The following is a 72,089-nucleotide window of genomic DNA, read 5'->3' as shown; positions in this document are numbered from 1 at the left end:
ATGTGACATTGTGATAATAGAGTGAATGAGTGATTACCTCTTATACACTTGTGTTTGAGTGAAACATTTTACCTAGTGAGGAAATATTCCATGAGCACATGAACATCTATGCTTACTTGATTGATCATTCATGAAAAATAGCATTTGTTGGATATTAAGTGACTTTGTGAACACTAAGGCATGTGTATGTCTTGATTGAAGTCTTTGTCATGAGCTTAATTGAAGTTTTTAATTATCTTGAAAAGAGGATTTTTGAATGGAGTAAACCGTTGTATTGACTGGTAGAAGATTGAGTTACATTTTGTTTGCTTGAGGACAAGCAAAGTTCTAAGTTTGGGGTTGTGATAACAGTTGAAAAACTGTTATTTTCATGCTTAAAAGTGATACTAAAAGCAACCTTTAACACTTAGAAACTAGCTTGGAATCATGTTTTTGTTCATATTTTTGGAAATAAGAGAGCTGGATAGGTTTATGCTTGATTTCAGTGTTTTATGCAGGTTTTAAGGTGAATTGGGTGAAAGAAGTCAAGAAGGATAAAGCTGGAATCAGAAAAGAATTCAAAAAGTGCAAAAGAAGAGAAGCCGCAAGTACCGCTCAACGGTAGTTTACTGCTGAGCGGCACTCAGGAAATCCCGTTGGCTCCGCTGAGGGGTGAAAATGCCGCTGAGGGGAAGAATCAACTCACGCACTTACCGCTGAGCGGCACTATTTTGGGCTTAGGACTAATTTTCTGTATATTTTAGAATAGTATATAAGCTTTAGGACGTCCTAGGGTATGTATCTTTGGCTGAGACGAAGCAAACACTCTTTTCCACTCCTTGGAGGAAGATCTTGGATGCTCAGGCTACCTAGTCATCTTTCTTGGGTTCTATCTTTCATTCTTTCATTATTGTTCATCTAGTTTCACCATGAATATGGTGAACTAAACTTTGTATTGTTGTTGGGGAATCAATGTATTCTTTTGAAACTCTCATATATGGAATTTGTGTTTAAACATCTTATTTGAGATACTGATGGACAAATTTATCAACACCAAAATATGATGTCACAAACTTGTTTTTCAATCGGCAAGTATGACCGAATCGTTCAAGTAATAAACTTGGTAAGACCAGTTATCGTTCTTCCCAAAGGACTCACGGCCTAGTTTAGTTGTGTGGTTTATTGATTAGCTAAGACTTAAAGACGAAATATTTGGATTTTTATATGCAAAAGACGAAAATTAAATATGTATGCATGAAGTTTTTGATCAATGGCAAAAAGCAAAAGATAAACACTTTCAATGAAATATGAATATGTTGTTGGGGGTCAATTTCATCTTATCCACTCTCATATATTTTAGGAATTCAACATTCAAATCATCATTGTTAATGCCACTCTCTAAAGTACCTTTCAAGAAGGCTTCTCTCTAATCACGAGGTCATACAATTCCTAGGATTCCTAATGATTAGTTCATAAGTGCAGGAGCTTAACGACAACCAATATAATATTGGGAGAAATTCCCCGGATCTAGACTTCCCCGTACGCGCCCGTATCGACAAAACCAATAATCATGCATCGAATGAGTTAAACAATGCAAGCATTACGCAAAGAGGAAAAACCCTAACTAATGATGAAAGAAAGCATAGATCTTAAATAAAAGATGTAAAAACAAATTCCATATATGAGAGCTTCAAAAGATTACATTGATTCCCCAACAAACATACAGAGTTTAGTTCACCATATTCATGGTGAACCTAGATGAATAACAATGAAAGAATGAAAGATAAAACCCTAAAAAGGTGAAGAGGAAGCCTCAGCATCCAAGATCCTCCTTCAAAGGGGTGGAAGAGAGAGTGTTTGCTTCGTTCCAGCCAAAGATACCTAATCCTAGGAAACCCTAAAGCTTATATATTATTCGTAAATTACAGAAAATTAGGTCCAAGACCATAAAAGTGCCGCTCAGCGGTAAAGTACCGCTCAGCGGTAAGTGCGTGAGACGTTTCTTCCCCTCAGCGGCCATTTTGCCCCTCAGCGGATCTCCCGTAAGCTCCTGAGTCCCGCTCAGCGGTAAACTGCCGCTGAGCGGTGACTTCGGCTTCTCCTTTTGCAATTTTTGATGTCTTTTCTGATTTCATCTATCTCCTTCTTCACTTCTTTCACCAAATTCACCTTAAAACCTGCACAAAAACATTGAAATCAAGCATAAACCTGTCCAGCTCTCTTATTTATGAAAATATGAAGAAAAGCATGATTTCAAGCTAGTTTCTAAGTGTAAAGGTTGCTTTTAATGTCAATTTTAATCATGAAAATAACAGTTTTTCAACTGTTATCAGATACATGCTTTCTTTCATCATTAGTTAGGGTTTTTCCTCTTTGCTCAAAGCTAGCATTGTTTAACTCATTCGATGTCATGATTATTGATTTTGCCAATATGGGAACGTACGGGGAAATCTAGATCCGGGGAAATTCTCCCAATAGCATATTGCCTAGACATAAGAATGTGAGGGTTGGTTGCCTTTAAGCTTCTATGCTTCAGAATTAATTATTAGGGATGCTAGGAGTTGTATGAGCTCGTAATTAAGGATAGGCCTTCTTGCAAGGTGATTTAGAAAGTGGCATTAGCATTGATGAAAAGAATGATGAATTCCTAAAAGTATACGAGAGTGGATAAGATGAAATTGATAACCCCAACAACATACTCATCCATTTAATTCATTCAGGTGTTTGTGTTCATCTTTTCCATTGATCAAACTCATGCATACATGTTTATTTATTATCTTTTGCATTTGAAACCTATAATCAATTGTCCACAAGTTTTAAATAATCAACAAATCATATAACTAACTAGGCCGTGAGTTCTTTGGGAGAACGATACTTGGTCTTACCGAGTTTATTAGTTGATACGATTTGGTCACACTTGCCGAGGGTTAAACAAGTTTTTGGAGCCGTTTTTCGGTGTTCATAAATTTGGTATCACTGAGCGGTAGTTTACCGCTAAGCGCCATTATTTTGGGCTTAGGCCCACTTTCTATAATATTTCGAATAATATATAAGCTTTAGGACTTCCTAGGGTTTGTATCTTTAGCAGAGTACGAAGCAAACACACACCTTTCCACCCCTTGGAGGAAGATTTTGGATGCTAAGGCTACCTACTCAACTTTCTAGGGTTCTCTATCTTTCACTCTTTCATTGTATTTCATCTAGTTTCACCATGAATACGGTGAATTAAACTCTTCTTGTTGTTGGGGAATCAATGTAATCTTTTGAAGCTCTCATATATGGAATTTTGTGTTTAAACATCATATTTATGATACATGCTTTCTTTCATCATTAGTTAGGGTTTTTCTTCTTTGCTCATAGCATGCATTGTTTAACTCATTCGATGTCATGATTATTGATTTTGGGAAATTCTCCCAAAAGCATGAAATACTGAGGTGTTCATTAGTGCCGCTCAGCGGTAAACTGGCGCTGAGCGGTACTTGCGGCTTCTCTTCTTTTGCACTTTTTGAGTTCTTTTCTGATTCCATCTCTATCTTTCTTCACTTCTTCCATCAAATTCACCTTAAAACCTGCATAAAACACTGAAATCAAGCATAAACCTGTGCAACTCTCTTATTTCCAAAAATATAAACAAAAGCATGATTCCAAGCTAGTTTCTAAGTGTTAAAGGTTGTTTTTAGTATCAATTTTAAGCATGAAAATAACAGTTTTTCAACTGCTATCACAACCCCAAACTTAGAACTTTACTTGTCCTCAAGCAAACAAGATGTAACTCAATCTTCTACCAATCAATACAACGGTTCACTCCATTCAAAAATCCTCTTTTCAAGATAAGTAAGTACTCAATTAAGCTCATGACAAAAACTTCAATCAAGACATGCACATGCTTTAGTGTTCACACAATCACCTAGTATCCAAGAAATGCTTCTTTTCATGAATGATCAATCAACTAAGTATGGATGTTCATGTGCTAATGGAATCTTTCCTCACTAGATAAAGTGTTTCACTCAAACACACAAGTGTATAAGAGGTAATCACTCATTCACTCTACTATCACAATGTCACATGAATTGACTTTGCCTTTCATTTAACCATAATCAAATACATTCATAAGCATGCATAATTACAAGGTCTTTTCAATGGCTTATAATGTGGCTGGGCTAACAAGAAAATTGGTTTTTTTAGATCACAAAACCCTTGAGTTAAGAGAATCATATAAACACAATCATTCTTACTTATTCCCAACTTTCCTTTGCATTGAGCTTTGCTTTTTTCTTCTCTTTTCTTTCTCTTTTTCTTTTTCTTTTCAGATACTTAGTTCTTAGCTCTTAGGTCAATGCTTTCAATTTCCCTTTCATAACTTCCCAACAACCCCAAACTTGAACATTCGTCAATACCACAAAATATTTTCTACTTAACTCAAGGTAAAGCTTTTCACAAGGGGTTTTCAAATTATGTTCAAGGCTAAGGGTTCAAAGGATAAAACACATAGTGCTCTCTTTTGTGGGCTAAAATCATGCATTTGGCTAATAAAAGGGTTACCAACAAATGGCCTTGATCATATGATGCAAACAAGCAATTGATTCAATCATAGAAAACCTGGGCAAAAATCATTCATACTTTCAAAGTAATAGCATTCAATCACAACAACTCTGGAGCTCAAAGCCTCACATATAAGCTCATTCACATTCCACATATACACATCCTGCTTAGTATCATAATCACAATCACAACATCATGCATTTGTTCACAAGGCTTGTGAACCATCTGTATAAGCATATAATGTGCACAATCTCAACATCAATCAACATCAAAGCATCATCAAGCATTACTTATCAAACAACAATCATAAGCAAACCATCATAACAGACAAAGTTTCCAATTGAGTACATCCAACCCTATTCTAAAAACAAAAGCAAATAAGTCTCAGTTCCTCATTAGTCTGTGCTGTCTCAGTTCCTCATCAGTCTGTGCTGTCATCTGCATCCTCCTCCATGGCTGAAGCTTCAACTGCTCCAGCTCTACCGCCTTGGGCCTGCTCCTCTGGCCAAGCTACCACATTATGGAACTCATCCATAGTCCACCTGTGTGCTGGGGGTGTATCATACATTCCAACAATGATGCTCTCTCCCAACCCCAAACTTAAATGGAAAACTAGTTAGAAAGTGAGTGGAAGGGAGATTTTCTAAAGAGGAATGAAGGGAAAAATGTAGAGAGCCTTTGGAAAAGTGTTTAGGAGTGTGTGCGCAGAGAAGAATCTGAAAATAGAGGCCAAAGCGTGACTTAGGGTATAAAAATACCCTAATGGGCTCGGATTCCGCTAAGGGGAAACCTAAGCCCATTTTGCGATACCACTGCTCAGCGGCGCTTTCGTGTTGTGCTTTTCTTCTTCCTAGCTTAACCTAGGTGCCTTCTACTCATGCTCCTCACTTGTTCCCTACAATTAAGTTCTCATATCACTCATGCATCCAATCCCTATCATACAACTATAGCAGAACAAACAACAAAGATACAATCAATCAACTGGGTTGCCTCCTAGGTACCGCTTGTTTAACGTCCTGAGCCTGACCCAAAATCCTCCAGCACCCTTTAGTAGATGCAAATCTTTCTTACCAACACCTATCAGTAGGTGTATACAAACGTAGTATCCTTCAGTAGATACTCTTCCGCCTAACATCCATCAGTAGATGTAAACCCTGTAACAAACTTATAACAAAAACACAAATACCCAAAAGTTCAAAATTACATCATGTCGCAACCGGAATCGCGACGGGACGACGATCCAAAAAGAAATCGCGTTTTGAAAAGAGATTTTGGAGTCGCCACCATAGTTTATTATGGGAAACTACGGGAAAACCATAAAACGATAAAGCACAGTCCGCGAAAACCAGATTCTGGGTTCGGGAGTCGGTTACGCGTGGGGAAGGTGTTAGCACCCCACAACGCCTGCCCTAAGGCAGTACCTTTAACTAAATGCACGAATATGATGTGATTTTCAAAATGTTTAACTATCCCCTAAAATAAAATTCTAAATAAACAAAACATATTTTTTAGTTTTTTGGGCCCGACAAGGATTGACCTTGCTCCTACGTATTCTCATTAAGAATGAGAAATCAGGGTTCCGTAGTTCTTTTTGGAAATTGTTTGAAAATCAGTTTGGAAATTGTTTGGAAATATTTGAAAATTTGTTTGGAGACGATTTTGGATTTTTGGGGAAATGAACCTGACAAGGACTAGCCTTGCTCCTACGTATCTCCACTTTTGATGGAGAATCAAGGATCACGTAGTTCTGGGTAGCAAGACTATTTGTTGCTTAAAATTGTTGATGTTTTCGGGTTTTTTTGAAGATTTTATACCTTTTTTTTGTATTTTGTTTAAGAAAGAGAAAAGGTTGTTAGCACAAGGACGATGCGTGCGATCACACATGTGCATAAACCTTTAAAACATATTTTTTTGGTTAATTTTACTTAAGGAAAAGAAAAGGTTTTTAGCACAAGGACGATGCGTGCGATCACACATGTGCCTAAACCTTTAAAACATATTTTTGTAATTTTAATTAAGAAAGATAAAAGGTTTTCAGCACAAGGACGATGCGTGCGATCACACATGTGCCAAAACCTTTAAAACATATTTTTTGTAATTTTAATTAAGAAAGATAAAAGGTTTTCAGCACAAGGACGATGCGTGCGATCACACATGCGCCAAAACCTTTAAAACATATTTTTTGTAATTTTAATTAAGAAAGGGAAAAGGTTTTTAGCACAAGGACGATGCGTGCGATCACACATGTGCCTAAACCTTTAAAATGTATTTTTTGTAATTTTAATTAAGAAAGAGAAAAGATTTTCAGCATAAGGACGATGCGTGCGATCACACATGTGCCTAAACCTTTAAAACGTATTTTCATAAATTCCTTTATTTAAATTGTAAATATTGCATTATTAAATATATATTTTAGGATAAGTAAATATCTAGAATAAGTAGATAGAACAAAATAAAATAATAAATAAAAATAAAAATAAAAATAAAAGAAATAAATAGGACAAATGAAATAAGATAGACAAGAATAAATGAAATAGAATAAAATAAAATAAGAAAAACAAACAAATAAAAATAACGAGCGTTGGGTGGATCATAAACGGACGTTGAGAAAGAGGAGAAATAACGAGCGTTGGGGGAATTATGAACGGACGTTGGGAATGAAGTGAAATAACGAGCATTCGTTTCGGGGATTAACGAACGTTCGTTGAGAATGAGGAGGACGAACGAGCGTTGGGGGGATTAACGGACGCTCGTTGAGAATGAGGAGAAAGATCGAGCGTTCGTTTGGTGGATTAACAAACGTTCGTTGAGAATGAGGAGGAACGAGCGTTGGGGGGAATTGACGAACGTACGCTGGGAAAGATAGCCTGGATGACGAGCGTTCGTGGGTGATATGACGAACGTACGTTGAGTACAGGAGGGTAGATGACGAGCGTTCATTGGGAAAGGAGGTTGAGTGACGAACGCTCGTTGGGGACGAGCGTTCGTTGGGACGAGCGTTCATTGGGACGGGCGTTCGTTGGGGAAGGGGCTGAATGACGAGCGCTCGTTGTGGACGAGCGTTCGTTGGGACGAGCGTTCGTTGGGGAATTGACGAACGGACGCTGGGAAAGGGGCTGAATGACGAGCGTTCGGAATGGGTTGAAAAACGAGCGTTCGAAAAGAGGGAGTAACGAGCGTTCGAAAAGGGTTGAAAAACGAACGTGAGAAAAGAGGGAGTAACGAGCGTTCGTAAAGAGTTGAAAAACGAGCGTTCGGAAAATTCTAAAAGACGAGCGTTCGAAAAGTGGGAATAACGAGCGTTCGGAAAGAGTTGAAAAACGAACGTGAGAAAAGAGGGAGTAACGAGCGTTCGTAAAGAGTTGAAAAACGAGCGTTCACCTTTGGGCTTGGCCTAGCACCGGCCCAGGGTGGCCTTTCTGACCTAGAATCCCCTAGGGGTTCAGCATTCCCCTTTCATTCCCAACACTCATACTCAGCTCCAGAGATCCAAGGTCGCTCTCCACTCGCTGCCGGTGTGCTCACGCCTTAGTCAGAACTGACCGCAGCTCCGACGACTTCCACCAGTCCTGACACCGCCGGCGACAGCAAGTGTGCTCGAAACCAAACGGCGGCAACGGCGTTACTGCTTCCAGCCCCCGCTGCACGCCCAACCTCCATCCGACTGGCAGCTGCGAGCCACCGGAGCCGTCGCCAGTCGAGGCGAAATCTCTCCTCCTTCGTTTGAGATTAGAACTTGCAGCCGACGATGATTCCCATACCCCTCTGATAACTATTTTCTGTTTTGGGTGCTGAGATGAGTTTATGTGATGGGAAACATGGTTGAGGTTAGAAACCGAGTGAGTTCTTCTCTGTTTTTCAGGTATTGAACCAGATGGAGGACAAAATGAAAGATGAATGGATATTGAGGGAGACGATTCAATGGGCGAGTGAAAATGATGGTCATGAGGATAAAAAGAGATCAATTTTGTGTGAGAGATGATTATTGAATGTTCTTTCGAGCTTCAGGGGTTCAAATCCTTTGCTGGTGATGATGATTGGAAATGAAGGGAGGCTTGAAGGCTTAGTCCCCGGTCTATGAAAAATGGGAGTGGAAGGAGAAGGTGACTGGAAGGGTGTTGGTGGTAGCCGTGAGTGTCAAGATATGGCCATGGGTGAATTTGGATGGTTGAAGAGGATGAAGACACTGTTGTTCTTCTTTTTCTGTTGTGTTTCCCTTTTCTTTTGTTTTTTTTGTGAGTGTCCAGTTTAGTGATAGTTCAATGTTGTTCAATGTTAGTGATTGAAGATGGGGGTTTGGTTGTTGGGAATAGCCGTGAGTGTGAGAGTTAGGAAGGAGAGAGGGAGCGTGGTGAAACAGAGAATGAATGGAAGTGGAGGTTCGTTTAAGAGGGTGAAGACACTGTTCTAATGTTTCAGTTATATGATTTTTGGGAGGATCCTGTTTATTGTTTCAATTTCAACTTCAATGCTGATGATTGGGGATGGACAGAGGCGTGAGGGGCATAGTAGATGGATTCGCTTTGAGCTTGTTTGGAAGAGGAAAATAGGACCATAGAAGTGGACGTGGGGAGGGTGATGCAATAGTGAACATGTACTCAACGACAATCATATGCAAGCATGGCAAATTCAACAGAGATATGTGCAAGATGGAGTGCAAGGCAATACTTACCTCTCGGAGATCCGTTTGCTCCTGTCGCCCCTGCCTCTCCAATGAATCTCCCTTGCCTTTGTTGTGAAAATCTCTTCTGGTTCTTCTTTGCAGATGCCCAATGGTGAAGCAAAAACCTCCTCAGCAAAAAAAAATCCAAAGTCCTTTTTACTTTTCCTCCCCTAATCCCCAAAATCCAATCTGCTCTCCGTGCTTGTCTTTTGTGCCATTCTCTGTACCAAAACCGTACACCCAAATCGCGCCTCTGCCACCCTGCTCTCCTCCAAAACGTCTCTGCCACCACCTCGGCTTTCTGCAGAAACGGTTTTCTGCCCCTCACTCTCCAACATACATACTTTTTTTTTGTCCCCCAATCCGAAAACATTCTCTCCTTTCTCATAATTTTCTTCTTTTATTTTTTTTTATTATATATATATTTTTTTATTTAAATTTTTTTTTTAAAAAAACCGTATTAATTATATTAAGCAAAATAAACTTTAAATAGGTAAAATTGAAGATGAAAATAAAATAAAATAAAAATAAAATAATAAAAGTGTAAGAAAAATATATTTGCATATATATGAAGAAAAATAAGATAATATATGTAAATAAAACTAGAATAATACAAAAATAATAATAACAATAAATAATAATAAAAAAAATAATGAGAAAAGAAATAAATAAATAACAATAAATAAATAAATAAAAGATAAAAACGAAAATAAAAGATAAAAATAAGAAATAAAAATGAGTAATAATATAATAGACTATAGTAAAGCCAAAAACGATCCGGACGAAATTTGGTATTGACACATCACCAAACCAAAAATTTAAAGTTCTTAAATCACTGGGTTGCCTCCCAACAAGCGCTCTTTTAACGTCACTAGCTTGACCCAATAAAACTCAAGTTCTTTCTTCTTTTTCTTCTTTCTACTGAACTTCTTCAGGAATTTGATAAAACCAGGAACCTGTTGTAATGTCTCAATCATAGGAACTTTAATCTCCAATTTCTTGAAGATTTCCATAAAGCGCTCAAATTCCTTCTTCCTATGATACTTCTTTGGATGAGGAAGAGGTTTTTCATATGATTCTTTCTTTTTTTCTCTCGTCCTCTTTTACTTTTCTCTCACTTTCTTTTTGCTTTCTCTTTTTCCACTCACTTTCTTCATCTTCACACAAATTTTCTCTTCTTCTTTCTCTTCTCTCTCTTTTCTCTCTTCTTTTTCCAACTCAACTTTTTCAACATTTACACTCACTAGCACTTTACACTCTTCCCTGGGGTTAACCTCAGTATTAGCCCCAAAGTTCTTGTCAGGCCTTTCTTCCAACTGCTTAGTAAGTTGTCCCACTTGAATCTCCAAGTTCTTAATAGTAGCTTCAGTGCTCTTTTGAGTGGATTCAGTTTTCTGTATGAATTGCTGAAGAGTTTCTTCCATCCTTATTGATCTTTCATTAAGTATAGACATTTGTTGCCATAAGGTTGGTTGTTGTTGTTGCTCGTTAAATTGTCCTGCTTGTCCAGCTTGCCCACTTTGTCCTTGACCAGTGCTTGGGTGTGCTTTCCACCCTTGCTTAAAGTTCCCCTGACGGTATGGAAATTGATTGACCATGAAGTTAACACCCTCTAAAGCTTCCACTGGAAAGGCGCATTGACCATTGATATGGTCACCTCCACATAGTTCACACATATGTTGTTGAACCTGTACAACAGTCTTTAACTCTTTTGGCAGTTGTGCAAGTGCCTTTGTGAGATTCTCCAGTTGTTGAATTATTATTTTGTTCAGAGGTAACAAGGCATCATTGGATTGCAACTGTAGAACTCTTTTTTGTTGAATAGGAGCTCCTCTTTCATTGTTCATCTCATTGTCATTAGTAGCCATGTTTTCAATTATTTCAGTTACTTCCTCTGGAGTCTTCCATTTAGTATTGCCTCCAACTGAGGTGTCTAGCATCAACTTGGTTTGTGAACCAAGACCTCTAAGGAAGAATAGGACTACTTCTACTTCGTCAAATCCATGCGTGGAAGTCTTTCTCAATAGGCTTTTGTACCTGTCCCATGCGTGACCTAGTGATTCCTCCATGCATTGCCTGAAAGATGAGATCTCTTGCTGATATGATCATAGATGGGGCAACAATAAAGAGTTTTCAAGGTGACAACAAGCATAAAAATAGTAGAATAGATTTCATAGGCTTGTATTTGCCTCTTTGTTTCTTTTCGTTAGTTCTAGTTGAATAAACGCTTATAAACCTTTCTTTTCGTTTAAGCACAAGCAATGTGGGACTTTCCATGGCTTGGTCTTAAAAGAAAAGAAGAGAAAGAAGGCGTCTTAGCTTGTAGCGCAAGGTAGCATAGCTAGCTTTTATGTTTTGAACTTTAGGAGAACTAGATGGCTTATAAACCCTTTTGGATGGAGAGAATTAAGCAATGTGGGACTCTAAGCACCAAGGAGAACTGCTGTAGCTGCTGGTCGGCTTTGAGACTTATAAGTCCCACATCTCTTAATCCCATTCTCCAAACTCACTCCAAGGGTTATATAAGAAGGCTTAGGGGTCTCCTTTTTGTACCTTACCTTGAATCAATTGAATTTTGAGTTGATTTGCACTTTTGCAATCTTCTTTGAGATAGTATTTTGTCTCCAAAGTCCCTATTTTGGGCAGACCTTATCTTGCTCAAGCAAGTGGTGGTCCTCCTTTGATGCTTATCTTGAAGCTTCCTTCAAGTGGCGCATCTTCAAATCATAAGTTTCCTCTTCCTTAATCTCTTTCATTTTTAATTTCTTTCTCATTCTCTTAAATGTCATTTAGTATATTTTCTCTAGGTATGCACTTCCCCATCACTTGCTTTCCTTTGTTTACCTTGGATTGTGGGAAGTATTTATTCAAAAACTTGGCCACCATAGCTTCCCACTCTCTAAAGCTCCCTTCTGGAAAAGAGTTCAACTAAAGCTTAGCATTGCCTCCCAATGAGAAAGGAAACAAGCTAAGTTTGATTGCTTCGTCAGACACCCCATTTATGGTCACTGTATTGCAAATTTCATTAAAGGTTGTGAGGTGCTCATATGGGCTTTCATGTGACAACCCATTAAATTGATTACTCTTAACCAGTTGGATTAACATCGGTTTCTCCTCCGTGTTGGCTGCATTGACCCTCGGTCTTGCTATGCTGTTAAAATGTTGAGGGCCAACCACATTGGTGTAATCTGCAAGAGTCCGTCTAACATTATTATTCTCCATCTCCTCAGTGCTATGGTAAGAACCTTGTGGTGAAGGTTGTAAAAGATCTTCCAGAGGAGGGAAAAGTTCTCTAGATGTACGGAGTCTTCTCCTCCGTCTACTCTCGTCTAAGCCTTCAAGAAGAGGTTCTGATGTTTTCTTGCTTGTAGTTCAAATTGCTTCCTGCATACACAAGAAAACAAGTCCTTAGAAAAATTTGTTAGCACAAAAAGATACAGAAGATATAAAATAAGAGATAAGAAGATAAAATAAAAACAGAAAAATAAAAACAAAAAATAAAATAAAATAAAAACAGAAAACAGAAAAATAAAAACAGAAAAATAAAAACAGAAATTCAAAATTCGAAATTCAAAATTCAAAATTCAAAAACAAGTCAAAGATAATCAATAATCACACAAATAAACTAGTTAAACCATGAGTCCCCGGCAACGGCGCCAAAAACTTGATGACCAATTTATGAACACCGAAAAACGGCGCCAAAAACTTGTTTAACCCTCCGCAAGTGTGACCCAATCGTATCAAGTAATAAACTCGGTAAGACCAAGTATCGTTCTCTCAAAGGACTCACGACCTAGTTAGTTATATGATTTCTTGATTATTTAAGACTTGAGAACAAATTGTCATAAGTTTCAAATGCAAAAGACAAAAAGTGAACATGTATGCATGTGATGAGCAAAGAAGAAAAACTCTAACTAATGATGAAAGAAAACATGTATCATAAATATGATGTCTAAACACAAAATTTCATATATGAGAGCTTCAAAAGATTACATTGATTCCCCAACAACAAGAAGAGTTTAGTTCACCATATTCATGGTGAAACTAGATGAAATACAATGAAAGAGTGAAAGATAGAACCCTAGAAACTTGAGTGGGTAGCCTTAGCATCCAAAATCTTCCTCCAAGGGGTGGAAAGGTGTGTGTTTGCTTCGTACTCTGCCAAAGATATAAACCCTAGGAAGTCCTAAAGCTTATATACTATTCGAAATATTATAGAAAAGTGGGCCTAAGCCCAAAATAATGGCGCTCAGCGGTAAGTGCGTGTGTTGAATTCTTCCCTTCAGCTGCACTTTTACCCCTCAGCGGAGCCAACAGGTGTTCATTAGTGCCGCTCAGCGGTAAACTAGCGTTGAGCGGTACTTGCGGCTTCTCTTCTTTTACACTTTTTGAGTTCTTTTCTGATTCCATCTCTATCCTTCTTCACTTCTTTCATCAAATTCACCTTAAAACCTGCATAAAACACTGAAATCAAGCATAAACCTGTCCAACTCTCTTATTTCCAAAAATATAAACAAAAGCATGATTCCAAGCTAGTTTCTAAGTGTTAAAGGTTGTTTTTAGTATCAATTTTAAGCATCAAAATAAGAGTTTTTCAACTGTTATCAGTCCACTTCTTCGACTTCATCCCCTTCTTCCACTTCTTTCACTTCTTCTTCTTCTTCTTCTTCTTCTACTTCTTCTTCTTCTTCTACTTCTCCTTCGTGCACTTCCTCCACTTCACCCACTTCGTCCACTTCGTTAACTTCGTCCACTTCGTCAACTTCATCCACTTCGTCCAAGAATTCGTCCACTTCCTCCACTTCTTCTTCGTCTTCTACTTCTCCTTTGTCCACTTCGTTCACTTCACCCACTTCGTCCACTTCATCAACTTCCTCCACTTCGTCCACTTCGTCCACTTCGCCAACTTCGTCCACTTCGTCATTTTCGTCCACTTCTTCCACTTCGACCACTTCTTCTCCTTCGTCCACTTCTTCATCATTATCATCATCATTCTTCTTCTTCTTCTTCTTCTTCTTCTTCTTCATCCACTTGGTCCACTTGGTCCACTTTGTCCATTTCACCAACTTTGTCAACTTCATCCACTTCGTCCAATTCGTCTAATTCGTCCACTTCGTCCATTTCTTCCACTTCGTCCACGTCGTCCACTTCGTCCACTTCGTCCACTTCGTCCACATGTTCTTCTTCTTCTTGGTCTTAATCTTCTTCTTCTTCTTCTTCTTCTTCTTCTCCTTCGTCCACTTCTTCCACTTCGTCCACTTCTTCTCGTTCGTCCACCTCTTCATCTTCTTCTTCTACTTCTTCTTCTTCTCCTTCGTCCACTTTGTCCACTTGGTCCACTTCGGCCACTTCACCAACTTTGTCAACTTTGTACTTTTCGTCAACTTCGTCCAATTCGTCCACTTCATCCACTTCGTCCATTTTGTCTACTTCGTCCACGTCGTCCACTTTGTTCACTTCTTCTTCTTCTTCTTCTTCTTCTTCTCCTTCGTCCACTTCGTCAACTTCGTCCTCCTCGTCAACTTCGCCAACTTCGTCTCCTTCGTCCACTTCCGCCACTTCCTCCACTTCTTCTCCTTCGTCCACTTCTTCATCTTCTCCTTCTTCTTCTACTTCTCCTTCATCAACTTCCTCCACTTCACCCACTTTGTCCACGTCGTCAACTTCGTCCCCTTCGTCATTTTCGTCAACTTCGTCCACTTCGTCCACTTTGCCAACTTCGTCATTTTCGTCCACTTCTTCCACTTTGTCCACTTCTTCTCCTTCATCCACTTCTTCATCATCATCATCATCTTCTTCTTCTCCTTCGTCAACTTTGTCCATTTCGTCAACAACGTCCACTACGTCCACTACGTCAACTTCGTCCACTTCGTCCAATTCATCTACTTTGTCCACTTCGTCCATTTCTTCCACTTCGTCCATGTCGTCCACTTCGTCCACTTGTTCATCATCTTCTTCTTCATCATCATCATCATCTTCTTCTTCTTCTTCTTCTTCTTCTACTTCGTCCACTTCATCCACTTCATCAACGTCGTCGACTTCATCCACTTCGTCGACTTCTTCGACTTCGTCCACTTCTTCCACTTCTTCTTCTTCTTCTTCTTCTTCTTCTTCTTCTACTTCTCCTTCGTCCACTTCGTCCACTTCACCCACTTCGTCCACTTCATTAATTTGGTAAACTTCGTCAACTTTGTCCATTTCGTCTACTTCGCGAACTTCGTCATTTTTGTCCACTTCTTCCACTTCGTCCATATCGTCCACTTCTTCCACTTCGTCCATATCGTCCACTTCTTCTCCTTCGTCCATTTCTTCATCTTCTTCTTCTTTTTCTTCTTCTTCTTCTTCTCCTTCGTCCACTTGGTCCTCTCCGTGCACTTCGGCCACATCACCAACTTTGTCAACTTTGTAAACTTCGTCAACTTTGTCCACTACATCCAATTCATCCACTTCATCCACTTCGTCCACTTCGTCCATTTCGTCTACTTCGTCCACGTCGTCCACTTCTTCTTCTTCTTCTTCTTCTCCTTCTTCCACTTCGTCCACCTCGCCAACTTTGCCAACTTCGTCTCCTTCGTCCACTTCGTTCACGTCGTCCACTTTGTCCACTTCGTCAACTTCGTCCACTTGCTCCACTTCCTCCACTTCTTCTGCTTCGTCCACTTCTTCATCTTCTACTTCTTCTTCTACTTCTCCTTCGTCCATTTCCTCCACTTCACCCACTTCGTCCACTTCGTCAACTTCGTCCACTTCTTCAACTTCGTCCACTTCGTCGACTTCGTCAACTTCGTCCACTTCGCCAACTTCATCAACTTCATCATTTTCGTCCACTTCTTCCACTTCGTCTACTTCGTCCACTTCTTCTTCTTCGTCCACTTCTTCATCATCATCATCTTCTTCTTCTTCTCCTTCGTCAACTTCGTCCACTTGGTCCACTTCGTCTACTTCACAAACTTTGTGAACTTTGTCCTGTTTGTCAACTACGTCAACTTCGTCCATTTCGTCCACTTCGCCAACTTCGTCATTTTCGTCCACTTCGTCCACTTCTTTCACTTCTTCTCCTTCGTCCACTTCTTCATCTTCTTCTTCTTCTTCTTCTTCTTCTCCTCCTCCTCCTTTGTCCAGTTGGTCCACTTCGTCCACTTCGTCCACTTCATCCACTTCACAAACTTCGTCAACTACATCAACTACGTCAACTTCGTCCACTTCGACCAATTCGTCTACTTTGTCAACTTCATCCATTTCTTCCACTTCGTCCACGTCATCCACTTGTTCTTCTTCTTCTTCTTTACTTCTTCTTCTTCTGAATGAATGAATGAATGAAAGAATTGAAGAGATAGAAAAACCCGAGAAAGAGAAGAGGAGAGCCGTCACCATCTCCAATTCTACCCCCAAGGGTTGAAATGTGTGTTTTTGCTTCGTCCCATCCAAAGATACAAACCCTTGAACGTCCAAAAGCTTATATACTATTCTAAAAAATACAGAAAATTAGGCCTAAGCCCATAAAAGTGTCGCTCAGCAGTTTTTACCGCTCAATGGCAAGTGTGACACTTTAGTTTTGCCCCTCAGCTGCTGTTTTTGCCCCTCAGCGTTGATTTCGGCACTTGAAAATGGGTACTCAGCGGAAATTACCGCTCAGCGCCACTCGGTCGCAACTTTTTCTGCACTCTGGTTGACTTTTCTGCATTCTGGTTGAGTGGTTGACTTTTCTGGTTGACTAGTTGACTTTTTTGGTTGACTGGTTGAGTTTTCTGGTTTTTGGTTGACTTTTCTGCATTCCAATCATTCGGTACTTCAACTCTTCTTTCAAACCATTCAATTAGCCTACAAAATCAAGGGAATCAAGCATAAAACCTGTCCAACTCCCTTATTTCCAACAATTCAACAAAATCATGAGTTCAAGCTAATTTTTAAGTCATAAAGGTTGTAATTGAAGTCAATTTTAAGTACGAAAATAAAAGTTTTTCAACTGTTATCAATGACAAGTGGACGACGTGGATGAAGGAGAAGAAGAAGATGATGATGATGATGATGATGAAGGAAAAGAAGAAAATGAACAAGTGGACGAAGTGGCAACATGGACGAAGTGGAAGACATGGACGAAGTGGACGAAGTTCACAAAGTTGACGAAGTGGACAAAGTTCACGAAGTTGGTGAAGTGGACGAAGGAGAAGAAGAAGAAGAAGAAGAAGAAGATGATGATGATGAAGAAGTGGACGAAGGAGAAAAGGTGGACGAAGTGGATGAAATGGACGAAGTAGATGAAAATAACGAAGTTGACGAAGTTGGCGAAGTGGACGAAGTGGACAAAGTTGACGAAGTGGACAAAGTTGACGAAGTAGACAACGGGGACGAAGTTGACGAAGTGGAGAAAGTGGACGAAAGAGAAGTAGAAGAAGAAGATGATGATGAAGTAGTGGACGAAGGAGAAGAATCGGAGGGAGTGGAGGAAGTTGACGAATTCGTGGACGAAGGAGAAGAAGATGATGATGAACAAGAAGAAGAAGATGAGGAAGTGCATGAAGTGGACGAAGTGGAAGAAGCGGACGAACTGGACGAAAATGACGAAGTCGACGAAGTTGCCGAAGTGGGCGAAGTTGACGAAGTGGACGAAGTCGACAAAGTTGACGAAGTGGACGAAGTTCACGAAGTGGACGAATTTGACGAAGTGGAGGAAGTTGACGAAGTGGACGAAGTGGGGGAAGTGGATGAAGGAGAAGAAGAAGAAGAAGATTAAGAACTGGAGGAAGGAGAGAAGTGGACGAAGTGGACCGATAACGGTTGAAAAATCGTTATTTTTATGCTTAAAATTGATACCAAAAGCAACCTTTTGGACTTAGAAACTAGCTTGAACTCATATTTTTGCTTTAATTTTATGAATAAGAGAGTTAAAAGTGAATTTAATCGTTTTGTGCAAGATTCCCTCTTTGTATGCTAATTGAATGATTTGAAAGAAGAATTAAGGTACCGAATGATTGGAATGCTGAAAAGTCAACCAGAAACAAGAAAAGTCAACCAGTGAACCAGAAAAGTCAACCAGTGAACCAAAAAAGTCAACCAGTCAACCAGAAAAGTCAACCAGAATACAGAAAAAGTTCCGCTGAGCGGCAGTTTTCAGGTGCCGAAATCACCGCTGAGGGGCAAAACAACAGCTGGGGGGCAAAATGGATCATGCTCTAGTACCGCTCAACGGTAAAATACCGCTGAGCGCCATTCTAAATGGGCTTGGACCCGTTTTCTGTTACTTTTATGGGCTTGGGCCTAATTTTCTGTACTTTTTAGAATAGTATCTAAGCTTTAGTACATCCTAAGGTTTGTATCTTTGGCTGGAAGGAAGAAGAAACACACTTTTCACCCCTTGTGGGTAGATTAGGAGATGGTGACAACTCTCCTCTTCTCTTTCTAGGGTTTTTCTATCTCTTCCACTCTTTCATTATTGTTCATCTAGTTTCACCCTGAATATGGTGAACTAAACTTTGTATTGTTGTTGGGGAATCAATGTAATCTTTTGAAGCTCTCATATATGGAATGTGTTTAAACATCTTATTTTGAGATACATGCTTTCTTTCATCATTAGTTAGGGTTTTTCCTCTTTGCTCAAAGCATGCATTGTTTAACTCATTCAATGTCATGATTATTGATTTTGTCGATATGGGAACGCACGGGGAAATCTAGATCCGGGGAAAATCTCCCAATAGCATATTGCCTAGACATAGGAATATGAGGGTTGGTTGTCTTTAAGCTTCTTTGCTTCAGAATTAATTATTAGGGATGCTAGGAATTGTATGAACTCGTAATTAAGGATAGGCCTTCTTGCAAGGTAATTTAGAGAGTGGCATTAACATTGATGAAAAGAATGATGAATTCCTAAAATATGAGAGTGGATAAGATGAAATTGATTACCCCAACAACATACTCATCCATCTAATTCATTCAAGTGTTTGTGTTCCTCTTTTCCATTGATCAAAACTCATGCATACATGTTTACTTATTGTCTTTTGCATTTGAAACTTCAAGAATTTATTCACAAATCTTAAATAATCAACAAATCATATAACTAACTAGGCCGTGAGTCCTTTGGGATAACGATACTTGTTCTTACCGAGTTTATTACTTGATACAATTCGGTCACACTTGCCGAGGGTTAAGCAAGTTTTTGGCGCTGTTTTTCGGTGTTCATAAATTTGTCATCAAGTTTTTGGCGCCGTTGCCGGGGACTCGTGGTTTAACTAGTTTATTTGTGTGATTATTGATTATCTTTGACTTGAATTTTGAATTTTGAAATTTGAATTTCTTTTTTTCTTTTCTGTTTTTTTTTGTTTTTATTTTATTTTATTTTATTTTATTTTCTGTTTTTATTTTTTTCGGTTTTTATTTTATTTTATTTTATTTTTCTGTTTTTATTTTTTCTGTTTTTTGTTTTTATTTTTTGTTTTTATTTTATCTTTTTATCTCTGATTTTATATCTTTTTCTCTATCTTTTTGTGCTAACAAATATTTCTAGGGACTTGTTTTCTTGTGTATGCAGGAAGCAATTCGAACTAGAAGCAAGAAAACCTCGGGACCTCTTGTTGAAGGCTTAGACGAGAGTAGACGGAGGAGAAGAATCCGTACATCTAGAGAACTTTTCCCTCCTCTGGAAGATCTCTTACAACCATCACCACAAGGTTCTTACCATAACGTTGAGGAAATGGAGAATAATAATGTCAGACGGACTCTTGCAGATTACACTAATGTAGTTGGGCCTTAACATTTCAATAGCATAGCAAGACCAACGGTCAATGCAGCTAATATGGAGGTGAAACCGGCATTAATCCAACTGGTTAAGAGTAACCAATTTAATGGGTTGTCTCATGAAAGCCCATATGAGCACCTCATAACCTTTAATGAAATTTGCAATACAGTGAAGATAAATGGGGTGCCTGACGAAGCAATCAAACTTATCATGTTTCCATTCTCATTAGGAGGCAACGCTAAGCTTTGCTTGAACTCTTTTCCAGAAGGGAGGTTTACAGAGTGGGAAGCTGTGGTGACAAAGTTCTTGAACAAATACTTCCCACAATCTAAGGTAAACAAAGGAAAGCAAGAGATCTCATCTTTCAGACAAGGCATGGAGGAATCACTAGGTCATGCATGGGACAGGTACAAAAGCCTGTTAAGAAAGACTCCCACACATGGATTTGACAAAGTAGAAGTAGTCCTAATCTTCCTTGGAGGTCTTGGTTCACAAACCAAGTTGATGCTAGACGCCTCAACTGGAGGCAATATCAAATGGAAGACTCTAGAGGAAGCCACGAAAATAATTGAAAACATGGCTACTAATGAATATGAGCTGAACAGTGAAAGAGGAGTTCCTATTCAACAAAAAGGAGTTCTACAGTTGCAATCCAATGATGCCTTGTTAGCAGAGAACAAGATAATAATTCAACAACTGGAGAATCTCACAAAGGCACTTGCACAACTGCCAAAAGAGTTAAAGACTGTTGCACAGGTTCAACAACAGATGTGTGAACTATGTGGTGGTGACCATATCAATGGTCAATGCGCCTTTCCAATGGAAGCTTTAGAGGATGTTAACTTCATGGCCAATCAATTTCCATACTGTCAGGGGAACTTCAATCAAGGGTGGAAACCACACCCAAGTATTGGTCAAGGACAAAGTGAGCAAGTTGGACAATCAGGGCAATTTCACAAGCAACAACAACAACCAACCTTATGGCAACAAATGTCTACACTTAATGAAAGATCTATAAGGATGGAAGAAACTCTTCAGCAATTCATACAGGCAACTAAATCCACTCAAAAGAACACTAAAGCTGCTATTAAGAACTTGGAGATTCAAATAGGTCAAATTACTAAGCAGTTGGAAGAAAGGCCTGACAAGAATTGTGGGGCTAATACTGAGGTTAACCCCGGGGAAGAGTGTAAAGTGCTAGTGAATGTAAATGTTGAAAAAGTTGAGTTGGAAAAAGAAGAGAGAAAAGAGAGATAAGAGAAAGAAGAAGACAAAATTTGTGTGAAGATTGAGAAAGTGAGTAAAAAAAGAAAAGAAAAAAAGAAAGTGAGAGAAAAGAGAAAGAGGACGAGAGGAAGAGAGAGAGAATCATATGAAAAACCCTTTTGTCATCCAAAGAAGTATCATAGGAAGGAAAAGAAATTTAAGTGCTTAATGGAAATCTTCAAGAAATTGGAGATTAAAGTTCCTATGATTGAGACATTGCAACAGGTTCCTGGTTTGATCAAATTTTTGAAGAAGTTCAGTAGAAAGAAGAAAAAGAATATGGAACATGAGCTTTATTGGGTCAAGCTAATGAGGTTAAAAGAGCGCTTGCTGGGAGGCAACCCAGTGATTTAAGAACTTTTAATTTTTGGTTTGGTGATGTAATTTTGAACTTTTGGGTATTTTGGTTTTTGTTATAAGTTTGTTACAGGGTTTACATCTACTGATGGATGTTAGGCGGAAGAGTATCTACTGAAGGATACTATGTTTGTATACACCTACTGATGGGTGTTGGTAAGAAAGATTTGCATCTACTGAAGGGTGCTGGAGGATTTTGGGTCAGGCTCGTGAAGTTAAACAAGCGCTACCTGGGAGGCAACCCAGTTGATTGATTTTATCTGTATTGTTTGTTTCGATTCTGCTTTAGTTGCATGAACTTAATTGCAGGGAGCAAGTGAGGGGCATGAGTAGAAGGCACCTAGGGTAAGCTAGGAAGAAGAAAAGCACAACACGAAAGTGCCGCTGAGCGGTGGTATCGTAAAATGGGCTTAGGTTGCCCCTTAGCGGAACCCGAGCCCATTAGGGTATTTTTATACCCTAAGTCACGCTTTGGCCTCTATTTCCAGATTCTTCTCTGCACATACACTCCTAAACACTTTTCCAAAGGTTCTCTACATTTTCCCTTTCATTCCTCTTTAGAAAATCTCCCTTCCACTCACTTTCTCACTAGTTTTCCATCTAAGTTTGGGGTTGGGAGAGAGCATCATTGATGGGGCTGAGTTTTTCAAAGCATTGGAGCAGGATTTTTTTTATCAATCAATTTTGTTTTTAGAATAGGATTTGATGTACTCAATTGGATACTTTGTCTGTTATGATCGTTTGCTTATGATTGTTGTTTGATAAGTAATGCCTGATGAGGCTTTGATATTGATTGATGTTGAGATGTGCACAATAGATGCTGATACAAGTGATTCACAAGCTTTGTGAACAAATGCATGAAGTTGGGATTGTGATTATGATACTAAGCAGGATGTGTATATGTGGAATGTGAATGAGCTTATATGTAAGGTTTTGAGCTCCAGAGTTTTTGTGATTGAATGCTATTACTTTGAAAGCATGAATGATTTTCCCAGGTTTTCTATGATTGAATCAATTGCTTGTTTGCATCGTATGATCAAGGCCATTTGTTGGTAACCCTTTTATTAGCCAAATTCATGAATTTAGCCCACTAAAAGAGAGCACTATGTGTTCTATCATTTGAACCCATAGCCTTGAACATAATTTGAAAACCTTTTGAAAAGCTTTACCTTGAGTTAAGTAGAAAATATTTTGTGGTATTGACAAATATCCAAGTTTGGGGTTGTTGGGAAGTTATGAAAGGGAAATTGAAAGCATTGAGCTAAGAGCTAAGAACTAAGTATGTGAAAAGAAAAAGAAAAAGAGAAAGAAAAGAGAAGAAAAAGCAAAACTCAATGCAAAGGAAAGTTGGGAATAAGTAAGAATGGTTGTGTTTATATGATTCTCTTCACTCAAGGGTTTTGTGATCTAGAAAAACCAATTTTCTTGTTAGCCCAATCACATTATAAGCCATAGAAAAGTCCTTGTGATGATGCTCGCTTGTAAGTGTTTTTGATTGTGGTTAAATGAAATGCAAAGTTGATTCATGTGACATTGTGATAGTAGAGTGAATGAGTGAATACCTCTTATACACTTGTGTGTTTGAGTGAAACACTTTATTTAGTGAGGAAAGATTCCATGAACATATAAGAACATCTTTGCTTAGTTGATTGATCATTCATAAAAAAAGTAGCATTTGTTGGATAGTATGTGATTGTGTGAACACTAAAGCATGTGCATGCCTAGATTGAAATCTTTGCAATGAGCTTAATTGAGTACTTACTTATCTTGAAAATGGAGTTTTGAATGTGGTGAACCATTATATGGATTGATGGAAGATTGAGTTACATCTTGTTGGCTTGAGGACAAGCAAAGTTTTAAGTTTGGGGTTGTGATAATGGTTGAAAAACCGTTATTTTTATGCTTAAAATTGATACCAAAAGCAACCTTTAAGACTTAGAAACTAGCTTGAACTCATATTTTTGCTTTAGTTTTGTGAATAAGAGAGTTAAAAGTGAATTTAATGGTTTTGTGCAAGATTCCCTTGATTTTGTATGCTAATTGAATGATTTGAAAGAATAATTGAAGTATTGAATGATTGGAATTCTGAAAAGTCAACCAGTCAACCAGAAAAGTCAACCAGTCAACCAGAAAAGTCAACCAAAATGTTGAGAAGTTAACCAGAATACAGAAAAAGTTCCGCTAAGCGGTAAAATACTGTTGAGCGGTAGTTTTCAGGTGCCGAAATCACCGCTGAGGGGAAAAACAACAGCTAGGGCACAAAATGGATCATGTGTTAGTACCGCTCAGCGGTAAAATACCGCTGAGCGCCATTCTAAATGAGCTTGGACTGGTTTTCTGTTACTTTTATGGGCTTGGGCCTAATTTTCTGTATTTTTTAGAATAGTATATAAGCTTTAGGACGTCCTAGGGTTTGTATCTTTGGCTGGGAGGAAGCAGAAACACACTTTTCACCCCTTGGGGGTAGATTGGGAGATGGTGACAGCTCTCCTCTTCTCTTTCTAGGGTTTTTCTATCTCTTCCATTCTTTCATTATTGTTCACTAGTTTCACCATGAATATGGTGAACTAAACTTTGTACTATTGTTGGGGAATCAATGTAATCTTTTAAAGCTCTCATATATGGAATTTTTGTTTAAACATCTTATTTTGAGATACATGCTTTCTTTCATCATTAGTTAGGGTTTTTCCTCTTTGCTCAAAGCATGCATTGTTTAACTCATTCGATGTCATTATTATTGATTTTGTCGATATGGGAGCGTACGGGGAAATCTAGATCCGGGGAAAATCTCCCAATAGCATATTGCCTAGACATAGGAATATGAGGGTCGGTTGTCTTTAAGCTTCTGTGCTTCAGAATTAATTATTAGGGATGCTAGGAATTGTATGAACTCGTAATTAAGGATAGGCCTTCTTGCAAGGTGATTTAGAGAGTGGCATTAACATTGATGAAAAGAATGATGAATTCCTAAAATATATGAGAGTGGATAAGATGAAATTGATTACCCCAACAACATACTCATCCATCTAATTCATTCAAGTGTTTGTGTTCCTCTTTTCCATTGATCAAAACTCATGCATACATGTTTACTTATTGTCTTTTGCATTTGAAACTTCAAGAATTTATTCACAAATCTTAAATAATCAACAAATTATATAACTAACTAGGCCATGAGTCCTTTGGGATAACGATACTTGGTCTTACCGAGTTTATTACTTGATACGATTCGGTCACACTTGCCGAGGGTTAAACAAGTTTTTGGCGTCGTTTTTCAGTGTTCATAAATTTGTCATCATGGACGAAGTGGATGAAGTGGACGAAGTGGACAAAGTGGACGAACTGGACGAAGTAGACGAAGTTGACGAAGTGGACGAAAGTCTACGAAGTGGACGAAAGTTGACGAAGTGGACGAAGGAGAAGAAGAAAAAGAATAAGAAGAAGAAGATGAAGAAGAAGAAGAAGATGAAGAAGTGGACGAAATGGACGAAGTGGATGCAGTGGACGAAGGAAAAGATGAAGAAGAAGAGGAAGAAGAAGTGGACGAATTTGGCGAATTTGGCGAAGTTGGCGAAGTTGGAGAAATTGACGAAGTGGACGAAGTTGACGAAGTTGGCGAAGTTGGCGAAGTTGGCGAAGTGGACGATGTGGATGAAATGGACGAAGGAGAAGAAGAAGAAGAAGAAGTGGACGAAGTGCACGAAATGGACGAAGTTGATGAAGTTTTCAAAGTGGGCGAAGTGGATGAAGTGGACAAAGTTGACGAAGTGGACGAAGTTGACGAAGTGGACGAAAATGACGAAGTATGCGATGTTGACGAAGTGGACGAAGTGGACGAAGTGGTGAAGTGGATGAAGGAGAAGAAGAAGAAGAAGATTAAGAAGTGGACGAAGGAGAAGAAGTGGAGGAAGTGGAGGAAGTGGTCAAATTCGTGGATGAAGTTGACGAAGTGGAAGAAGTGGACCAAGTGGACCAAGTGGACAATGTTAACGAAGTTGGCGAAGTTGGACAATGTTAATGAACAGAAGCTTAAAGGCAACCAACCATCATACTCCTATGTCTAGGTTTATACTACTGTTGGGAGAGTTTCCCCGGATCTAGATTTCCCCGTATGTGTCCATATCGACAAAACCAATAATCATGACATCGAATGAGTTAAACAATGCATGCTTTAAGCAAAGAGGAAAAATCCTAACTATTAATGAAAGAAAGCATGTATCTCAAATAAGATGTTTAAAAACAAATTCCATATATTATCACGGACGAAGTTGACGAAGTTGGCGAAGTTGGCGAAGTTGGCAAATTGGACGAAGTTAACGAAGTTTGCGAAGTGGGAAAAGTGGACGAAGTTGACGAAGTTGACAAAGTTGACGACGTGGACGAAGTTGACGAAGTGGCCGAAGTGGACGAAGTGGACGAAGAGGACGAAGGAGAAGAATAAGAATAAGAAAAAGAAGAAGAAGATGATGATGAAGAAGAAGAAAAAGAAGAAGATGAATAAGTGGACGAAGTGGACGACGTGGACGAAGTAGACGAAATGGACGAAGTGGATGAAGTGGAGGAAGTGGACGAATGGGACGAAGTGGACGAAATGGACAAAGTGGACGAAGTTGGCGAAGTTGGCGAAGTGGACGAAGTTGGCGAAATTGGCGAAGTGGACGAAGTTGACAAAATTGACGAAGTGGACGAAGGACATGAAGAAGAAGAAGAAGAAGAAGAAGTGGACGAAGTTTGCGAAGTGGACAAAGTTGACGAAGTGGACGAAGTTGACGAAGTTGACGAAGTTGACGAAGTTGACGAAGTGGACGATGTGGACGAAGTGGACGAAGGAAACGAAGTTGACGAAGTTGGCGAAGTTGGCGAAGTGGACGAAATGGAGGACGTTGACGAAGTTGACGAAGGAAAACAAGAAGAAGAAGATGATGAAGACGTGGACGAAGGAGAAGAAGTGGATGGAGTGGAAGAAATGGACGAAGTAGACGAAATGGACAAATTGGATGAAGTAGACAAAGTTGACGAAGTGGAGAAAGTTGACGAAGTTGGTGAAGTGGACGAAGTGGACCAAGGGGGCGAAGGAGAAGAAGAAGAAGAAGAAGAGGAAGAAGAAGAAGAAGGTGAAGAAGTGGACGATGGAGAAGAAGTGGACGAAGTAGACAAAGTAGAAGAAGTGGACGAAGTGGATGAAAATGACGAAGTTGACGAAGTTGGCGAACTGGACAAAGTGGACGGAGTCGACGAAGTTGACGAAGTGGACGAAGTGGGTGAACTGGACGAAATGGACACAGGAGAAGTAGAACAACAAGAAGATGATGAAGAAGCGGAGGAAGGAGAAGAAGTGAAGGAAGTGGGTGAAGTGGGTGAAGTGGACGAAGTGGATGAAGTGGACGAAGGAGAAGAAGAAGAAGAACAAGAAGAAGTGGACGAAGGAAAAGAAGTGTAGGAAATGGAGCAAGTGGAGGAAGTGGACGAATTCGTGGACGAAGTACACGAAGTTGGCCAAGTTGGCGAAGTGGACGAAGTTGACGAAGTGGACGAAGGAGAAGGAGAAGAAGAAGAAGAAGAAGTGGACGAAGTGGAGAAAGTTGACGAAGTTTGTGAAGTAGACGAAGTTGACGAAGTTGACGAAGTGGTCGAAGTGGACGAAGTGGAAGAAATGGACGAAATGGACGAATTGGGCGAATTTGACGAAGTGGACGAAGTGTACAAAGTTGACGAAGTGGACAAAATCACCTCTTCAACTTCCTGTCACCCCCTTAAACGTCTGTGGTGGAGGGGGCCGGACGTCTATAATATTATAGACGTCTGCGGGAGGGGTCCGGACGTCTAAGAGGCTGCAACAATCACCTCATCAACTCCCCTGTCAGACCATTAAACGTCCGTTGGGGAGGGGGACGGACATCTATAATATTATAGATGTCCGTCCCCCTCCCCAACGGACGTTTAATGGTCTGACAGGGTGGTTGAAGAATTAATATTCTTCAGCCCCTTAAACGTCCGTTGGGGAGGGGGCTGGACGTCTATAATATTATAGACGTCTGTCCCCCTCCCCAACGGTTGTTTAATGGGCTGACAAGGTGGTTGAAGAATTTATTGTCTTCAGCCCCTTAAACGTCCGTTGGGGAGGGGGCCTGACGTCTATAATATTATAGACGTTCGGCCCCCTCCCCAACGGACGTTTAAGGGGCTGAAGACAATTAATTCTTCAACCACCCTGTCAGCACCCTAAACGTCCGATATGGGGGCCTGGTCGTCTATAATATTATAGACGTCCGACCCCCTCCACCACGGACGTTTAAAAGCTGATAGGGGGAGTTGAAGCGTTCATTTGTTCAAACTCTTAGACGTCCGTCCTGGGGGGACGGACATCTATAATATTATAGACGTCTGGACCCCTTCCACGGACGTCTAAAACCCCCGCGAATATCAATTTTAAATCCCCAAAGACGTCATATTAGTGATGGCCCCGACGTTTATAATATTATAGATGTCGGGGCCCGAGAGTACCGGACGTCTAATAGTATTAATACTAAAACGCGAACCCGCGAGCAGTTGCAGTCACTGTTCATCGTCTTCCCCGCGAACTCTCCCTACAACATTCCTTTTCCAGGTGCGTTTTCTCTCTTTTGGACCGTTTAAATTTACTTTCAATCCGATTACATTGCCCTGTGATGAAATATCTTTGATTTGAACCGATTAAAAATCGTTTTCGGTGCGTTTTGGTGTAGGGGACGAAGTGCACGAAGTTGGCGAAGGGGACGAAGTGCACGAAGTGGACGGAGTCGACGAAGTTGACGAAGTGGACGAAGTGGGTGAAGTGGATGTAATGGACGGAGGAGAAGTAGAACAATAAGAAGATGATGAAGAAGTGGACGAAGGAGAAGAAGTGAAGGAAGTGGGTGAAGTGGAGAAGTGGATGAAGTGGACGAAGGAGAAGAAGAAGAAGAACAAGATGAAGTGGACGAAGGAGAAGAAGTGTAGGAAATGGAGGAAGTGGAAAAATTCGTGGACGAAGTTCACGAAGTTGGCGAAGTTGGCCAAGTTGACGAAGTGGACGAATTTGACGAAGTGGACGAAGGAGAAGGAGAAGAAGAAGAAGAAGAAGAAGTGGACAAAGTGGACAAAGTTGATGAAGTTTGCGAAGTAGACGAAGTTGACGAAGTGGACGAAGGGGAAGAAATTGACGAATTGGACGAAGTGTACAAAGCTGACGATGTTGGTGAAGTGGCCGAAGTAGACCAAGTGGATGAAGTGGACGAAGGAGAAGAAGAAGAAGAAGAAGAAGAACAAGAAGAAGATGAATAAGTGGACGGAGTGGAAGAAATGAACGAAAATGACGAAGTTGGAAGTGGACGAAGTTGACGAAGTGGACGAAGTGGGTGAAGTGGATGAAGTGGACGAAGCAGAAGTAAAAGAAGAAGAAGAAGAACAAGAAGAAGAAGAAGTGGAAGAAGTGGATGAACTTGACGAAGTGGACAAAGTGGACGACGTGGACGAAGTGGACGAACGACAAGAAGAAGAAGAAGAAGATGATGAATAAGAAGAAGAAGATGAACAAGTGGACGAACTGAACGAAGTGGACGACGGGGACGAAGTGGAAGAAATGGACGATGTAGACGAAGTTGACGAATTGGACGAAGTGGACGAAGTTGACATAGTTGTCGAAGTGAACAAAGTTGACGAAGTTGGTGAAGTGGACCAAGTGGACGAAGTCGACGAAGGAGAAGAAGAAGAAGAAGAAGAAGAAGAAGAAGAAGAAGATGAAGAAGGGGACAAAGGAGAAGAAGTGGACGAAGTGGACAAAAATGACGAAGTTGACGAAGATGGCGAAGTGGACAAAGATGACGAAGTGGACGAAGTGGGTGAAGTGGACGAAGTGGACGAAGTGGACAAAGGAGAAGTAGAACAAGAAGAAGAAGATGAAGTAGTGGACGAAGGAGAAGAAGTGGAGGAAGTGACGAAGTGGATGAAGTCGACGAACTGGACGAACTGGAAGAAGTTGACAAAGTTAATGAAGTTAGAGAAGTTGGCAAAATTAATGCAGTATAAACTAGGAAGTGACTCCTAGGTCGTCTCTCAAGAACCAAATTTGGGTTCAGTCTCAGGTCAACACGAAGTGGGGGGGGTTTTGGGAAAGTGTTTTTGACAGTAATTGAACTTAAATTAAACTGGAAATTAAACACAACTAAACATGATTGACGGTATTCCAGTGCATGAAAACATTAAACTGAACGTTGCGACAGATAAATATCCAAACACAATTCACCACCAAAGAGAAGAAAATCAATTCAACCTATAATGTAAACCATTCTTAGGCAAAAGAAATAAAAGAAAATAAATTTTTCTCTACCATTAACCGTAACTCATGTGCTTCATTCTCCAAGAAAACCAAGTCAGCCAAACTAATTTCCTCCCCTGCCGTGACAACACACACTACTTCTTAAATGAATTGCTTCTCATGTTAAATCACTTCTTCATTTCTCAAAGAAAATAAACCTACAGAGTATTAATTCCAAAAATGAAAGTGGGGTAGCCTTTCTCATCCAGCAGCACTTTCAAATCAACTTTCGCCTCTTCCCAAAATCATTTACTCCCTTTCCTTTATCCACGTACCCGTGCACACTACCTACTCCCATCAAATCAGCTTCTCATTTCATAAATCAAAAACAAATCTCTTCTCTTCTTCCACGTTCCCGTGCACACCTCCAGGCCGTGACGCCAATTCCATTTTTCTAATTCAAAATGAAAACCGAGAGCATGTATGGTTGTGCTGTTGGAAAAACCAAATTCATTGATGAGTCACCGTGCGTCTAAAATAAATGCTTGCTTTTGCTTTTGAAACTCTCCATTCCAGCATGTCACCATGTGCTCTCTGCCCGTAATTTAAAAGAAGGAATAAATCCCTGGATGTGACCGTGTGCTTCTAAAAATTTCATCACCGTTCATTCACCAAGCTGAATGTGACTTCTCCCTGCCGTGACAGCACCTCCTACTTTGCTTTACCATGCTACTTTTCGTGAATCAGCACTTCATTCTTGCTAGCATCCCAGCCTTCAACCGTGTGCTTCTTCCTTTTTCATTTCATAAAAATTGTTCAAGAAAAAGACCAAGTGAAGGTGGCGGCTGGACACCATTTCCCGTCACAGCCCCCTTTCTTTCAAGCCAAAATCAAAATGAAGGTGGCGGCTGCTGCCTCCTGATGAGTCGTTATTTCTTGAATTATATTTAGTTTATTGCACTTAAATAAACCAAGGAATTGTGTTTAATTGTTTGTTATTTCCCTGTTTTCCGAATTCTACTTAATTTGGTTGGAAATTTGTAATTGTGCTAATTTGGGTTTTCTGAGCTGATTAAGTGCATTTTTGAAGTGCAGGAAAATTTCGGAAATACATTTTGGGACATCAGGAAGAATGCCAAATAAATTCAAGACTCTCCACACAGACATTTTAGAATTAATTAAATTGTACTTCAGTAGTTTAGAATTTCTGTATCAACTCTTACATTTTGGGTCAATTTTTGGTAAAGTAGATTAGGCCCAAAAGTAGAGATTAGTGACTTGGAACTAGGGTTTTGTTGTGTGGACCCCACCATTATTAAAAACAGACACACGGCCTTAAAGAAGTGGAGTGCAGCCGCCACACTTTTGGAGACTCTCGGTCTTTAGGTTTTTGGGAGTCTTTGGTAGTTCTGGAAAAATTTGTCTTAGGGGCTGAACGTTGTTTTTGAATTGAAGGAATGGAATGATTTTTTATCATGTTTGCTGATTTCTCATTGCCGCTTCCGTTTGGTTATTACGCTTTTATTGAATGTTGTTTTTGTCTTTTAATTTCAATATGCTGATTCACTTTGCTGGAGGGAAGCTCTCGGACACAGAGAAAAGGGGTGCACGGTGATTTTTATTTTCCTTCATGGTGCAGTACATTCTTTTTGGCTTGACGCAAACGCGGTGACGTCTTGGAGAATGCTGAAAGCACATGTCACGGCCGGAAGAAAAGCGTGAGATGCTGCATGGAAAAGGGATGAGAACTTTGGAGGATGCGGTGCTGGATGGGAATAAAAGAAGGCAGCCGCCATCCACAGAGATATGGTTATTCCTTTCATTTTGCTTTTAGGAAAAGGGGCGCTAATTTCATCCAGCTCGCGTCCAGCAAGAGGGAATTCATTTTGGCTTAATATGTAGCGGATTGAGAGGTGAAGTGGTGTGCACGTGGACGTGTGAGGGAAATAGATGAAGAGAAGATTAGGTGGGAGTCTAGATGATGGGACGTTTGGCAGCAGAAGCTCATTTCTTTTCTAACTTGGAGAAAGGTGTCACGGGAATATGAGGAGCGGATAGGTGCTGCACGAAGAATGGATGGAGCAAAGGGCATTTGGATTTAGCTTAGTAAGTGGCAGCTTGTTACGTTTAGAGGAGGAGAAATGATTATTTTTCTTTAAAGAAAAGTGGCTTTGCTTTTGAATTATGGAATGAGAAGTAGATTAGGTAGAAGAGTGGTGTCACGGCTGGAAGTAGAAGGCAGCTGTCACGTTTTAGGAAGAGGAGAAAGTTGATTTGAAAGTGCTGCTGGATGAGAAAGGCTACCCCACTTTCATTTTTGGGATTAATACTTTGCAGGTTTATTTTCTTTGAGAAATGAAGGAGTGATTTAATATGAGAAGCAATTCATTTAAGAAGTAGTGTGTGAAGTCACGATTAATGGGAGAGAAAAATTTATTTTCTTTTAATTTCTTTTGCCTAAGAATGGTTTGCATTATAGGTTGAATTGATTTTCTTCTTTTGGGTGGTGAATTGTGTTTGGATATTTATTTATTGCAATGTTCAGTTTAATGTTTTCATGCACTGGAATATCGTCAATCATGTTTAGTTGTGTTTAATTTCCATTTTAATTTAAGTTCAATTACAGTCACAAACCTTTGATAACCCCCCCACTACGTGTTAATCTGAGACTGAACCCAAATTGGTCCTTGAGAGACGACCTAGGAGTCACTTCCTAGTCTATACTGCATTCTTTTATGCACAACTTTTGTGGGAGGTGCGACCCTCTCATCACCTCCTCTTCTTTCACGTCCAGCCCCATTCATTTTACTGCTGCCTCCTCTTCTTCAAATTGAAATCTCCGTAACAGCTGCTTGACTAAACATCAATCAACAGTGCATAAAAAGCAAAAAATGAGAAGGCAATGAGAATTTAGCCAAAGGAACAAAACATAAGCTCTTCTTTTTCTTTTTCCATTGAAAACAGCGTTCTAGGAAAACCAAAGTCAGAATGAAAGAGTAAGTGGCAAGTGGCGGCCCTAGCTTCCAAGGCCGTGAGTCTCTTATAATGAGGGTGGGGTCCACACAATAAAACCCTAGGGTGCCAAGTCATCCACCCTCATTTTTTTATCTAGTTCATTTTGCCAAAAATTGGCTAAATCTACTAAAGTTAATCCAAAAACATTCTACACTACTAAGTTACAATTTAATTAATTCTAAATGCCTATGTGGAGAGTGTTGAATTTATTTGCATTCTTCCTGATGTCCCAAAATGTATCTCCAAAATTTTTCCTGTAATAAAAAAAATACACTTAATCAGCTCAGAAAACCCAAATTAGCACAATTACAAATTTCCGACCAAATTAAGCAGAATTCGGAAAAATGGGGAAATAACAGACAATTAAACACAATTCCCTGGTTTATTTAAGTGCAATAAACTAAAAACAATTCAAGAAATAACGACTCGTGAAAATAGACCACACTTAGTCTTTTGCACTCCTGGGCAAAATCAAGACGAAAACTAGGGAACTACTCAAACATCAGGGAGGTGACACAGACTCGACAGACAGACAACTAAGACTCCAAAACAGGAACACAGTTGCACAATTCTCACAAAATCTGGACAGTAAAAGGTATAGGCAGAATCCCACACAGAGTCAATGAAAGCAGATACTCAAAGAATCATCCAAACAGTTCAGTACAAGGAAAACAGTCAATCAGTTCAAGAGATGAATCAAAAGCAACAGAGCCTCACAGATGCACACAATCAGTGTTTCTCTCAAGTGTTTAAGGTAAATCAATGTCACTCAATGCACTCAAGAAAGCAAACACAAATAGATTTGGCAAGCCTCTAATATCAACACTCAAGCACATACGCATGTTCAAATCAAAAGGTCTTTTCATGGTTGTAATGGGGTCAAGGACAAGGGAGGATATATCTGGATAAGAAGCTACAAACCATAAGGAACAGAGGAGCAATGGGGAACAAGTGTAAACACATTCAAACACACCCACAACCTCTAATTCCATTCTCTTCTTGACTCCATTATTCACAATTATTCACAATTTTTTTTTTCATTTTTTATTGTTTTTCTACTTTTTTCATTTTTTACTATTTTTCTGCTCTCTCTTTTTTTCTTTTTTTTTTTCCATCCTGTCTCTTTTCTTTACTTCAGGAGACAAGATACACCAGATATTTACAAAAACACGATAAAAAGAGGACTCACTAACCAATTCCTCTGAAACTCCTAAGAGACCACACTTATTCCCAAAACAATTCCAAAGCTCCAAAATTCCCTAAGGTTAAGGTAATAATGGTTTTCCACTTAGGGCTAGTGTATGAGCTTCAAAACAAAGAAATGGGGGAAAGTATAGGCTCAAAAGGGGTTATCAAAGGATCAAAACAAGGTAAGCTTATTTGGCTAGAGAGACTCAAGAACAAAATGCCTTTATCACTTTCAAACAAGCGTATCAATCAAGAATCATCAAAAAGAGTCAAGCCAAGACATATGTGCAAGCAATCAAGAGACATATCTCGCACAAGAAAGATCATCAAATGGCTCAAATCTCACAGGTAATATGGTCACCATCAATCCAACTCTCAAACATCATGATCATCTTCCAAGCAAAGAAAAGCAAGGAATCCAACAAATCAGAGTATCAATGAAGTGAAGGAAAACTGACAACCTAATCACAATCCAGAATTCACGAAAAGCATGCAAAACTGTACACAAGACACAACAAACTACATAAAAACCGAAACATGAACAAAGAAACAACCTCCCCTAATAGACCACACTTAAACAACACAATGTCCTCAGTGTGTCACAATCAGCAGATCAAACAATCAGAACAGTCATCAGATATCGACAAAGTGCAATAAAAGTGAGGAGGGAAGGAGAAAGGAAACTCCCTGAGTCAGATGGGAGGGTAGGTGGGGTGGACCAAAGACGTCCCCTCCACCACTACATCCAACAAAGAAGGATTGCTGAGGAAAGGCTTCAGTCTATGCCCGTTCACCTTGAAGCTTTTAGCTGTAGATGGACCTTGGATCTCTACTGCACCATAAGGATAAACATTAGTCACAACAAAAGGTCCAGTCCACTTTGATCTCAACTTACCACCCATGAGGCCGAGTCTAGAGTTATACAACAAAACCTGTTGCCCAACCTCGAAGTCCTTTCTAACGATGGAGCTATCATGGAACTTATTTGTCCTTTCCTTGAAGAACTTCGAGTTCTCATAGGCCTCCAATCGTATCTCATCCAATTCATTCAATTGCAACTTTCTTTCCTCTCCAGCTTGGTCCATGGAGAAGTTGCAAGTCTTCACAGCCCAATATGCCCGTTGCTCAATCTCAACTGGTAAATGACATGCCTTTCCAAAGACAACCCGATAGGGAGACATCCCAATGGGTGCTTTGTAGGCAGTCCTGTGGGCCCAAAGAGCATCGTCCAACCTATTACTCCAATCTTTCCTGTTGGGCTGGACAATCTTCTCCAAAATCCTCTTAATCTCCCTGTTGGAGATCTCAACCTGCCCATTTGTTTGGGGGTGGTAAGGTGTAGAAACTCTGTGCGTCACCCCATATTTCTTGAACAAAGCTTGCATGGATCTGTTGCAAAAATGGGTTCCCTGATCACTAACAAGTGCTCTAGGCACTCCAAACCTGCAAAAGAGGTGAGATCTAACAAAATCTACAACAACCCGAGCATCATTAGTCCTGGTGGCTCTAGCTTCCACCCATTTTGAAACATAATCCACAGCAAGGAGGATATAAGAGAAACCAAAAGAAACAGGAAAAGGACCCATGAAATCTATACCCCAGACGTCAAACACCTCACAGAACAACATAGGCTGTTGAGGCATCTCTTGTCTTTGTGAAATTGATCCTCCTGCTCTCTGACAAGGCTCACAGGTGCTGCAAATCCTCTCCGCATCTTTAAAGATGGAAGGCCAATAGAAACCACAGTTAAGCACCCTGCGAGCTGTTCTCTGTATCCCCAGATGACCACCAGGTGAGGAGGCATGACAAAACTGCAGGATCGAGTCAATCTCATGGTCCGGAATGCATCTCCTAGTAACCTGGTCACTGCACAACTTCCACAGATATGGATCATCCCAAACATAATACTTAGCATCACTCTTAATTTTAGCAATCTGAGCACGTGATGCTGAGGGAGGAAAAACAGAAGCAACCAAATAATTTACAATGTGTGGAAACCAAGGAGTGGGGTGAGAATAAGAAATCATCAACAAACTCTCATCAAGAAAGTCATCCTGGATGGGCAACACATCAGCTTCATTCCCAGCTTTCTCAATTCGGCTGAGGTGGTTTGCAACCAAATTCTGTGCTCCACTCTGGTCTTTAATCTGCAAGTCAAAATCCTTGAGCAGTAGCATCCACCTGATCAATCTAGGCTTTGACTCAGCCTTTTTCAACAGAAATTTTAGAGCTGCATGGTCAGTATACACAATAAGAGGTGATCCAAGCAAATATGACCTAAACTTATCAAGGGCAAAAACAATTGCCAGCAACTCTTTTTCAGTGGTGGTATAATTTGCTTGGGCAACATCCAAAGTGCGTGAAGCATAGTAGATCACTCTCGACAGCTTGTCAATTTTCTGTGTCAAGACAGCCCCCAATGCATAATTAGACGCATCACACATGAGCTCAAATGGGACTGTCCAATCTGGTGCCTGAATGATAGGGGTGGTGGTCAAAGTTTCCTTCAGGCAATCAAACGCCTGCTTGCATCTGTCATCAAAAGCAAAGTCAATATCCTTCTGCAGCAGTCTAGACAAGGGGAGCGCCTTCTTGCTGAAATCTTTGATGAAGCGCCTGTAGAAACCTGCATGTCCAAGGAAAGATCGCACCTCTCGCACGCAAGAGGGGTAAGGAAACTGCGAAATCATAGATATCTTAGCAGGGTCTACCTCTATTCCCTTTTCAGAAATGATATGCCCAAGGACCAAACCTTGTTCAACCATGAAGTGACATTTCTCAAAATTGAGAACAAGGTTTGTTTCTATGCATCTTTTCAAAACTTTTTCCAGGCTGTCTAAACATGCATCAAAAGAGGATCCATACACAGTAAAATCATCCATAAACACCTCTACGCATCTCTCAAGAAAGTTGCTAAAAATCCTAAGCATACACCGTTGGAAGGTGCCAGGGGCGTTGCATAGACCAAAGGGCATCCTTGATAACAGTTGAAAAATTGTTATTTTCATGCTTAAAATTGATACTAAAAGCAACCTTTAACACTTAGAAACTAGCTTGAAATCACGCTTTTTGTCATATTTTTAGAAATAAGAGAGCTGGACAGGTTTATGCTTGATTTCAGTGTTTTTGTGCAGGTTTTAAGGTGAATTTGGTGAAAGAAGTGAAGAAGGATAGAGATGGAATCAGAAAAGACATCAAAAAGTGCAAAAGGAGAAGCCGCAACTGCCGCTCAGGGGCAATTTACCGCTGAGCGGCACTCAGGCAGTCACGTTGGATCCGCTGAGGGGTGATTTGGCCGCTGAGGGGAAGAAAACAACTCACGCACTTACCGCTGAGCGGTAGTTTACTGCTGAGCGACACTATTTTTGGGCTTGGGCCTAATTTTCTGTAATTTTAGAATAGTATATAAGCTTTAGGACGTCCTAGGGTTTGTATCTTTGGCAGAGACGAAGCAAACACTCTCTTTTCCACCCCTTTGAAGGAGGATTTTGGATGCTCAGGCTACCTCTTCACCTTTCTAGGGTTTTATCTTTCATTCTTTCATTATTATTCATCTAGTTTCACCGTGAATATGGTGAACTAAACCTTGTATTGTTGTTGGGGAATCAATGTAGTCTTGTGAAACTCTCATATATGGAATTTGATTTAATGTCTTATATTAAGATATATGCTTTCTTTCATCTTTAGCTAGGGTTTTTCCTCTTTGCTTATTGCTTGCTTTGTTTAACTCATTCATTGCCATGATTATTGATTTTGTCGATACGGGAACGTACGGGGAAGTCTAGATCCGAGGAATTTCTCCCAATAGCATATTGGTTGCCTTTAAGCTCCTGCACTTTAAGAACTAATTATTAGGAATGCTAGGAATTGTATGAACTCGTAATTAGGGATAGGCCTTCTTGCAAGGTAATTTAGAGAGTGGCATTAGCATTGATGATAAGAATGATGAATTCCTGAAAATATATGCGAGTGGATAAGATGAAATTGATAACCCCAACAACATACTCATCCATATAATTCATTGAAGTGTTTGTTTTGTTCTTTTCCATTGATCAACCTCATGCATACATGTTTAATTATTGTCTTTTGCATTTAAACCTTACAATCAATTGTTAACAAGTCTCAAATAATCAACAAATCATATAACTAACTAGGCCGTGAGTCCTTTGGGAGAACGATACTTGGTCTTACCGAGTGTCGCAACCAGAATCGCGACGGGACGACGATCCAAATAAGAAACGGGTTTTGAAAAGAGATTTGGAGTCGCCACCATAGTTTATTATGGAAAACTATGGAAAAACCTCAAAATGATAAAGCACGGTCCACGAAAACCATATTCTGGGTTCGGGAGTCGGTTACGTGTAGGGAAGGTGTTAGCACCCTACAACGCCTGCCCTAAGGCAGTACCTTTAACTAAATGCGCGAATATGATGTGGTCTTCAAAATGTTTAACTATCCCCTAAAATAAAATTATAAATAAACAAAATATATTTTTTTTTAGTTTTTTGGGCCCGACAAGGATTGACCTTGCTCCTACGTATTCTCATTCAAAATGAGAAATCAGGGTTACGTAGTTCTAGCTGAAAGACTGTTTGTTTGTTTGAAAAAGCAGATGTTTTTTTAATTTTGGGAGATTTTTATGTTTTTAATATTTTCGAGAAAAAGAAGGTAATGAGTACTAGGCCGACGCGAACGGTCGCACGAGTATTCATACCTTTAAAATGATATTTAAATATTTTTAATTATTTTTGAAAAGAGAGATAACGATATTAAGCACTAGGCCGATGCGAACGATCACACGAGCACTCATACCGTTATTTACTTATTTAGGAAGACTTGAGAGTATTGAGTGCTAGGCTGATGCGGACGATCGCACGAGCACTCATACCGTTATTTACTATTACGTAAATAAGAGAGAAAAGTATTGAACACTAGGACGATGCGAACGATCACACGAGTGTTCAACCTTTAAACGTATTTTTGAAAATTTTATTTAAGGAAGAAGAAAAGAGGTTTTTAGCACAAGGAAGACGCGAGCGGTCACACGTGTGCTTAAACCTTTAAAACATATTTTTGTAAATTTTATTTAAGAAAGAAGAAAAGGTTTTTAGCACAAGGACGACGCGAGCGGTCACACGTGTGCTTAAACCTTTAAAATATTTTTGTAATTTTTATTTAAGAAAAGAAGAAAAGGTTTTTAGCACAAGGACGACGCGAGCGGTCACACGTGTGCTTAAACCTTTAAAATATTTTTGTAAATTTTATTTAAGAAAGAAGAAAAGGTTTTTAGCACAAGGACGACGCGAGCGGTCACACGTGTGCTTAAACCTTTAAAATATTTTTGTAATTTTTATTTAAGAAAAGAAGAAAAGGTTTTTAGCACAAGGACGACGCGAGCGGTCACACGTGTGCTTAAACCTTTAAAATATTTTTGTAATTTTTATTTAAGAAAAGAAGAAAAGGTTTTTAGCACAAGGACGACGCGAGCGGTCACACGTGTGCTTAACCTTCAAAACGTATTTTTGAAATTTTATTTAAGAAAAGAAGAAAAGGTTTTTAGCACAAGGACGACGCGAGCGGTCACACGTGCGCTTAAACCTTTATATATTTTTGTAAATTCTTTTTAATTAAACTATAAATATTGTATTATTAAATATATATTTTAAAATAAGTAGATATTTAAAAATAAGACAATAAAGAAAAATAAAATAAACAAAAAAAGAAATGGGAGAGGTTGAACGAACGTTGGGGACAGTATCAGCATAACGAGCGTTCGTTAGGTAAAGAACGAACGTTCGTTGGGGGAGAGGACGAACGTCCATTGGGGAATTTAAGGACGAACGTTGGTAACTAAGGCTGAATGACGAACGCTCGTTGATAGAGGATGAACGAACGTTGTGAATGTAGGCTGAAGAACGAGCATTCGTTGGGTGATACGACGAACGTACGTTGAGTACAGGAAGGTAGATGACGAGCGTTCAGTGGATGATGTGACGAACGGACGCTGAGAAGAGGAGGCTAGTCTACGAGCGCTCGCTGGGGACGAGCGTTCGTTGGGTAGATGAGGTGAGATGATGTACGACGAGCGCTCGTTTGGACGAGCGTTCGTTGTGAAAATGAGGTTGGATGACAAACGACGAGCGCTCGTTTGGACGAGCGTTCGTTGGGAAGATGAGGCTGGATGATGAACAACGAGCGCTCGTTTGGACGAGCGTTCGTTGGGAAGATGAGGCTGGATGATGAACGAATGACGAGCGCTCGTTTGGGACGAGCGTCCACTGGGCAGATTAGGCTGGATGACGAACGCTCGTTATGGACGAGCGTTCCTTTGGGACGAGCGTTCGTTGGGCAGATTAGGCTGGATGACGAACGAATGACGAGCGCTCGTTTGGGACGAGCGTTCGTTGGGCAGATTAGGCTGGATGACGAACGAATGACGAGCGCTCGTTTGGGACGAGCGTTCGCTGGGCAGATTAGGCTGGATGACGAACGCTCGTTATGGACGAGCGTTCGTTTGGGACGAGCGTTCGTTGGGCAGATTAGGCTGGATGACGAACGCTCGTTATGGACGAGCGTTCGTTGGGAATGATGAAGAGGGATGACGAACGTTCGAAAAATAAAGGTTCCTAGACGTACGCTCAACCTTGGGCCTGGCCCAATTGAATGGTTTCTAACCTAGAATTTTCTAGGGGTTTAGGAGGTTCACTCTCATTCACTGCTTCACGCCGGCTTGTGCCTTCTCCAGAGATCCAAGATCTCCTACTCAGCACCATGACTCTCCGCCACCTCCGTCATAACCGGCCACCATCACCTCGCCCAGAACAACCTTGGCCTCGCCGGCGGCAACTCGCGCCACCAGAACCACCACCAGCCACGACGCCACTGTCTCCACCTTTCTCACTTCGAAAACGGCGATTTTCAGGGAGGGTCTTCTTCCGCGTTCATCTCTGATCCCCTTAGCACCATTATCCTAATTTAGTATTTTACAACGAGACGGTGTGCCTGAAGGTGGTGGTGTGTGGTTGCGTGGTTGAAGGCGACGGTGAACGACACAATGACCAATCACCGCTTTGGCTCAGTGAAGGTAAAATATATACTGGTGTTTGAGGGCTGGAAATTGGTCATTGCTCTAGGCTGTGGCTTTGTATAATGCAGGTTGAGGGTGATGGTGTTATGCGTGGGTTGGAATGGAGGTTCCAATGGAGGAATAAGGCGGTGACCGTGAGGTGTTGGTAGTGGCCGTGGGCGAATATGGATGATGGTTTATGAGTGGATGAGGGAATGAGGTTTGATTGAGTAAATGGAGGAATACAAAACTTGCATATGTGCCCGTGATGATGGGTGGGAATTTTCAGCAGGTAATGGAGATGAACACGGGTATGGGGAAATCAAGTGTTGGACGTGAAGATTGATGATGGCCGTGGGTGTTAATATGTCTTGTGGCAGTGGGTGAATATGGATGAAGGAAGTTGGAGGTTCAGTGTCAAGAAAAGATAAAGATGGATGCTCAGAGGAAAAGGATAAACCAATGCTATGAGATTCTAAAATGGGGAATGTAGCAGACTTACCATAGCATAAGCAAAATGGAATAAGCATCAAAGGCAGTTATACAGTAAGCATACATGACCACACAGGGGAGCAAGATGCTTACCTCTCAGAGCTCTAGGGCTGCTGCTTGCTGCGAGAATCCGGTGACTTCCTCTCGCCGGTGCCGGTGCCAATGCTATATGATTTCAGATGGATTCTTACTCGTGTGCCTCCCTCTTTCTTTTTCTCTCTGACCCCCCAACAAAATCCTGCCCCCGAATCCTGGGAAAATTCCTTTTCTCTAACCACCTGATCCCCTCCTTTTTTCCTTCCAAAAAATCTTAGAAAATATTCCCTCTAACAAACCGGTTCCCCCTCCTCAGACATGCTTCCCCTTCATTTCCCACGTTTCCTCCCTTTTTCTATTTTTTTACTTTTTTCCAATTTTATTTTATTTATTTTCATTATTTTTAATTTTAATTTTACTTTTCAATTTTTTAATTATTTTAATTATTTTGATTAATTAACACTATTAAAACAAATTGAAAATAAGAAATAAAATAGAAATTGAATAAAAAAAACAAAAATCTAAATACATAAAAAAAAAAAAAATAAAATAAAATAAAACAAACAGGTAAAATACAATAAAAGAAAAATAATAAAAACACCAATAAAAACACATTTTTTTCAACCCGGACAAAATTGAGTGTTGACAGCTGCCCCTCTTTACTTAGATATTACTAAATAATACGAAAATTTAATCTTTTCGTATTATTTAAGTAAAGCTAAGTAAAGATAAAAACACAAATTTTGTTCGGGTTTCAATCATGACAGAAAACGAACAAAATAATTCAAATCACGATACCAAACGACCAATGTCAAGTAGAGTATCAGTAACAAAAACTAAAACCTGGATTTGACCATTGCCTCGCAGAGGGCCAAAATCACAGCACAGAAATTTAAATCTGACCATTGCCATGCAGAAGGTCAATAACAGAGAATTAAAACCTGGATTTGACCATTGCCTCGCAGAGGGCCAAACTCATAGAACAAAAATTTAAATCTGACCATTGCCATGCAGAGGGTCGATAACGGAAAATTAAAACCTGGATTTGACCATTGCCTCGCAGAGGGCCAAACTCACAGAACAGAAATTTAAATCTGACCATTGCCATGCAGAGGGTCAATAACAGAAAATTAAAACCTGGATTTGACCATTGCCTCGCAGAGGGCCAAACTCACAGAACAGAAATTTAAATCCGACCATTGCCATGCAGAAGGCCGATAACAGAAAATTAAAACCTGGATTTGACCATTGCCTCGCAGAGGGCCAAACTCACAGAACATAAATTTAAATCCGACCATTGCCATGCAGAGGGTCGATATCAGAAAATTAAAATCTGGATTTGACCATTGCCTCGCAGAGGGCCAAACTCACAGAACAGAAATTTAAATCTGACCATTGCCATGCAGAGGGCCGATAACAGAGGAGAAAAACTTGAATTCGACCGTTGCCACGCAGAGGGTCAACAATACAAAGCAAAGAGCTGAAATTGACCATTGCCGAGCAGATGGCCAGTAATACAACAACGAAATGGGATTAGACCATTGCTTAGCAGAGGGCCATAAAGCGAAAACTGGATTCGACCAATGCCTTGCAGAGGGCCAATATCGTAGGAGAAAAAACTTGAATTTGACCATTGCCACGCAGAGGGTCAACAATACAGAGCAACGAGCTGAAATTGACCATTGCCGAGCAGATGGCCAGTAATACAACAACGAGATGGGATTAGACCATTGCTTAGCAGAGGGCCATAAAGCGAAAACTGGATTCGACCAATGCCTTGCAGAGGGCCAATATCGTAGGAGAAAAACTTGAATTCGACCATTGCGAAGCAGAGGGTCGGTAATACAGAGCAACGAGCTGAAATTGACCATTGCCGAGCAGATGGCCAGTAATACAACAACAAGATGGGATTAGACCATTGCTTAGCAGAGGGCCATAAAGCGAAAACTGGATTCGACCAATGCCTTGCAGAGGGCCAATATCGTAGGAGAAAAACTTGAATTTGACCATTGCGAAGCAGAGGGTCGGTAATCGCAGAAGAAAACTTGGATTTGAAACTTTCTGAAACGTTGGTAAGCACTTAGCAAAACATTGAATAAACTAAAAAGCAAATGTTGTATTAACCTTTTCACAACCTCTCTTGTGCCTAAAGGATTTTTCAAACAAAATACCTTGCTTATTATGAAATGTATGATGTAATGTCATGAGGGTGCATGAATGAATAAACACATGAAACCTTTGTTTTTTTTTTTTTTTTTTTTTTTTTTTTTTTTTTTTTTTTTTTTTTTTGCCACTCTCTCTTAATTAGACTGTCCATGTTTGAAACTCATTGTCAACATTGTCATCAAACCTAATGTACGTTCAAAACGTAATCATAAAATGTCAGGAGACAGTGAGCCCTCTAATGAGAAAGAGAAGGGTGTAACCATGAGTTCAAGTTCTCTTTATCGCTTCCTGCAATCCAATTTGGCCTGAACCCGAGAAGGTGAGGGAAAAATAGGGACGAGAAGTAGATAGCTGAATGATTGTATGTGGAGCTAACATTTGTGTTCTCCTCATCTGGGGAGATATGGTTAACATAGAAACATGTAGGGCCCACAAGACTGCCCCAATTTTGTTGTGCACAAAAAGTACGATTTGGGGAGGTGAAAAGGTTTGGGTAGGAAGGATTGCCCCAGTTGAGGATTCCTTCTTGACATGACGATTGACGGGGAGACTTTACATTGTATTTTCACTTTTCATTTTCAATGTCCTTTCTTTTCTTTTAGCGATGTTATCAGTCACTACATCATTCCTTCCCAGAGTTAAGTTCGTAAGAAAGACCAGGACGAACAATCTTCAGTCGGTGTGGACTTTAATCGGCTTGTAACGTGGCTAAAAGGCAAACGGGTTATGCAAGAAATGGATAATGAAGGCCCAAATAAGTGTTTGACGGTTAAAGTTTTTTAAACAAGAATCATTTGCAAGATGCCTAGTCAACTGTCTTTAGAGATTTGAACTTCAGGCATCCTTTATTGTTGTTTTTTCTTTCTTTCCTTTTGGGTCAATCTTTTTGTTGCCCCTGCTGTGGTCCTTTATGATACTTTCCTTTTCATTTTTGTTTTGTTTTTTTTTTTTTTTTTTAGAGATTTCCTCCTCAACTTTGGATGCTTATGATGTATGTTTTTGAGTTGACGTCGATATGCTAATGATTCTTGTCTAGGGTAATGAAAAATGATTACGACTTACGGCTCAAAGTGTGTGCAATTGATTAAACCTCTTTTATCATTTGGATAAAGAAAAACGGCCACACGTCATCCTGAAGCTTGCTTGACTTGCTTTCCACAACCTTAACCATGAGACGAAATTCTGTAGCGGTTGACACATCGACTTCATTTTTTTTCGGTTTTTTTTTTTTTTTTTTTTTTTTTTTTTTTTTAATTTTTGCTCCCCGATCGCGGATCATTGGGCATGGGTACAATGATGACAACTGCCCCAGTGTTCTATCCACGACAATCCTTTGTTTTGAAGGGAAATGAAAAGGTTAGGGGTTCACACAATAAGAAAGCGGATGCTTTAACGAGAAATGAACACCGGTTACCCCCGAAACTCTGAATCAGGAGAAGACTCTGCCTCTTTGCCATTTCCAGTTATTGTGTTTTTTTTTTTTTTGTTTTTTTTTTTTTTGAACGTATTATGCCCTAGACAACCTAATTGACAATGAATTCAACATGTGCATTTTTATTCTCTCTTTTTTTTAATCTTTCACGACATCCTTCAGGAACGAGCTGGTGCCAACCGAATATACCCGTGATGCTTTTACTCATGTGTGCTTGATTATCATTACCTTTATTTTCCTTTATTTACCTAAAAGCTCAGCGCGACATGCAATATTTCAAGAAGCGTGCAAACAAAAATTATGAATAAAACCATGCAGTATTTATTGAATGAAATAACACAGAGTATAACAAACTAGATTATCACGCTGAGCACAAAAACTAAACGTCAACCCGTAAGTCATGAATCCTAAAGCCCCGGGTGAAGCTATAGGATTACTTAAAACTATTACATTTTACTCAAATTAAGCATCACGGGTAAACTCGGAGTTCCAATTGTTGAGTGGTGCATCTGGGGAGCCGGCCCGCACGAAACTTGAGCATTCAAAGCTATCTTCATCCTCCATGGCTGTTATATGGCCCACCAATCTGTGTAAACACTTCCCCCTCCTTATCCTTGTAGCATACTTGCATCAAACCCCGATCCAGCAGGTCTTGCAAAACATACTCAAATTCACCACATTCCTCAATAGAGTGCCCATCATCCGGATGAAGCGCGCATGTTACATCCTCGTCATAATCACCTTTTAAAAGGCCCACCTTTATCAGTGCCTTGAAGATAAACTTTCTGGAACTTCGGATTCCACCCGCGTCCCTTATCAACTCATATTTTTCATCCTCGATGGCATTCGTCGAGGCACTCTCATGCCCAGAAAGTGGATTAGTCTCAATGCTGGGTTTATCTTCTTGAAACTTTAACCACCCAGAGTCGATTAGAGTCTGTACTTTGTGTTTAAAAGCCAGACATCTCTCAGTTGAATGACCAACACCTCCCCCATGATAACTACATTTGGCCTCTGCATCATAACCCCTGGGATACGGAGGTTGCATGGGCTTCATTGGACAAATAGCAACCAAACCCCTTTGGACGAGTTGGGGTAACAATTCTGTGTAAGTTGTAGGGATAGGGGTGAAATTAACAAATTGGTTCCTTCTTGGGTAAGTATTTTGGCCCGCATTCTGATTTGGACCTGCAATTCCCCCAGCCCTCCAAGTATCAGTTGGGGGCAATGGCGGTTGATAATACCCTTGTTGTTGTTGAGGCCTGGCCTGATGAGCAAATGCCGTATTAGCTGTAAGAGGGGGTTGCCCCAAGTATGGTCGGAAGCTATGAGCGGGAGCTTGACCTCTCCATACAGGCATTGCCGATGCCGCATGCACATCCCCTTCCTTCTTCTTTCCCGCATTGAAATTGTTTTTTTTGTAATTTGCAGATGCGGGCGAACTGTATGCAATTTTCCCACTTTTAACCCCAATTTCTATCCTTTCGCCTATTATAATGATATCAGCGAAATTGGCAGACACGTTCCCGACCATGTGCTCGTAAAATGGTGGCTGGAGAGTGTTCACAAACATTGCCACCATTTCTCTATCATACAAAGGTGGCTCAACTTGTGCAGCCAATTCCCTCCACCGTTGAGCATACTCCTTAAAACTTTCGTTGTCTTTCTTCGACATGTTTTGCAGCTGTAAACGATCTGGTGCAACATGGGTATTGTATATGTATTGTTTCACAAAAGCATCAGCCAAGTCCGCCCAACAACGAATTCGAGTCGGCTCCAAATGAGTATACCAGTTTAATGCCACTCTAGCCAAACTATCTTGAAAAACATGGATGAGCAGCTGCTCGTCATAAGCATATGCAGCCATCTTTCTGCAAAACATGGTTAGATGGCTCTTTGGGCATGTATTTCCCCTATACTTCTCAAAATCTGGCGCTTTGAACTTATGTGGAATTTTGACGCCAGGAACCAAGCTCAATCTGGCAACATCTCCGAATCCATAATTTTCATACCCCTCAACAGCCCTCAATCTTGCCTCTAGGCTCTCTAGTTTATCCTTTGCTCCATCGACATTACTAATTACCCCCTGAAACGAGGTATGTGGTGCAGCCCCTGTAGAAAAGCCCTCTCCGGTAATCACAGGTGGCACCGGAGTTACTCGTATTCCATCAGACATGTTTGCATGCATTCCTTCATTTATCATGGGTGCGGACATTACAACAGGTCCCTGAATACTGATTGGCGGTACGTTGGCAGTGGTAGGGAAAGAGAATGAAGTCTGCTCCCCTTCTGTGTATTCTCCCACCGGTGGGGTGTAACCTGGAGGTAATCCATACATTGGGAACGGAATAGATTGGCTCCCAGAACTGAACACCGGAGGGTAATAATGAGCACTTCCCTCAACTTGCGCAGGCGTCGCCCCTCCCGTAGTCTTCAGGGCTTCGAGAGCCGCCAAAATCTGGGCCATCTGATCTTTCAACTGGTTGACATCGGCCTTAATAGATTCGTGTGACTGCTCCCAATTCTCCATGACCTTTGAGTTAGCTCTGGTCCTGTACGGATGTCGTGGAAAATTTGCCGTTGTTTTCTCACTTGTACTGCTGATTATTATTATTTTTTTTTATTAAATTAAATTAGATAAGGATGAAAAATGCAAAACAAAAGAAAACATGATGCATGCTAGTGATAAGTGGAAATCACATGATAACGATGACAATACTGATGGAAAATTAACACAAGCCGATACCAACAAACATCCCTTATCTTTCATTTAAAGGAAATTTGATCCATTACATAGTCTAAGGAACAAAACACATAATTCCGATGTACATCAATCCCGCGCCCGGGCAATGAAAGATTTCATCTCTCCCACCAACCATTTACAATGATTAATAAACAATTCTATTTCCGCTGGTGAGTTACAAAAATGAGTGCTTGCTTCAGCATTCGACACCATCCTGGGGATGTCTTCAATTGCCCCGTTTGCCAAAGCAGCCAACTGAGAGAATCTTTCCTTCCAGTGCTTTACAGCCATTTCTTGCTCGGCGATGTGCTCTTCCATTCGCTTTATCAAGGCCTGATGCCTTTCTTCAAAATCTATCGACCTCCATCGCTCCTCCTGTTCCTCGATATATTCCTGCATTTGTCTTATCAGAGTTCGATGCTCTTCCTCTGCTTCCGTTAGCTTCCAACGCTCCCTATTCATATCCGCCTCAAACGACATGGCCATTTCTTTCATCTCATGCCCCGCTTTTTCTATCTGAATCTGCGCTTCTCTTAATCTCTTCAGGGCTTCTCGTTTATCTCTTTTGGCTTCTTCGTAGAGGTGCTTCCACTCCTTCCCCTCTTCTAAAGCCACCTTCTTCTCATTTACCCTCATGGATAATTCCTTACTCGCGGCAGCTAGATCCTGTTTTACTCGAAATGTGTAATCCCTCTCAGCCTTCTGGCTTTTGACAAGGTTTTCATAAGCCCGCGACTTTTCTTCATTATCATTTCTCATATCCACAAGATCATTACGCGCTCTTTGTAATTCATTCTCCAACCTAGCATTTCTCACCTTCAATTTCTCCATCTCAGCCTTCAATTGTTGCACCTCTTCACTTTCTGGAGCTTGAGATGGTCCTTCACTAGCTGATTGATCCTTGATTGGTTTGAAAGGCAGCTTGACTACTTTCACTCTCTCCAGAATCCAGGTGTGATAACTAACCCTGCTATCCACTACTCCATCCCTTAAGTCCTTCTCTGCTCGAACAACATTTTCCCAGGCGCTTTTAACCTTTCTTAACAGTTCGATGAAATGCCCGTCTTCGTAATAAATGAATAGGGTAGCAAGGTAATCTGATGAAGGTGCCCCTTTTATAGGATGCCCAAATTGTCTTTGCACCAAAAGGGGGTTGTAATTGATACAGTACCGGGCACCTATGAGAGGCACATTAGGAAAACTACCACAATGTTGTATAGCCAGTTTATTTCCGAGCCAAGGAAGGCGCCATTTTATACTTCTTTCGCTCAAGCCGGCAAGGAATCGGGCCCAATCGTTTCCTCCTTTACCTTTAAGCCCTTGGTGTGACAAATTCTCCGATAGACTCTTAACGTCGACCATCTCTTTAAACACGCGCGTTGTCATCCATGTATACAACGCCGGTAAGCAACAAAGAATCTTCTTTCCTTTTCTCTCATGGCAAAAACTTAAAGTCCCATAAACATCTGCAAGAACTGCTGTTACAGGATTCTCTGATCTAGTTTTACTCGCCACGAAGACGTCTATCGCGGTGTAATCCACAAATTCTTCTATTTTGGGAAACAAGACAATGCCATATATGGTGAGGGCTAATACATCCATGAAAGTTTCCCAATCCTCTTTATCAGCCAGATGATGTAAATACTGCTCTAGATATCCCTGTGATAACCCATGCACTTGATTCCTCATCATCGTCCTGTCTTCAAGCTCCTTGGGATGTAATTTCATGATGGCAGCAATGGTGGGTACAGAGGCATGATGCTCTAAATGTTGGTATGGAGTGGTGCCCTCCAGTGGCAAACCCAAGATATACTCAAACTCTTCTATGGTTGGCGCCAACTGAAAGTCTTGAAATGTGAAACATCGAAGCGGAGAATCATAATATTGTGCCAAGGCTGTGATAGCGGGTATTTGTACTTCAACCTCCATTAAATTCAACAAATTTCCATATCTTCTCTGAAAGGTTTCTCTCTTTATAGTCTTAAGCCTTTTGCCCAAGTTTATCAGCCCGGTCAAATTCCCAACATGGGTCCTTAGACTATACTTTTTTCTTAACTCGGAAGAGTCGGTGTGTCGTATAGCATCGGATCTTGTGTTAACATCCATCTCGTATGAAGTCAAGTAGGTACCTGTGATTTCCTTTTAACATGTTACTAAATGATGTATGAATATGATGCATGATAATAAAACAACATGATGAAACAAATCACATGCATGGTATGAAATGCAATATCACAAAAATGAACAGCGTGAGGGTTACAGAAACATATATTCCTCCCATCGTGCCCTACCAAAGGTTCACTGCTTTGAGTTCAAGGTCAAGTATATGCAATCTCACAAGGATGATTTCCTGAACCTAAAGGTCAAAGGTCACTAGAGCTATGGCCCCCTTCGTAGCATTTCCACAACAGTCGAGTAATCAACTAGGTGTGAAAACACATATGAAGAGAACAGACTCTAGCTGGAGTTCTCACGATAGCCAAACAGGAAGTACATCCCAGAGTGACACCGCTACACAACTCCTCTAATTCTAAGCTACACTCAGACCCGGGTATAGGGCCCCACTCATGATATGCCAAAAGTGTGTGTGTGAAGGGAGGAAATTATGCACACCCAAACCCTCACCTGCAAAACAACCAGAAAAATTCCCAGGCAGATATAAACATATTGTCTACCCTAGGGTTCAATATTCCACAGTTATTGCAGTTATTCCAAATATCACACATAGATAGAGAAAAGGGAAAGAAAAACACAAAGCAAAACCACATCGAATTCGCGCATCTAATTAAATGGCTCGACTCTCTAACAAGTCCCCAGTGAAGTCGCCATCTGTCGCAACCAGAATCGCGACGGGACGACGATCCAAATAAGAAACGGGTTTTGAAAAGAGATTTGGAGTCGCCACCATAGTTTATTATGGAAAACTATGGAAAAACCTCAAAATGATAAAGCACGGTCCACGAAAACCATATTCTGGGTTCGGGAGTCGGTTACGTGTAGGGAAGGTGTTAGCACCCTACAACGCCTGCCCTAAGGCAGTACCTTTAACTAAATGCGCGAATATGATGTGGTCTTCAAAATGTTTAACTATCCCCTAAAATAAAATTATAAATAAACAAAATATATTTTTTTTTAGTTTTTTGGGCCCGACAAGGATTGACCTTGCTCCTACGTATTCTCATTCAAAATGAGAAATCAGGGTTACGTAGTTCTAGCTGAAAGACTGTTTGTTTGTTTGAAAAAGCAGATGTTTTTTTAATTTTGGGAGATTTTTATGTTTTTAATATTTTCGAGAAAAAGAAGGTAATGAGTACTAGGCCGACGCGAACGGTCGCACGAGTATTCATACCTTTAAAATGATATTTAAATATTTTTAATTATTTTTGAAAAGAGAGATAACGATATTAAGCACTAGGCCGATGCGAACGATCACACGAGCACTCATACCGTTATTTACTTATTTAGGAAGACTTGAGAGTATTGAGTGCTAGGCTGATGCGGACGATCGCACGAGCACTCATACCGTTATTTACTATTACGTAAATAAGAGAGAAAAGTATTGAACACTAGGACGATGCGAACGATCACACGAGTGTTCAACCTTTAAACGTATTTTTGAAAATTTTATTTAAGGAAGAAGAAAAGAGGTTTTTAGCACAAGGAAGACGCGAGCGGTCACACGTGTGCTTAAACCTTTAAAACATATTTTTGTAAATTTTATTTAAGAAAGAAGAAAAGGTTTTTAGCACAAGGACGACGCGAGCGGTCACACGTGTGCTTAAACCTTTAAAATATTTTTGTAATTTTTATTGAAGAAAAGAAGAAAAGGTTTTTAGCACAAGGACGACGCGAGCGGTCACACGTGTGCTTAAACCTTTAAAATATTTTTGTAAATTTTATTTAAGAAAGAAGAAAAGGTTTTTAGCACAAGGACGACGCGAGCGGTCACACGTGTGCTTAAACCTTTAAAATATTTTTGTAATTTTTATTTAAGAAAAGAAGAAAAGGTTTTTAGCACAAGGACGACGCGAGCGGTCACACGTGTGCTTAAACCTTTAAAATATTTTTGTAATTTTTATTTAAGAAAAGAAGAAAAGGTTTTTAGCACAAGGACGACGCGAGCGGTCACACGTGTGCTTAACCTTCAAAACGTATTTTTGAAATTTTATTTAAGAAAAGAAGAAAAGGTTTTTAGCACAAGGACGACGCGAGCGGTCACACGTGCGCTTAAACCTTTATATATTTTTGTAAATTCTTTTTAATTAAACTATAAATATTGTATTATTAAATATATATTTTAAAATAAGTAGATATTTAAAAATAAGACAATAAAGAAAAATAAAATAAACAAAAAAAGAAATGGGAGAGGTTGAACGAACGTTGGGGACAGTATCAGCATAACGAGCGTTCGTTAGGTAAAGAACGAACGTTCGTTGGGGGAGAGGACGAACGTCCATTGGGGAATTTAAGGACGAACGTTGGTAACTAAGGCTGAATGACGAACGCTCGTTGATAGAGGATGAACGAACGTTGTGAATGTAGGCTGAAGAACGAGCATTCGTTGGGTGATACGACGAACGTACGTTGAGTACAGGAAGGTAGATGACGAGCGTTCAGTGGATGATGTGACGAACGGACGCTGAGAAGAGGAGGCTAGTCTACGAGCGCTCGCTGGGGACGAGCGTTCGTTGGGTAGATGAGGTGAGATGATGTACGACGAGCGCTCGTTTGGACGAGCGTTCGTTGTGAAAATGAGGTTGGATGACAAACGACGAGCGCTCGTTTGGACGAGCGTTCGTTGGGAAGATGAGGCTGGATGATGAACAACGAGCGCTCGTTTGGACGAGCGTTCGTTGGGAAGATGAGGCTGGATGATGAACGAATGACGAGCGCTCGTTTGGGACGAGCGTTCACTGGGCAGATTAGGCTGGATGACGAACGCTCGTTATGGACGAGCGTTCGTTTGGGACGAGCGTTCGTTGGGCAGATTAGGCTGGATGACGAACGAATGACGAGCGCTCGTTTGGGACGAGCGTTCGTTGGGCAGATTAGGCTGGATGACGAACGAATGACGAGCGCTCGTTTGGGACGAGCGTTCACTGGGCAGATTAGGCTGGATGACGAACGCTCGTTATGGACGAGCGTTCGTTTGGGACGAGCGTTCGTTGGGCAGATTAGGCTGGATGACGAACGCTCGTTATGGACGAGCGTTCGTTGGGAATGATGAAGAGGGATGACGAACGTTCGAAAAATAAAGGTTCCTAGACGTACGCTCAACCTTGGGCCTGGCCCAATTGAATGGTTTCTAACCTAGAATTTTCTAGGGGTTTAGGAGGTTCACTCTCATTCACTGCTTCACGCCGGCTTGTGCCTTCTCCAGAGATCCAAGATCTCCTACTCAGCACCATGACTCCCCGCCACCTCCGTCATAACCGGCCACCATCACCTCGCCCAGAACAACCTTGGCCTCGCCGGCGGCAACTCGCGCCACCAGAACCACCACCAGCCACGACGCCACTGTCTCCACCTTTCTCACTTCGAAAACGGCGATTTTCAGGGAGGGTCTTCTTCCGCGTTCATCTCTGATCCCCTTAGCACCATTATCCTAATTTAGTATTTTACAACGAGACGGTGTGCCTGAAGGTGGTGGTGTGTGGTTGCGTGGTTGAAGGCGACGGTGAACGACACAATGACCAATCACCGCTTTGGCTCAGTGAAGGTAAAATATATACTGGTGTTTGAGGGCTGGAAATTGGTCATTGCTCTAGGCTGTGGCTTTGTATAATGCAGGTTGAGGGTGATGGTGTTATGCGTGGGTTGGAATGGAGGTTCCAATGGAGGAATAAGGCGGTGACCGTGAGGTGTTGGTAGTGGCCGTGGGCGAATATGGATGATGGTTTATGAGTGGATGAGGGAATGAGGTTTGATTGAGTAAATGGAGGAATACAAAACTTGCATATGTGCCCGTGATGATGGGTGGGAATTTTCAGCAGGTAATGGAGATGAACACGGGTATGGGGAAATCAAGTGTTGGACGTGAAGATTGATGATGGCCGTGGGTGTTAATATGTCTTGTGGCAGTGGGTGAATATGGATGAAGGAAGTTGGAGGTTCAGTGTCAAGAAAAGATAAAGATGGATGCTCAGAGGAAAAGGATAAACCAATGCTATGAGATTCTAAAATGGGGAATGTAGCAGACTTACCATAGCATAAGCAAAATGGAATAAGCATCAAAGGCAGTTATACAGTAAGCATACATGACCACACAGGGGAGCAAGATGCTTACCTCTCAGAGCTCTAGGGCTGCTGCTTGCTGCGAGAATCCGGTGACTTCCTCTCGCCGGTGCCGGTGTGATGGACAAATTTGTAAGCACCAAAATATGATGTCACAAACTTGTTTCACAATCGGCAAGTATGACCGAATCGTTCAAGTAATAAAACTTGGTAAGACCAAGTATCGTTCTTCCCAAAGGACTCACGGCCTAGTTTAGTTATGTGATTTCTTGATTAGCTAAGACTTAAGAAAACAATAATTGAAATTTTAATATGCAAGACGAAAATAAACATGTATGCATGAATTGATCAATGGCAAAGACATAAGATAAACACTTTCAATGGATTAAATGAATGAATATGTTGTTGGGGGTCAATTTCATCTCATCCACTCTCATATATTTTAGGAATTCCTCTTTCAAATCATCATTGTTAATGCCACTCTCTAATGTACCATTCTAGATGGCTTCTCCCTAATCAAATAGTTCATACAATTCCTAGCATTCCTAATGATTAGTTCATGAGTGCAGGAGCTTAAGGCAACCAATATAATGTTGTCAGTAAAATATTGGGAGAAATTCCCCGGATCTAGACTTCCCCGTACGTGTCCGTATCGACAAAACCAATAATCATGCATTAGAATGAGTTAAACAATGCAAGCATTTAGCAAAGAGGAAAAACCCTAACTAATGATGAAAGAAAGCATATGTCTTAATTCAAAGATGTACTCAACAGATTCCATATATGAGAGCTTCAAGAGATTACATTGATTCCCCAACAAACATACAAGGTTTAGTTCACCATATTCATGGTGAACCTAGATGAATAACAATGAAAGTATGAAAGAATAAACCCAATAAAGTGGAAGAGGTAGCCTGAGCATCCAAGATCCTCCTTCAAAGGGGTGAAAGAGAGAGTGTTTGCCTCGTTTCTGCCAAAGATCCCAACTAAAGGACGTGCAAGCCCTTAAATACTAATCTAGAGTTACAAAAGATTATAAAAGTCCAAGCCCAAAAAGTGCCGCTCAGCGCCATTTACCGCTCAGCGGTGGTTACGCGTCTTCTTTCTTCCCCTCAGCGGCCACTTTGCCCCTCAGCGGTTCCAACGTCACCTCTTGAGTGCCGCTCAGCGGTAGTTTGCCGCTGAGCGGTGCCTTCGACTTTTCCTTTTTGCACTCTTTCTTGTCTTTTCTAATGTCCTCTCTCTTATTCTTCACTTCTTTCACCAAATTCACCTCAAAACCTGCACAAAAACACTTAAATCAAGCATAAACCTGTCCAGCTCTCTTATTTCTGAAAATATAAACAAAAGGCATGATTTCAAGCTAGTTTCTAAGTCTAAAGGTTGCTTTTAGTATCAACTTTAAGCATGAAAATAACAGTTTTTCAACTGTTATCACAACCCCAAACTTAGAACTTTGCTTGTCCTCAAGCAAATAAAATGTAACTCCATCTCCAACCAATTCATATGATGGTTTACTCATTCAAAATCCTCTTTTCAAGATAAGTAATAACTTCACTCAAACTTAAGACCAAGAGTTCAATCAAGATGTGCACATGCTTTAGTGTTCACAAAGTCATTTAAATTCCAACAAATGCTATTTTTCATGAATGATCAATCAATTAAGCATGGATGTTCATGTGCTTATGGAATATTTCCTCACTAGGTAAAGTGTTTCACTCAACACACAAGTGTATAAGAGGTAAAGTGTTTCACTCATTCACTCCACTATCACAATGTCACATGAATCAACTTTGCCTTTCATTTAACCACAATCAAATACATTCACAAGCATGCATCATCACAAGGACTTTTCAATGGCTTATAATGTGGCTGGGCTAACAAGAAAATTGGTTTTTCTGGATCACAAAAATCCTTGAGTTAAGAGAATCATAACAACACAATCTTCTTATTCATTCCCAACTTTCTTTTGCCTTTGCTTTTGCATTTGCATTGAGCTTTGCTTCTTTTTCTTTTCTTTTCTTTACATATTCTTACTTTTTAGCTGTTAGCTCAATGCTTTTTTCCTTTTTCATGTTTCCCCAATAACCCCAAACTTGAACATTTAACAATACCACACAAGATCTTCTACTTAACTCAAGGTAAAGATTTTCAATCAAGGGTGTTCAGTGTATATTTAAGGCTAAGGGTTCAAAGGATAGAACACAACGTGTTCTCTTTTAGAAGGCTAACTTTATGAATTTGGCCAATAAAAAGGGTTTCAAAAACACGGCCTTTGATCATATGATGCAAAACAAGCAATTGATTCAATCATAGAAAACCTGGGCAAAGTCATTCATGCTTTCAAAGTAATAGCATTTAATAATAACAACTCTGGAGCTCAAAACCTCACATATAAGCTCATTCACATTTGACATGCACATCCTGCTTAATTTCACAATCACAATCATGATATTATGCATTTGTTCACAAAGCTTGTGAATCACCTGTATAAGCATTTTAATGTGCACATCATCTCAACATCAATCAATCAATAAGCATCATCAAGCATTACTTATCACACAATCACAGTTAATAGCAAACCATCATAACAAACCAGGTGTTCAATAGAGTACATCAAACCCTAATCTAAAAACAAAAACAAATAAGTTCAGAAAACTTAAACCACAAAAGCATAATCATATGATAGCATTCATCAGTAAATGCTATCTCAGCTCCTCATCAGTCCGAGCTCTCTGTATCTTTCTCTTCCTCTTCATCATCATCTTCATCAAATGCATCCTCCTCCTCTGCTTCATCTTCCTCCATATCTCTGGCTGAAGCTTCAGCTGCTCCAGCTCCTCCATATACTGGTTCTTCTGGCCAAGCTACCACATTATGGAATTCATCCATAGTCCACCTGTGTGCTGGAGGGGTATCATACATCCCCACTATCATCTCAGCCGTGGCCACCTGCCCTCTGTGGATGGACTGCAACTGAGCACCTATAAGAGACATATACATGTCCCTCATCTGGAATGGTTCTGCCTCATGAGTATCAGCAGAAGTCCTGCTCTGTGCTGGCCTTCTCTCTCTACGAGCCTGGCGTGGTGGCACTGGCTGGGCTGCCTCCTCACCTCCACAGTACTGTCTGTAATAGGCCTCATCTATAGCTTTTCTTGGCCTCTCAAATGGTGGAACAGAAGTGTCCACCCCAGCTAGCTTGCAAAGGTGAGTGATCAAAGAAGGATGTCCCAGTGGTGCTTTGTTGTTTGAAGTGTTAGCACACACACTAATCTCATCAGCTATCACCTGCCCAATATTAACATTCAAGTTTCTGATAACACAGTAGATGAATAGTGCCCTGCTGAGAGTAATATCTGACACATGTGAACATGGCTGAATGTTGGCATGAGAAAACGCCATCCAATACTTTGCAAGAGGAGTCAAATCTGTCCTCCTAATGTTAACCACTGAGCCAGATCTATTCCTTTGGAAGTGTCCTCCAGGTATACACAATACTCTCTCCACATCCTCATAATCAGCACCTTCCTCCATGCTAAGAGCAAACTGGCATTGCTCACCAGCCCACACAGTATCCAGAAAGTTATTTATGGAGTCAGGATCATACCTGATAGCATGGCCTCTAACATAGCCCAAATAATTCTCAGCTGGATAATCACCAATCTTCTTTGCATTGGTGTAAAATTCTTTCACCACAGCTATGTTGGCAGGTGATGGATAAGTGGCTAGCTTCCCCCAATCATTCCCTAACACTTGCTCTCCAAATTGAGGAGCAAAGTTAGGTATCATTCCAACCTTTCTCTCCATTAGAAGTCTCCTGTCCTGAACCACCCTAAAGTGCTTCTCATGTTTCCTAGAGAGGAACCTGCCATTATGGGGCTGCTCTGGTTCCTTTTCCTTTCTCTTGGTTGCCATGGTTTTCAATCTCTTTCCTGAAGAGGATGCCATTCCTGCATTCAAACATAAATCCAAAACCACAGAACATGATGTTCATCATTAGTAAACTCAGAACACAACTCCTTTCGAAGCTAAACCACCGCTGAGGGCCAGAATTTCCCCTCAGCGCCACCAGTACCACATTCAAACACGCAATAAACCAGAAAAAACAAATCTGGCAGAGTGCCGCTCAGCGATAACTGCCGCTCAGCGGTGATCTGCAGATTTTTGCAAATCTCTTTTTAAAACAGTCCTAACTCCACCCAAATGCAATTTTCAGTTTTCCAGTTCATAATCAAGCAGTTTAATCGGTTCAAACATCAAATATATCATCAAATCATGCATAGAAATCAAAACCCCTAAATATTCATGCTTTGACAATCACATTCAAATTCAAGAACCCTAGAATGAACAAAATGCATTTTACTTACTTGGGTGGAGATACTAGATGCAATGAGAATGCCTTCAAACTAGAATGCTCTCTTCCAACCCCAAACTTTGATGGCACACTAGTGAAAAAGTGAATAGAAGAGAAATTTTCTCAAGAGGGAAGAGTAAAAAGATGTGGAAAACCTAGGAGAAGGTGTGTGGAAGTGTTTGTGCAGAGAGAAGTCTGGAAATAAACCCTAAAACGCAGCTTGGGGTATAAAAATACCCTAATGGGCTCGGGTCCCGCTAAGGGGAACTTAAGCCCCTCTGCGATAGTACCGCTCAGCGGTAATTGCCGCTCAGCGGCACTTTCGTGAAGTGCTCCCCTCCTTCTTTTCTTGACCTACGTGCCTTCCCTACATGTCTCTCATAGGTTCCCTGCAATTCAATGTTAAAAATGCTTATGCAAATCCTAACTAAAAATAAACAAACAAAAACAATAAATCAACTGGGTTGCCTCCCAGGTAGCGCTTGTTTAACGTCACGAGCCTGACCCAAAATCCACCAACACCCATCAGTAGGTGTTTCAAACTTACCAGCACCCATCAGTAGGTGCAAAATCTTCTCACCAACACCCATCAGTAGGTGTTACAAACTTAGTATCCTTCAGTAGATACTTAACCACCTAGCATCCTTCAGTAGATGCTAGATCAAACAAAAATATTTACAAAACTAATGTTCACACATTAAAAATTACAAAACCAAATCAAAAGTTTTAAATTCACTGGGTTGCCTCCCAGCAAGCGCTCTTTTAATGTCATTAGCTTGACCCAGTAAAGCTCAAGTTCCTTCTTCTTTTTCTTCTTCTTCCTACTGAACTTCTTCAGAAATTTGATCAAACCAGGAACCTGTTGCAGTGTCTCAATCATAGGAACTTTAATCTCCAATTTCTTGAAGATTTCCATGAAGCACTTAAATTTCTTTTCCTTCCTATGATTCTTCTTTAGATGAGGATGTGATTTTTCATGTGATTTCTTCTTCTTTCCTCTCATCTTCTTTTTCTTCCTTTTTCTCTCCCTAAATTTTCTCTTTTTCTCTTCTTTTATTTTTTTCTTCCTTTCTCTTTTTCTCCTCAACTTCTTTATCTTCACACAAATTTTCTTTCTCTCTTCTCTCTCAACCAATTCTTTTTCTTTTTCTTCATCTTTATCTTTCTCACTCAACTCTTCTTTCTCTTTTCTCTCTACCCTTTCCTCATCTCCCTCTAATTTTTCCTCATCAAGAATCTTGTCACTTTCAGTGATAATGACTTGCCCTTCCTCCTTAAGGTTAACATCAGTATTAACATCATCATTTAATATCTGACTAATGTGACGAAGTTGCATCTCCATTCTTTTACATGATTCTTCAATGCTTTTCTGAGTAGAGTCGGAATTTTTCAAAAATCGTTGAAGGGTGTCCTCCAACCTATCCAAACTTCCTGATAGAAAGGGTTGTTGCTGCCATTGTTGTTGTGGTTGGTTCTCAAATTGTCCAGCAGCTTGCCAAAATTGGCTTTGATCCATGCTTGAGTGAGGTTCCCACCATTGGTTGAGATTACTTTGGTAGAATTGAGTGCCCCTATAATTAAACTCTTGACCAAATTGCATTCTGCAGACATTAGGCACAAAACCCTAAAAACAATTGTTAGCACAAAAAGATAGAGAAAAGAAAATAAAGATTGAAAAGATATAAGAAGATAAGAGATTTAGAAGATAGAATCAAATAAAATAAAATAAAACCTAATCTAAAAAATAAAATCTAATCTAAAAGATAAAATAAAATAAAATCTAACCTAACCTAAAAGATAGAATAAGAATAAAATAAAATCTAACCTAAAAAGATAAAAAGATAAAATCTAATAAATTAAAATAAAATCTAATCTAAAAGAAAATAAAAATAAAATCTAACCTAAAAAAAAAATCTAATCTAATCTAACCTAAAATAAAATCAAATCAAATAAAAACCGAAAAATAAAAAACAGAAAATAAAAATAGAGAACAGAAAAACAGAAAACAGAAAAATAAAATAAAATCAAATAAAATACAAACTGAAAAATATAAACAGAAAAATAAAATAAAATTAAAAAAATTCGAAATTTAAATTAAAAATAAAAAAATAAGTCAAAGATAATCAATAATCACACAAATTAACCAGTTAAACCACGAATCCCCGGCAACGGCGCCAAAAACTTGATGGACAAATTTGTAAGCACCAAAATATGATGTCACAAACTTGTTTCACAATCGGCAAGTATGACCGAATCGTTCAAGTAATAAAACTTGGTAAGACCAAGTATCGTTCTTCCCAAAGGACTCACGGCCTAGTTTAGTTATGTGATTTCTTGATTAGCTAAGACTTAAGAAAACAATAATTGAAATTTTAATATGCAAGACGAAAATAAACATGTATGCATGAATTGATCAATGGCAAAGACATAAGATAAACACTTTCAATGGATTAAATGAATGAATATGTTGTTGGGGGTCAATTTCATCTCATCCACTCTCATATATTTTAGGAATTCCTCTTTCAAATCATCATTGTTAATGCCACTCTCTAATGTACCATTCTAGATGGCTTCTCCCTAATCAAATAGTTCATACAATTCCTAGCATTCCTAATGATTAGTTCATGAGTGCAGGAGCTTAAGGCAACCAATATAATGTTGTCAGTAAAATATTGGGAGAAATTCCCCGGATCTAGACTTCCCCGTACGTGTCCGTATCGACAAAACCAATAATCATGCATTAGAATGAGTTAAACAATGCAAGCATTTAGCAAAGAGGAAAAACCCTAACTAATGATGAAAGAAAGCATATGTCTTAATTCAAAGATGTACTCAACAGATTCCATATATGAGAGCTTCAAGAGATTACATTGATTCCCCAACAAACATACAAGGTTTAGTTCACCATATTCATGGTGAACCTAGATGAATAACAATGAAAGTATGAAAGAATAAACCCAATAAAGTGGAAGAGGTAGCCTGAGCATCCAAGATCCTCCTTCAAAGGGGTGAAAGAGAGAGTGTTTGCCTCGTTTCTGCCAAAGATCCCAACTAAAGGACGTGCAAGCCCTTAAATATTAATCTAGAGTTACAAAAGATTATAAAAGTCCAAGCCCAAAAAGTGCCGCTCAGCGCCATTTACCGCTCAGCGGTGGTTACGCGTCTTCTTTCTTCCCCTCAGCGGCCACTTTGCCCCTCAGCGGTTCCAACGTCACCTCTTGAGTGCCGCTCAGCGGTAGTTTGCCGCTGAGCGGTGCCTTCGACTTCTCCTTTTTGCACTCTTTCTTGTCTTTTCTAATGTCCTCTCTCTTATTCTTCACTTCTTTCACCAAATTCACCTCAAAACCTGCACAAAAACACTTAAATCAAGCATAAACCTGTCCAGCTCTCTTATTTCTGAAAATATAAACAAAAGGCATGATTTCAAGCTAGTTTCTAAGTCTAAAGGTTGCTTTTAGTATCAACTTTAAGCATGAAAATAACAGTTTTTCAACTGTTATCACGGTGCCAATGCTATATGATTTCAGATGGATTCTTACTCGTGTGCCTCCCTCTTTCTTTTTCTCTCTGACCCCCCAACAAAATCCTGCCCCCGAATCCTGGGAAAATTCCTTTTCTCTAACCACCTGATCCCCTCCTTTTTTCCTTCCAAAAAATCTTAGAAAATATTCCCTCTAACAAACCGGTTCCCCCTCCTCAGACATGCTTCCCCTTCATTTCCCACGTTTCCTCCCTTTTTCTATTTTTTTACTTTTTTCCAATTTTATTTTATTTATTTTCATTATTTTTAATTTTAATTTTACTTTTCAATTTTTTAATTATTTTAATTATTTTGATTAATTAACACTATTAAAACAAATTGAAAATAAGAAATAAAATAGAAATTGAATAAAAAAAACAAAAATCTAAATACATAAAAAAAAAAAATAAAATAAAATAAAACAAACAGGTAAAATACAATAAAAGAAAAATAATAAAAACACCAATAAAAACACATTTTTTTCAACCCGGACAAAATTGAGTGTTGACACCGAGTTTTATTACTTGATATGATTCGGTCACACTTGCCGATTGTTCAACAAGTTTGTGGCGCCGTTTTTCGGTGTTCATAAATTTGTCATCAATCCTCCTATAGGCAAAAGTGCCAAAGGGGCAGTTGAATGTGGTTTTCTCTTGATCCTCAGGCGCAATATTTATTTGAAAGTAACCAGAAAAACCATCAAGAAAACAATAATGAGATTTACCTGCCAGGCGCTCCAGCATCTGATCAATGAATGGCAGGGGGAAATGATCTTTCCTGGTTGCTTGGTTGAGCCTCCTATAGTCAATGCAGACTCTCCAACTGTTCTACACTCTAGCTGGGATAAGCTCATCCCTCTCATTCTTCACCATAGTGAGGCCAGTTTTCTTGGGCACAACATGGATGGGGCTCACCCACTGACTGTCTGAAATAGGGTAGATGATCCCAGCTTGCAAAAGCTTGGTCACCTCCTTCTTGATGACGTCCATGATCACGGGGTTTTGCCTTCTTTGTGGCTGTCTCACTGGCTTTGCCCCATCTTCCAAAAGAATTCTATGCATGCATGTGGATGGGCTAATACCGGGTATGTCAGCCAAACTCCAACCAATGGCCTTCTTGTGCTTCCTCAGCACACCAAGCAACTTCTCCTCTTGAACAGAATCAAGGGAGGTAGAAATGATCACCGGTTTCTTCTCATCATCCTCCAAGTACACGTACTTGAGGTTATCTGGAAGTTGTTTCAACTCTAGAGTAGGTGCCTGCAAGTCAGATTCATTTGTACTTCCTACAAAATGGTTAGTGCATTCTGACTCCAAGGAATTCACAAGTTCAGATTCAATGCATATCCATATCCATGTCCATGACAATTACATTATCAACATCATCAATATAAAGAACATCATCAACATCATTCACAAATTCAGATTCAATGCATGTATGTAGAGAAGATAGAAAAGAATGCTCTTTCTCATGCAAAGAATCAAACTCATCAACAGCATATTTATCAATAATGTCATCCAACAGGTCAATCTTAAAAACAGAATGGTCCTCAGCTGGGAACTTCATTGCATCAAGAATATTAAAGTGAACCATAATATCAACAAATTCCATTGATAAAGTTCCAGCATACACATCAATCTTGGTTCGGGCAGTTTTCAAAAAGGGTCTGCCTAAGATTATGGGAGCGGATCCATGAGAGAATCCCTCATCTATTTCCAAAACATAAAAGTCGGCAGGAAAAATCAGCTCACCAACCTTAACCAAGACATCCTCTATGTAACCTGTTGGGTAGGTAACACTCCTGTTTGCCAACTGAATGACCACACCCGTAGGTTGTAAAGAGGCATGACATTTATGGAAGCACCCAAATCAAGCATGGAATTTTCAAATTTACTATTTCCAATCATACAAGGAATGCAAAACGTACCTGGGTCCTTGCACTTTTCAGGAACGTGCGGGACCGACTTACCAATAAGCGCGGATACATTCCTGCCCATGCTGATTCTTTCATCTCCTTTCATTTTCCTCTTATGCGTGCACAGGTCCTTCAGAAATTTTGCATATCTAGGAATCTGCTTTATGGCATCAAGTAGAGGTATGTTCACCTCTACCTTCCTGAAGGTCTCCAATATTTCTTTGTCCACCTCTTCCATCTTTTTGCTAGGCATCGCCTTTGGAGGGAATGGAAGAGGAATCTGGTGGGGTAAGGTAGGAGATGCGCTGGTGGTGGTAGAAGAAGAAGAACCACCGGAAGTAGAAGGTCCACCTGCCTCAAATGTCTTGCTTGGACCAGCCTGGTCCTCTTTTATGTGGGAAGTAGCAGGTTTAAGTTTAGGAGGTTCAGGTGCCGGAGATGGCATGGTGGGCACAACAATTTGCTTCCCAGATCTGAGGGTGATGGCACTAACATTCTTAGGATTCTGCACAGTCTGGGATGGCAATTTATCAGAATTCTGAGACTGTGCCTGATTCAGTTGTGTAGCCATCTGCCCCATCTGATTCGTCAAGCTCTGGATGGACGCTTTTGTCTCCTGCTAAAATTGCATGTTTTGAATAGTCATCTGCTTCACCAACTCCTCCAAGGTAAGCTCAGAAGAAGAAGTGGAAGGTTGGGAAGATGGTTGGGCAGGGATCTCTTGCTGCTACTGTTGATGTTGCCTCTAGTGTTGTTGCATAGGTGGAGGCACATATCTCTTAGGTGCTCCAGCATTCTGGAAAGGTGGCGTCTGCTGCTGATGCTGTGGCGCATTGTTCCATCTAAGATTGGGGTGATTCCTCCATCCTGGGTTGTACCTGTTGCTAGACAAGTCATGATTTTGCTGTTGTGGCTGCCTGTTAGTGTAGATGTTCGTAGCATAAGCCTGAGGCGCATCAGAGGCAGCAGGATGCTGCAAAGAAGGACATGCATCTGTATAGTGGTCACTGGAAGGACAAATAACACATAGTTGTGCAATAGATGCAAATAGAGCTGCAGATCTCTGGTTGGTAGTCAACTGTGTCACCAACTTCGTAAGAGAGTCAATCTTGCCTTCCAACTTGCTTTCAACAGCTGATAAAGACTGGGCAACAACATCATGTACGCCCTCACCACAATGGCATCATTCCTGGTGCTAAACTGCTGGGAGTTGGAGGCCATCTTCCCAGTCAATTCCGTGGCCTCAGCAGGTGTGGTGTCTCCAAGAGCTCCACCACTGGCAGCATCAATCATACCCTGATCCATGTTGTTCAAACCCTCATAGAAATACTGGATAAGGAGTTGTTTAGGTATCTGATGGTGGGGACAGCTAGCACAAAGTGTCTTGAATCTCTCCCAATACTCATACAAGCTCTCTCTAGCAAGCTGCCTAATCCCAGTTATGTCTTTTTTGATAGTTGTGGTCCGGGATACTGGGAAAAATTTCTCCAAGAACAGCCTCTTCAGATCATCCCAGCCAGTGACGGATCTAGGCGCCAAACCATACAACCAATCCTTAGCAACACTTTCCAATGAATGAGGGAATGCCTTCAAGAAGATGTGCTCTTCAGGAACATCATGCGGTTTCATAGTGGAACAGACAATGTGGAATTCCTTCAAATGCTTTTGTGGACTCTCACCTGCAAGACCATGAAACTTGGGCAACAAATGGATCAGTCCAGTCTTGAGAACAAATGGAACGTCCTGATCAGGATATTGGATGCACAAGCTTTCAATATCGAAATCAGGTGCAGCCATTTCCCTAAAAGTCCTCTCACGAGGTGGAGGTTGTGCCATACTGTTCTCAGTGTGAAAAACAACAGAATCAGAATCAGAATCAAGTGCAGATGCAACAGATGCAGTAGATGCAGTATGCACAAAGTACTCAGCAGTGGGATGCACAGTATCTAATGGAACAGACTCAAAAACAGACTCTAAAGATAAATTTCTAGAATGCCTAGCTAACCTATGAAAAGTTTTATCAATCTCAGGATCAAAGGGTGGTATAGGCCCAGGATTTCCCCTAGTCATGCACTAAGTCACAACACCCTAAAATCATGAAACGATAGCACAAAAATTTCGAACACACAAAACAACCTAAGCAAACAAATCACACATACTCAAACATACAAGACAAAACACAACACACACTAACACAACAAAAGACCTAAGACCGAACCGTTGGTCCCCGACAACGGCGCCATTTTGATGAGAGGGTCGCACCTCACACAAAAATTGATTGCAAAATTAATGCAGTATAAACTAGGAAGTGACTCCTAGGTCGTCTCTCAAGGACCAAATTTGGGTTCAGTCTCAGGTCAACACGAAGTGGGGGGGTTTGGGAAAGTGTTTTTGACAGTAATTGAACTTAAATTAAATTGGAAATTAAACACAACTAAACATGATTGACGATATTCCAGTGCATGAAAACATTAAACTGAACGTTGCGACAGATAAATATCCAAACACAATTCACCACCAAAGAGAAGAAAATCAATTCAACCTATAATGTAAACCATTCTTAGGCAAAAGAAATAAAAGAAAATAAATTTTTCTCTACCATTATGCGTCTCATTATCATTTGTAGCCATGTTGTCAATCAATTCAGTGGCTTCCTCTGGAGTCTTGCATTTAATATTACCTCCAGCTGAGGCATCTATCATCAACTTCGTTTGGGAACCAAGACCTCCAAGGAAAAGAATGACTATATTTGCTTCGTCAAAGCCATGAGTGGGCGTCTTTCTCAACAAACTCTTGTATCTATCCCAAGCTTGACCTAACGTCTCCTCCATGCCTTGTCTAAAAGAAGAAACATCTTGCTTCCCTTTGTTTATTTTAGATTGTGGGAAGTACTTGTTTAAGAACTTTGAAACCACGACTTCCTATTCAGTAAAGCTTTCCTCTGGAAAAGAATTCAACCATAACTTAGCATTGCCTCCCAATGAGAAAGGAAACAAACGAAACTTTATTGCTTCATCCGGCACATCATTGATCTTTACAGTGTTGCAAATCTCGTTGAATGTGGTGAGATGCTCATATGGACTTTCATGTGATAGCCCATTAAATTGGTTGCTCTTGACAAATTGTATCAACGTCGGTTTCACCACCATGTTTGTAGCATTGACCCTCGGCTTAGCAATGTTATTAAAGTGATGAGGGCCAACAACAGTGGTGTAATCCTCCAGAGTACGTCTAACATTGTTTTCTTTAGCCATCGCTTCAATAGTCTCGTTAGATCTTTTTGGTGAGGGTTGTAGAAGTGTATCCAGAGAATGAAATAGTTCTCTAGAAGTTCGGATCCTCCTTCTCCTTCTACTTTCGTCCAATCCTTCAAGAAGAGGTTCTGAAGTTTCTTGCTCCTAGTCCTAATTGTATATTGCATACACAAGAACGCAAAACCCAAGAAACAATTGTTAGCACAAAAATATAGAAAAGATAAACTAAAAAGATAGAAAGATAAAAAAAAAGATAGAAAGATAGAACAAAAAGATAAAAATAAAAACAAAAAGATAAAAATCAAGTCAAAGTTAATCAATAATCACACAAATAGAATAGTTAAACAACGAGTCCCCGGCAACGACGCCAAAAACATGATAAACAAATTTTTAATCCCCGGCAACGGCGCCAAAAACTTTTTAACCCTCGGCAAGTGTAACCGAATCGTATCAAGTAATAATAAAATGGTAAGACCAACTATCGTTTCCCAAAGGACTCACGACCTAAACAGTTATGTGATTTGTTGATTAAATTAGACTTGTGAACGAATTCTTGTAGGTTTAAATGCAAATATCGAAAATTAAATATGAATGCATGTATTGATCAATTGGATCAAAAGAAGCAAAAGTGATTGATGTAAATTATGGAATGATGATGTTGTTGGGGCTTTCAATTCATCCTATCTACTCTCATGTATTCAAGAATTCATCTTCTTCATTAATGTTAATGCCACTTTCTAATTTACCTTAAACCCGATATCACGGTGAAGAAAGCCTACTCCTAATCACTAGTTTACAATGTCTTGTCTCCCTAGCAATTATTCATGCATTAAATTCCAACAGAAGCTTAAAGGCATCAATCCTCCTATCCCTATGTCAAGGCAATATTACTATTGGGAGAATTTCTTCATCTCTAGATTTATCTATATGTATCCATACAAATAAAATCAATGATCATGCAATTGAATGAGTTAAACAAAGAATGCATATAGTATAGAAGAAAAAACCTAACAATTAATGAAAGAAAGCATATGGATTAAAATACCAATTCAATACATGAGAGTTTAAAAGGATTACATTGATTCCCCAACAACAATGAAGGTTTAGTTCACCATAATCATGGTGAAACTAGATGAAAAATAATGAAAGAATGAAAGATAGAACCCTAGAATTTGTAGAGTGGAGCTTGAGCATCCAAAATCCTCCTCCAAGGGGTGAAGAAATTGTGATTTTGCTTCATTCTGCCAAAAGATACCAACCCTAGGTCGACTAAAACCTTATATAGACTCCTAAAGATTACAAAAAAATGCCCAAGGCCCTTCAAATTGGCACTCAGCGGTAATTACCGCTCAACGGTAATTACCGTTCAACGGTAAGTGTGGTTCTTCTATTTGACGCTCAGCTGCAATTTTGCCCCTCAGCGGTGACTACGGGACTTCAGAGTGCCGCTCAGCGGTAAATTCCGCAGAGCGGTACTTGTGGCTCTTCTTTTATGCACTTTTCTGACTCCAACTTATGGCTACTTCACTTCTTCCATTCAATTCATCTTAAAACCTACAAAAACAAGGAAAACCAAGCATAAAACCCATCCAACTCTCTTATGTCCAAAACATAAGCAATAACATGATTACAAGCTAGTTTCTAAGTCATAGAGGTTGTTTATGATGTCAAAATTAAGTATAAAAATAATAGTTTTTCAACTGTTATCACTATTCCTCACCAAAGATAGTGTTTTACTCAAGTACTCAAAAGTGTTTCACCCAACTCAAAGGTGTATAATGAGGTGACACTCTTACACTCTACCAACACAATGTCACATGAATCAACTTTGCCTTTCATTTAACAACATATTGAACATACTCACAAGCAAGTTATCATCACAACGACTTTCCAAGGCCTGTATTGAGGCTGGGCTAAGAAGAAAGTTGGTTTTTCTAGACAACAAAATCCTTGAGTTAAGAGAGTGCACAATTCATTTATTCTCATTAAATCTCAACTATCTTTCTTCTTTTATGTGAGAAACCAATATTTAACTCATTCCCAAACTTTAATTGCATTGAGATTAACCTTTTCTTTTCTTTCTTTTCTTTCTTTTCTTCTCCTTTTCTTTTTGCTTTCGCTTTTTGCTTTTGCCCAATGCTTTTTAATGAATTTTACAAAGTTCTTTCTGGTTTCTCACCACCACAAACTTGAACCATTCTCCATTACCACAAAACATACTCTACTTAACTCAAGGTAAGGATTTCAAAAAGGGTTTTTCCACTTTTCAAATTTAGGCTCAAGGTGCAAAGGTTAGAGAAAACAATGATCCTTATTGGGTTCACCTATAAACATTGGCTTTAAGGGAGAAGAAAAAACATGGCCTTGATCATTTGTAAGAAGCAAGCAAGTGGTTCAATAATAGAAAATTAGGCAAAATCAATCATGCTTCCAAAGCAATATTATTCAATCAATCAAAAATTCTGGAGCCCAATCTCTCACAGGTTAACTCAAGTTCCAGCATTTAGGTAAACATTCTGCTCAATATCATAATCACAATCACAATTCATCATGCATCTGTTTCACAATATTATGAGCAACCACCTGTGTTATTAGCATCATGTATCATCTCAACATCAATCAATATAATTAGCATCATAAAGCAACACTCATCACAAACATAACATCATCATCAAACCATGGCATCACAGATTAAATTTTAAGCCAAGTACATCATAACCTATTCTAGAAATAGAAGCAAATTAAAGTTCACAAAAATAAAAAGACAAGTTTAGAAAACTAGGGTGCCTCCCAGGTAGCGCTTGTTTAACGTCACGAGCCTGACCCAAAATCCTTCAGCATCCTTCAGTAGACGCATATCTTTATCACCAACACCCATCAGTAGGTGTATACTCAATCACCTAACATCCATCAGTAGATGTTGTGCTTCTTCTCTTGATGATCTTGTGTTCCTAGTACAGATTTTCGAATTTTATCCTACAAACACTAAAGAACACTACACTAGAGCACCCAATTATCACAAACAGATAAAAGATTAAAAAGAAAAAAAATGATGAGATAGAAAGATAAAAAGATAAAAAGAAAGAAAGATAGAAAGATAGAAAGATAGAAAGAGAAAAAATAAAAAATAAAAAGGTCAAAAGATAGAAAAATAAAAAATAAAAAGTAAAAAATAAAAAATAAAAAATAAAAAATAAAAATAAACACAAAAATAAAAAGATAAACAGATAAAAAGGAAAAAATAAAAATATAAAAAAAAACTAAAAAGATAAAAAGATAAAAAGAGAAAAAGATAAAAAGAGAAAAAAATAAAAGAGAAAAAGATAAAAAGATAAGAAGATAAAGAGAAAATATAAAAAATGATTAAAAAAAGAGAAAAAGATAAAAGGATCAAAGGATGAAAAAATAAAAATGAAAAAAGATAAAAAGATAAAAAATAAAAGGATGAAAATATAAAAAGATAAAAAGATAAAAGGATAAAAGTTAAAGATAAAAAATAAAAAGATAAGAAGATAGAAAGATGAAAAGATAGAAAGATGAAAAGATATAAAGATGAAAGGATAGAAAGATGAAAAGATAGAAAGATATAAAGATAGAAAGATGAAAAGATAGAAAGATATAAAGAAATAAAAAGATAAAAATTAAAGATAAAGTCTAATCAGTTAAGAATCACCCAAATAGAATAGTTATACCATGAGTCCCCGGCAGCGGCGCCAAAAACTTGATAAACATATTTTTAATCCCAGAAAATGGAGTCAAAAACTTGTTAAGACCTCGGCAAGTGTACCGAATCGTATCAAGTAATAATAAATGGTAAGACCAAGTATCGTTTCCCAAGAGACTCACGACACTAAACAGTTATGTGATTACTCAACTAATTAAGACTCTAAAGAACAAATTTTGGGGGTTTTGGATGCAAATGCAATAAAATAAACACGAATGCAATTTGATCAATTGAGGTTAAACACAAGAATGAATGGATGAAGTTGATGATATTGTTTCTGGGTTTAGATTTCACCTAATTTACTCTCAAGCATATATGAATTCATCTTTTTCATTAATGTTAATGCCACTTTCTAATTTACCTTAAACCCGATGTCTCGGTGAAGAAAGCCTACTCCTAATTACTAGTTCACAATGTCTTGTCTCTCTAGGAATTAATCATGCATTACATTCGCACAGAAGCTTAAAGGCAACCAATCCTCCTATTCCTATGTCTAGGTAATATTGCTTCCGGGAGAATTTCCCTAGTTCTAGATTTCCCCGTATGTGTCCATATCGATAAAATCAATGATCATGCAATTGAATGAGTTAAATAAAGCATGCATAGAGTAAAGAGGAAAAACCCTAACAATTAATGAAGTAAAGCATATATAATCAAGAATGAATTCAATACATGAGAGTCTAAGAGGTTACATCTTTCCCAACAACAAATAAGGTTTAGTTCCCCATGATCATGGAGAAACTAGATGAACAATGGAATGAAAGAATGAAAGAGATAGAAAAACCCGAGAAAGAGAAGAGGAGAGCATCACCATCTCCAAATCTACCCCCAAGGGGTGAAAAGTGTGTTTTTGTGCTCAAGCCATCAAAAGATACAATCCCTAGGACATGCAAGTCCTTAAATAGAACATAAAAATAACAGAAAAGAGGTCCAAGCCCACTTCATCGGCGCTCAGCGCCCAAAACGACATTCAACGGTAGCTGCGGCACTCAAATGACGCATGACCGTTCGATTTCACTTTTGATCGATCGGTCTTACACTGTTGGCCGTTCGACATGTCTCCTACCACTTCATTCAGCTTCTCCACTCACAAATCGTTCTGTTTATCTATGTTTTCTGCAGCCGTTCGATCCTCA

At 39.8% G+C, this 72,089-nt stretch overlaps 1 protein-coding gene and 1 pseudogene across 1 annotated transcript; both read right to left on the bottom strand.

Moving 5' to 3' along the window:
• Positions 1-40,777: 40,777 nt before the first annotated feature.
• On the bottom strand, positions 40,778-48,780 carry LOC148203712 (uncharacterized). The gene is made up of 3 exons (XM_088107725.1): positions 48,766-48,780; positions 45,832-47,292; positions 40,778-40,984 (listed from the first exon to the last, which is right to left on the bottom strand). Exons 1-3 carry the CDS (start codon positions 48,778-48,780, stop codon positions 40,778-40,780), a joined length of 1,683 nt encoding a protein of 560 aa, XP_087963851.1.
• A 4,567-nt stretch (positions 48,781-53,347) lies between these two features.
• LOC148203711 (uncharacterized) lies at positions 53,348-66,045 on the bottom strand (annotated as a pseudogene).
• Between the last annotated feature and the right edge of the window lie 6,044 nt (positions 66,046-72,089).

This window comes from Vigna umbellata, chromosome 2 (genome assembly GCF_029865625.1).
Source record: "Vigna umbellata cultivar VRB3 chromosome 2, Vumbellata_1.0, whole genome shotgun sequence".
In the NCBI taxonomy this organism is placed as follows: Eukaryota; Viridiplantae; Streptophyta; class Magnoliopsida; order Fabales; family Fabaceae; genus Vigna; species Vigna umbellata.
This window is presented reverse-complemented; position numbering and strand designations above follow the sequence as displayed.

What these genes read in the sequence shown, in the direction of transcription:
- LOC148203712 (XM_088107725.1), bottom strand. An exon ending in TGGATCGGGGTTTGATGCAA is followed by an intron (nt 40,985 to 45,831) that starts GTATGCTACAAG and finishes ATACTAAATTAG; the next exon opens with GATAATGGTGCTAAGGGGAT.